Source organism: Oncorhynchus keta, unplaced genomic scaffold (assembly GCF_023373465.1).
Source record: "Oncorhynchus keta strain PuntledgeMale-10-30-2019 unplaced genomic scaffold, Oket_V2 Un_contig_23339_pilon_pilon, whole genome shotgun sequence".
NCBI classification, from domain to species: domain Eukaryota; kingdom Metazoa; phylum Chordata; class Actinopteri; order Salmoniformes; family Salmonidae; genus Oncorhynchus; species Oncorhynchus keta.
The window spans coordinates 5,139-77,227 of NW_026283323.1; the positions used below are offsets into that span (position 1 = coordinate 5,139).

Sequence of the window (72,089 nt, forward strand, 5' to 3'; positions counted from 1 at the left end):
TGTTTTTTTGTGGGTACTATTTCATTGCAAAAAGGGTTTTCGCATGATCAACTAGTCTTTTAAAATGATAGACTCAGCTAAAACAACGTGCCATTGGAACACAGGAGTGATTGTTGCTGATAACGGGCCTCTGTACTTGTATTAGCTAACACAATGTGCCATACACAGGAGTGATTGTTGCTGATAACGGGCCTCTGTACGCCTTTGCAGATATTCCATGAAAAATCTGCCGGTTTCAGCTACAATAGTAATTTACGGGGTTCCACTAGCGAAACGTTTCTACAACATCCGGTGAAAATGCAGACCGCGAAATTATTAAATTAATAAATCTATTAGATAAATTATTAGATATATTTAACTGTCATACAATCAGAAGCGTAATACAATATAATATAATATATATATATATATATAATAATATAACCTTAACCTCTTAACTTCAGCCACCATCCCCGATTTAATAACGAACTTGTAAGCCATCTGTAAATGCGAATAAAGTTGTTCAATTACAAGCCAATTTGGTTTAGCCACAGAAAAGCTGCAGCTAGCTACAAACCAAATGGAAAATACAACATTGCAAACTGCAAACCGAAATTCAAAATAAATTATTAGATATATTTAACTGTCATACAATCAGAAGCGTAATACAATATAATATAATATATATATATATATATATAATAATATAACCTTAACCTCTTAACTTCAGCCACCATCCCCGATTTCAAAAAGGCAAACCATGCTATTATCTGAGGATCCCATCAAACAAACACATGACAATCATATTTCAACCCGCCAGGCGTGACACAAAACTCAGAAATAACGATATAATTCATGCCTTAACGTTGAAGATCTTCTTCTGTTGACAGTCCAATATGTCCCATAAACATCACAAATGGTCTTTTTGTTTGATTAATTCCGTCGTTATATATCTCCAAAATGTCCATTTATTTTGCGTTTAATTCAGAAAAACACCGGTTCCAACTCGCCCAACATGACTACACATTATCTAATAAGTTACCTGTAATCTTGGTCCAAACATTTCAAACAACTTTCCTAATCCAACTTTAGGTATTTATACTTTAAATAATCGATCAAATTTAAGATTGAATAAACCGTGTTCAATAGCTGAAAAAATGAAAGTGGAGCGAGCGGGCCTGAGTAGCAGGCAGTTTACTTTGGGCTTTTCATCCGGACGTGAAAATAGCGCCCCCTATCAAAACAGGTTTTAACAACGTCTACACTGTATTTCTGATCCCTTATGTTATTTTAATGGACAAAGAACTTTTGAATGGTAGTGTACATACAGTACATACAGTACATACATACAGTACATACAGTACACACATACAGTACATACATACAGTACATACAGTACATACATACAGTACATACAGTACACACATACAGTACATATAGTACATACAGTACATAATAATAATAATATATAATATATGCCATTTAGCTGACGCTTTTATCCAAAGCGACTTACAGTCATGTGTGCATACATTCTACGTATGTATACATACTGTACATACAGTACATACAGTACATACATACAGTACATACAGTACATACATACAGTACATACAGTACATACATACAGTACATACAGTACATACAGTACACACATACAGTACATACAGTACACACATACAGTACACACATACAGTACATACAGTACACACATACAGTACATACAGTACTCACATACAGTACATACAGTACATACAGTACATACAGTACACACATACAGTACACACATACAGTACATACAGTACACACATACAGTACATACAGTACATACATACAGTACATACAGTACACACATTTATTTTTATTTTTTATTTCACCTTTATTTAACCAGGTAGGCTAGTTGAGAACAAGTTCTCATTTGCAACTGCGACCTGGCCAAGATAAAGCATAGCAGTGTGAACAGACAACACAGAGTTACACATGGAGTAAACAATTAGCAAGTCAATAACACAGTAGAAAAAAAAAAATGGGCAGTCTATATACAATGTGTGCAAAAGGCATGAGGAGGTAGGCGAATAATACAATTTTGCAGATTAACACTGGAGTGATAAATGATCAGATGGTCATGTACAGGTAGAGATATTGGTGTGCAAAGAGCAGAAAAGTAAATAAATAAAAACAGTATAAAAACAGTATGGGAATGAGGTAGGTGAAAAAGGGTGAGCTATTTACCTATAGACTATGTACAGCTGCAGCGATCGGTTAGCTGCTCGGATAGCTGATGTTTGAAGTTGGTGAGGGAGATAAAGTCTCCAACTTCAGCGATTTTGCAATTCGTTCCAGTCACAGGCAGCAGAGTACTGGAACGAAAGGCGGCCAAATGAGGTGTTGGCTTTAGGGATGATCAGTGAGATACACCTGCTGGAGCGCGTGCTACGGATGGGTGTTGCCATCGTGACCAGTGAACTGAGATAAGGCGGAGCTTTACCTAGCATGGACTTGTAAATGACCTGGAGCCAGTGGGTCTGGCGACGAATATGTAGTGAGGGCCAGCCGACTAGAGCATACAGGTCGCAGTGGTGGGTAGTATAAGGTGCTTTAGTGACAAAACGGATGGCACTGTGATAAACTGCATCCAGTTTGCTGAGTAGAGTGTTGGAAGCCATTTTTGTAGATGACATCGCCGAAGTCGAGGATCGGTAGGATAGTCAGTTTTACTAGGGTAAGCTTGGCAGCGTGAGTGAAGGAGGCTTTGTTGCGGAATAGAAAGCCGACTCTGGATTTGATTTTTGATTGGAGATGTTTGATGTGAGTCTGGAAGGAGAGTTTGCAGTCTAGCCAGATACCTAGGTACTTATAGATGTCCACATATTCAAGGTTGGAACCATCCAGGGTGGTGATGCTAGTCGGGCATGCGGGTGCAGGCAGCGATCGGTTGAAGAGCATGCATTTGGTTTTACTCGCGTTTAAGAGCAGTTGGAGGCCACGGAAGGAGTGCTGTATGGCATTGAAGCTCGTTTGGAGGTTTGATAGCACAGTGTCCAATGACGGGCCGAAAGTATATAGAATGGTGTCGTCTGCGTAGAGGTGGATCAGGGAATCGCCCGCAGCAAGAGCAACATCATTGATATATACAGAGAAAAGAGTCGGCCCGAGAATTGAACCCTGTGGCACCCCCATAGAGACTGCCAGAGGACCGGACAGCATGCCCTCTGATTTGACACACTGAACTCTGTCTGCAAAGTAATTGGTGAACCAGGCAAGGCAGTCATCCGAAAAACCGAGGCTGTTGAGTCTGCCGATAAGAATTTGGTGATTGACAGAGTCGAAAGCCTTGGCGAGGTCGATGAAGACGGCTGCACAGTACTGTCTTTTATCGATGGCGGTTATGATATCATTTAGTACCTTGAGTGTGGCTGAGGTGCACCCGTGACCGGCTCGGAAACCAGATTGCACAGCGGAGAAGGTACGGTGGGATTCGAGATGGTCAGTGACCTGTTTGTTGACTTGGCTTTCGAAGACCTTAGATAGGCAGGGCAGGATGGATATAGGTCTATAGCAGTTTGGGTCCAGGGTGTCTCCTCCTTTGAAGAGGGGATGACTGCGGCAGCTTTCAATCCTTGGGGATCTCAGACGATATGAAAGAGAGGTTGAACAGGCTGGTAATAGGGGTTGCGACAATGGCGGCAGATAGTTTCAGAAATAGCGGGTCCAGATTGTCAAGCCCAGCTGATTTGTACGGGTCCAGGTTTTGCAGCTCTTTCAGAACATCTGCTATCTGGATTTGGGTAAAACATACAGTACATACAGTACATACACACAGTACATACAGTACATACAGTACATACATACAGTACATACAGTACATACAGTACATACATACAGTACATACAGTACATACAGTACATACATACAGTACATACATACAATACATACAGTACACACATACAGTACATACAGTACATACAGTACATACAGTACATACAGTACACACATACAGTACATACAGTACATACAGTACATACAGTACATACAGTACATACATACAGTACATACAGTACACACATACAGTACACACATACAGTACATACAGTACATACAGTACACACATACAGTACATACAGTACATACAGTACATACATACAGTACATACAGTACATACAGTACACACATACAGTACATACAGTACATACAGTACATACATACAGTACATACAGTACATACAGTACATACATACAGTACATACAGTACACACATACAGTACATACAGTACACACATACAGTACATACAGTACATACAGTACATACATACAGTACATACAGTACATACAGTACACACATACAGTACATACAGTGCACACATACAGTACATACAGTACATACAGTACACACATACAGTACATACAGTACATACAGTACATACATACAGTACATACAGTACATACAGTACACACATACAGTACATACAGTACATACAGTACACACATACAGTACACACATACAGTACATACAGTACACACATACAGTACATACAGTACACACATACAGTACATACAGTACACACATACAGTACATACAGTACATACATACTGTACATACAGTACACACATACAGTACATACAGTACACACATACAGTACATACAGTACATACAGTACACACATACAGTACATACAGTACATACAGTACACACATACAGTACATACAGTACACACATACAGTACATACAGTACACACATACAGTACATACAGTACATACATACAGTACATACAGTACACACATACAGTACATACAGTACACACATACAGTACATATACACAGTACATACACAGTACATATGTACAGTAAATACCATATGTAACAGTATATGTAACAGCGAACCAGGGACCCTCTGCACACACCAACAACAGTCACACACGAAGCATCGTTTCCAATCGCTCCACAAAATCTGCGGCCCTTGCAGAGCAAGGGAACCACTACTTCAAGGTCTCCGAGCAAGTGATGTCACCGATTGAAACGCTATTTAGTGCGCACCACTGCTAACTAAGCTAGCCGTTTCAAATCGGTTACACATAGTACATAGTACATATGAACAGTACTTATATACATACATACAGTACATACACAGTACATACATACAGTACAAATATACAGTGCATACATACTGTATATATACAGTACATATGAACAGTACTTATGTACATACATACAGTACATATACAGTACATACATATACTACATACATAGTGCATGACCTTTCCGTGTGATCTATCTGCACAGTCGGACCTAGATAGAACATACAGTATATGAAATGTTGAATATCCCCAAAGGGACTGTAATGCTCCGGGTGTCGTGGGTGTGGAGTCAAAATGCAGGAGGCAGAGTTCAATGCTGTGCGTCTTTTACTAGCACCAACGCACCATAGGGTGCTCACAAAAGTAACGTTCCCAAACACAGGGGAAAAATTACAATGAAGAAATACACGACTAGGCACTAAACACGTACCTCTACAACAGAGCCGAAGGTTACAATGAAAATAATCCCGCACAACAACCAGGCGGGCCGGCTGTCTAATAAAGACAAACTAATTAAACTAATTACACATGAACAGGTGCTACCACTAAACATACAAGGAGGGAGAGGAAAAACAATCAGTGGCAGCTAATAGGCCGGTGATGACGACCGCCGAGCGCCAACCGCCCGGGAGGGGGAAACACCCTCGGTCGGACTCGTGACAGTACCCCCCTCCTGACGCGCGGCTCCCGCAGCGCGCCGACACCGGCCTCGAGGTCGCCCCGGAGGACGAGGTGCAGGGCGATCCGGATGGAGGCGATGGAAATCCCTCAACATGGATGGATCCAAGATGTCCCTCACCGGTACCCAGCACCTCTCCTCCGGACCGTACCCCTCCCAGTCCACGAGGTACTGCAGGCCCCTCACCCGGCGTCTTGAGTCCAGAATGGCCCGGATCGTACGCCGGGGTCCCCTCGATGTCCAGAGGGGGAGGGACCTCCGGTACCTCACTGTCCTGCAGGGGACCAGCTACCACCGGCCTGAGGAGAGACACATGAAACGAGGGTTAATACGATAATAGGAAGGGAGTTGTAATCGATAACACACCTCGTTTATTCTCCTCAGGACTTTAAAGGGCCCTACACACTGCGGACCCAGCTTCCGGCAGGGCAAGCGGAGAGGTAGGCTTCGGGTCGAGAGCCAGACCCTGTCCCCTGGTACAAACACGGGGCCTCACTGTGGTGGCGGTCAGCACTCCTCTTCTGCCATCCACTCGCTTGTTGTAGAGATTCCTGGACGGCCCTCCAGGTCTCCTTGGAGCGCTGTACACATTCCTCCACTGCAGGAGCCTCGGTCTGGCTCGGATGCCATGGTGCCAGGACCGGCTGGTATCCCAACACACACTGAAAAGGGGACACGTTAGTAGAGGAGTGGCGTAGTGAGTTCTGAGCCATTTCAGCCCAGGGAATGTATCGTGCCCACTCCCTGGCCGATCCTGGCAATACGACCGCAGAAACCTACCCACCTCCTGGTTCATTCTCTCCACCTGCCCATTACTCTCGGGGTGATAACCGGAGGTCAGGCTGACAGAGACCCCCAAGCGTTCCATGAACGCTCTCCATACCCGAGGCGTGAATTGGGGGCCCCGATCAGAAACGATGTCCTCCGGCACCCCGTAGTGCCGAAAGACATGGGTAAATAATGCCTCCGCAGTCTGCAGGGCTGTAGGGATACCGGGCAACGGGAGACGGCAGGACTTAGAAAACCGATCCACAATCACTAGAACCGCGGTGTTCCCCTGAGACGGCGGAAGATCGGTCAGGAAATCTGGACAGATGTGACCATGGCCGCTGTGGAACGGGAGGGGTTGTAGCTTCCCTCTAGGAAGGTGCCTAGGAGCCTTACCCTGAGCGCACACTGAGCAAGAGGAGACATAACCCTTAACGTCCTTAACCAACGTAGGCCACCAATACCTCCCCTGAAGGCTCCCCACTGTCCTCGTCACCCCAGGGTGACCCGAGGAGGGTAGGACGTGAGCCCACCGAATCAGCTTGTCCCGAACATCAAGCGGCACGTACCTTCGCCCCGCTGGACACTGAGGAGGCGCGGGTTCAGCCCGTAGCGCCCGCTCGATGTCCGAGTCCACCTCCCATACCACTGGGGCTACCAGCTTAGAGGCGGGAAGGATGGGAGTAGGTTCGGTGGACCCATCCTCGGTGTCGTAAAGGCGGGACAGTGCGTCAGCCTTCACGTTCTGGGAGCCCGGTCTATAAGACAAAGTAAACCGGAACCGGGTGAAGAATATGGCCCACCTTGCCTGACGTGGGTTAAGTCTCCTTGCAGCCCGAATATACTCCAGATTCTGGTGGTCGGTCCAGATGAGAAAAGGGTGCTTAGCCCCCTCAAGCCAGTGTCTCCACACCTTCAGAGCTCTAACCACCGCTAGCAACTCCCGGTCCCCCACATCATAGTTACGCTCCGCTGGGCTGAGCTTCCTTGAGAAGAAAGCGCAGGGGCGGAGTTTTGGTGGCGTAGCGCTGTGATAGCACGGCACCCACCCCAGCCTCGGACGCGTCCACCTCCACTATGAATGCTAGAGAGGGATCCGGATGCGCCAACACGGGCGCATCAGTGAACAGCGCCTTCAACTTGTTGAATGCTCTGTCCGCCTGTGCTGACCACTGCAATCGCACCGGGCCCCCCCTCAGCAGTGAGGTAATGGGAGCCGCTATCTGGCCAAAACCCCGGATAAACCTCCGGTAGTAGTTGGCAAAACCCAAAAACCGCTGCACCTCCTTTACCGTGGTTGGAGTCGGCCAATTACGCACGGCCCTAATGCGGTCACCCTCCATCACCACCCCGAGGTGGAAATGCGATATCCCAGAAAAGAGACGGCTCGTTTAGAGAACACGCATTTCTCAGCCTTGACGTATAGGTCATGCTCCAGCAGTCTACCAAGCACTTTGCGCACCAGAGACACATGCGCGGTGTGAGTGGCCGAGTAGATCAGAATGTCATCGATATAAACAACCACTCCCTGCCCGCACAGGTCCCTGAGAATCTCGTCTACAAAGGATTGGAAAACGGCTGGAGCATTCTTTAACCCATACGGCATGACGAGGTACTCATAGTGGCCGGATGTAGTACTAAATGCGGTTTTCCACTCGTCTCCCTTCCGAATACGCACCAGACTATACGCGCTCCTGAGATCCAGTTTTGTGAAGAACTGCGCTCCGTGGAACGATTCCACCGCCGTAGCGATGAGAGGTAGAGGGTAACTATACCCCACTGTGATGGCGTTTAGACCTCTATAATCGATACACGGACGCAAACCTCCCTCCTTTTTCCTCACAAAAAGAAACTCGAGGAGACGGGTGAAATGGAGGGCCGAATGTACCCCTGTCCCAGCGACTCCGTGACATATGTCTCCATTGCCAACGTCTCCTCCTGGGACAGCGGGTACACGTGACTCTTGGGAAGCGCAGCGTCTACCTGGAGATCTATCGTACAATCCCTTCCCGGTCGATAAGGTGGTAATTTAGTCGCTTTCACTTTACTGAAAGCGATTGCCAAATCGGCATACTCGGGGGAATGCACACCGTGGAACCCTGGTCTGGACTCTCCACCGACGTGGCACCGATGGAAACTCCCAAACACCTTCCAGAACACTCCTCTGACCACCCCTGGAGAACCCCTGTCTCCACGAAATTTTAGGATTGTGCCGGGCCAGCCAGGAGTCCCCAGCACCACTGGAAACGCAGGCGAATCAATAATAAAAAAACTGATACGCTCCCTATGATTCCCCTGCGTCACCATGTCCAGTGGGACCGTGGTCTCCCGACCATCCCTGACCCTAATGGCCGGCTATCTAGGGAGTGCACGGGGAAAGGAGAATCTATCGGCACCAGCGGAACCCCTAACTTAAGGGCGAGTCCGCGATCCATAAAGTTCCCAGCTGCGCCTGAATCGACTAGCGCCCTATGCTGGGAAGAGGGAAAAAGTGAAGGAAGAGATTAAGACAAACATATGGCCAACAAGGGATTCTGGGTGAGTCTGATGCTGACTCACCTGGGGTGACCGAGAAGCGTTCCGCCTGCCATCTCTACTCCCAGACGGACCCCCAGCACCGATCAGACGTGTGCCCTCGCCGACCACAGTTGGTGCAGGGAAGGCCGCCTCCTCCGGTACCCTCGGCGTAGCCCTCCCAACTCCATGGGAATGGGAGCGGAGGGGCTGGGTGGTGGAACGCACAGAACCCTCTCTGAACGCCCGCGGGCAGCCAGCAGATTATCCAGTCGAATGGACATGTCGATCAGCTGATCCAGTGACAGAGTGGTGTCCCGACACGCTAACTCCCGGCGGACGTCCTCTCGGAGACTACACCTGTAGTGGTCCATAAGGGCCCTGTCGTTCCACCCAGATCCGGCTGCCAAGGTCCGGAACTCCAGCGTAATCCTGGGCGCTCCTCTTCTCCTGCCTGAGATGAAATAGTCGTTCTCCCACCGCTCGGCCGTCTAGAGGGTGATCAAACACGGCACGAAACGGCAGGAAAACTCTGTGTAGTGCTCCCGCGCTGAGTCTGGGCCATTCCAGACTGCGTTCGCCCACTCCAGAGCACGACCCGTGAGGCAGGAGATGAGGACACTCACCCTCTCTGCTCCTGAGGGAGTGGGTCTGATGGTGGCCAGGTATAGCTCCAGCTGAAGCAGAAACCCCTGGCAACCCGCGCCGCTCCATCATAAGCCCTCGGTAGCGTCAGACGGAGGTGCTGGCGTCGGGAGATGGGGAGTCCGGAACCGTGGGTGCCGAAGGTGGGAGAGGAGACCACTCCTCTCCCATCTTTCCATTCTCTCCATCACTTGATCCATCGCGGATCCGATCCGATGGAGGACAGTGGTGTGGTGGAGAACCCGTTCCTCCATCGATGGGAGAGGGTTGGCTGCTGCTCCTGCTGACTCCATCAATCTAATTGGTGCGGGATTCTGTAATGCTCGGGTGTCGTGGGTGTGGAGTCAAAATGCAGGAGGCAGAGTTCAATGCTGTGCGTCTTTTACTAGCACCAACGCACCATAGGGTGCTCACAAAAGTAACGTTCCCAAACACAGGGGAAAAATTACAATGAAGAAATACACGACTAGGCACTAAACACGTACCTCTACAACAGAGCCGAAGGTTACAATGAAAATAATCCCGCACAACAACCAGGCGGGCCGGCTGTCTAATAAAGACAAACTAATTAAACTAATTACACATGAACAGGTGCTACCACTAAACATACAAGGAGGGAGAGGAAAAACAATCAGTGGCAGCTAATAGGCCGGTGACGATGACCGCCGAGCGCCAACCGCCCGGGAGGGGGAAACACCCTCGGTCGGACTCGTGACAGGGACGTTCTAAAATACCAACATACACTGCTCTTTGACTTTCTGAGCTCCTCTTCCCTCTTCCAGCAACTTCATATAATTTAATGAATAATACAAGCTACTAAACCTGCATGAAGCTGTTTCGTTTCCATACCTGTATTGATTTGTATTTCCTTTTGTATTGTCTTTGCTTTATTTTCTCTGACAGGATAATGTTATTACGAAATAACACTCTGAGGATCATCAACTCCAGTCGCTCTGACGAGGGGACTATGTATGTCGAGCTGAGAATCAGTTTGGTTCGGCTGAGATGACGGCCATGCTCCGGGTAAAAGGTAAGTGATGCCCAGAGGGGGCTTTATTTTTCTGCCAAATTAATGCTGGTCACCCACCAGTAAACAGTTCCCCAATGTCGTTTCCGCCACCTTTGCCTGAGTGCCGGGGCGGGGCGGAGGTGAGAGAGAGGGGGAGAAGGAACGGACTTTCTGTTCGCTCGACCGTGAAGCAAAAGGGTTTTCACATTCAAGAATCATTTCACAAGGGAACACTATTTGACAGCGTAAAAGGGCCTGTAATGTAACGCAGCATTCAGATCTAGTAGCTAGTTATATTCAGATCTAAAGATCTAAAGAGACCCTGGGTGTAGAGTGTTTGACCTGCGTCAGGGTTTAGTGTTCAGGATTTGTTTTGATAATGACACTTCAGATGCCAAACGTGCTTTTGTCAATTTCTCTGGATTATTGATGCCATGCCACTATAGCCATAGGCCTACAAATGGCATAGTCCCATGTAGCTCAGCTGGCAGAGCATTGCGATTCCCCTGGGGGACCAGAATAAAATATGCTCTCACTACTGTAGTAGCTCTGCAAAATGACTAAACATGTATAAAATAACACCTATAGTCAGAATTGTCTCATTAACACATCCAGATCTGTGACCAGTCTAGCGTCAACTATGGTGGGTCCTAAGATGGCAATGTAATGGGCTAGAGTTAGTGGTTATCTCTGAATATCTTTGTCTTATATTATAAACCATAGACACACCATAGATGGTATGACACTAATAGTCAGACGAGTTGACAATAACCAGTGTTATCACTTGAACAGGACAGAGTCTAGGTTAGTGTTATATCCTAACAGTATAGCAGTATTAGTATGTGAAGAGACCTAGTCTAGGTTAGTGTTATATCCTAACAGTGCAGCAGTATTAGTATGTGAAGAGACCTAGTCTAGGTTAGTGTTGTATCCTAACAGTACAGCAGTATTAGTATGTGAAGAGACCTAGTCTAGGTTAGTGTTGTATCCTAACAGTGCAGCAGTATTAGTATGTGAAGAGACCTAGTCTAGGTTAGTGTTGTATCCTAACAGTACAGCAGTATTAGTATGTGAAGAGACCTAGTCTAGGTTAGTGTTGTATCCTAACAGTGCAGCAGTATTAGTATGTGAAGAGACCTAGTCTAGGTTAGTGTTGTATCCTAACAGTACAGCAGTATTAGTATGTGAAGAGACCTAGTCTAGGTTAGTGTTATATCCTAACAGTACAGCAGTATTAGTATGTGAAGAGACCTAGTCTAGGTTAGTGTTATATCCTAACAGTACAGCAGTATTAGTATGTGAAGAGACCTAGTCTAGGTTAGTGTTATATCCTAACAGTGCAGCAGTATTAGTATGTGAAGAGACCTAGTCTAGGTTAGTGTTATATCCTAACAGTACAGCAGTATTAGTATGTGAAGAGACCTAGTCTAGGTTAGTGTTATATCCTAACAGTACAGCAGTATTAGTATGTGAAGAGACCTAGTCTAGGTTAGTGTTATATCCTAACAGTGCAGCAGTATTAGTATGTGAAGAGACCTAGTCTAGGTTAGTGTTATATCCTAACAGTGCAGCAGTATTAGTATGTGAAGAGACCTAGTCTAGGTTAGTGTTGTATCCTAACAGTGCAGCAGTATTAGCATGTGAAGAGACCTAGTCTAGGTTAGTGTTATATCCTAACAGTGCAGCAGTATTAGTATGTGAAGAGACCTAGTCTAGGTTAGTGTTGTATCCTAACAGTGCAGCAGTATTAGTATGTGAAGAGACCTAGTCTAGGTTAGTGTTGTATCCTAACAGTACAGCAGTATTAGTATGTGAAGAGACCTAGTCTAGGTTAGTGTTGTATCCTAACAGTGCAGCAGTATTAGCATGTGAAGAGACCTAGTCTAGGTTAGTGTTATATCCTAACAGTGCAGCAGTATTAGTATGTGAAGAGACCTAGTCTAGGTTAGTGTTATATCCTAACAGTACAGCAGTATTAGCATGTGAAGAGACCTAGTCTAGGTTAGTGTTATATCCTAACAGTGCAGCAGTATTAGTATGTGAAGAGACCTAGTCTAGGTTAGTGTTGTATCCTAACAGTGCAGCAGTATTAGCATGTGAAGAGACCTAGTCTAGGTTAGTGTTATATCCTAACAGTGCAGCAGTATTAGTATGTGAAGAGACCTAGTCTAGGTTAGTGTTGTATCCTAACAGTGCAGCAGTATTAGTATGTGAAGAGACCTAGTCTAGGTTAGTGTTATATCCTAACAGTACAGCAGTATTAGTATGTGAAGAGACCTAGTCTAGGTTAGTGTTGTATCCTAACAGTACAGCAGTATTAGTATGTGAAGAGACCTAGTCTAGGTTAGTGTTATATCCTAACAGTGCAGCAGTATTGTGTCCTGCAGATGATGACAGTGAGAGCCTGTGTCTAGGTTAGTGTTGAGCCCTGCAAAGTGCAGCAGTATTGGGGGAGAGCGTGGTGTGAAGTGTCACATGACCCAGTCTGGAAGGTTAGTGTTGTATCCTAACAGTGCAGCAGTATTAGTATGTGAAGAGACCTAGTCTAGGTTAGTGTTATATCCTAACAGTGCAGCAGTATTACAGTATGTGAAGAGACAATACAGTCTAGGTTACAGTGTTGTATAACTTGATACCTAGTTATAACAGTGCAGCAGTATAGTATGTGAAGTTATAACTCAATAGTCTAGGTTAGTGTTATAACCTAACAGTGCAGCAGTAGCTAGTTATAAGTATGTGAAGAGACCTAGTCTAGGTTAGTGTTGTATAACCTAACAGTGCAGCAGTATTAGTATGTGAAGAGACCTAGTCTAGGTTAGTGTTGTATCCTAACAGTACAGCAGTATTAGTATGTGAAGAGACCTAGTCTAGGTTAGTGTTATATCCTAACAGTGCAGCAGTATTAGTATGTGAAGAGACCTAGTCTAGGTTAGTGTTATATCCTAACAGTGCAGCAGTATTAGCATGTGAAGAGACCTAGTCTAGGTTAGTGTTATATCCTAACAGTGCAGCAGTGGTGTGTCCTGTTCAGAGGTGTTGTGATGACAGTGATAAGATATAGCATTGCTGTGCTTCCAGAGGCCATGCGTGTGGAATTGAGCCCCTGCAAAGTGGAGGTGACGGTGGGGGAGAGCGTGGTGCTCAGCTGTAAGGTGTCACATGACCCATCTCTGGAAGTGGGCTTCCAGTGGCTCCTCAACCAGCAGCCCCTCAACTTCCAACAGGAGGGCGGACATTTTGAATACATCCAAAGAGTAAGTAGATGACTCAATACAGTAGCTAGTTATAACTTAATACAGTAGCTAGTTATAACTCAATACAGTAGCTAGTTATAACTTAATACAGTAGCTAGTTATAACTTAATACAGTAGCTAGTTATAACTCAATACAGTAGCTAGTTATAATTCAATACAGTAGCTAGTTATAACTCAATACAGTAGCTAGTTATAATTCAATACAGTAGCTAGTTATAATTCAATACAGTAGCTAGTTATAACTCAATACAGTAGCTAGTTATAACTCAATACAGTAGCTAGTTATAATTCAATACAGTAGCTAGTTATAATTCAATACAGTAGCTAGTTATAACTCAATACAGTAGCTAGTTATAACTCAATACAGTAGCTAGTTATAACTCAATACAGTAGCTAGTTATAATTCAATACAGTAGCTAGTTATAATTCAATACAGTAGCTAGTTATAATTCAATACAGTAGCTAGTTATAATTCAATACAGTAGCTAGTTATAACTTAATACAGTAGCTAGTTATAACTTAATACAGTAGCTAGTTATAACTCAATACAGTAGCTAGTTATAACTTAATACAGTAGCTAGTTATAACTCAATACAGTAGCTAGTTATAATTCAATACAGTAGCTAGTTATAATTCAATACAGTAGCTAGTTATAACTCAATACAGTAGCTAGTTATAATTCAATACAGTAGCTAGTTATAATTCAATACAGTAGCTAGTTATAATTCAATACAGTAGCTAGTTATAACTTAATACAGTAGCTAGTTATAACTCAATACAGTAGCTAGTTATAACTCAATACAGTAGCTAGTTATAACTTAATACAGTAGCTAGTTATAACTCAATACAGTAGCTAGTTATAACTCAATACAGTAGCTAGTTATAACTTAATACAGTAGCTAGTTATAACTCAATACAGTAGCTAGTTATAACTCAATACAGTAGCTAGTTATAACTCAATACAGTAGCTAGTTATAACTCAATACAGTAGCTAGTTATAACTCAATACAGTAGCTAGTTATAACTCAATACAGTAGCTAGTTATAACTTAATACAGTAGCTAGTTATAACTCAATACAGTAGCTAGTTATAATTCAATACAGTAGCTAGTTATAACTTAATACAGTAGCTAGTTATAATTCAATACAGTAGCTAGTTATAATTCAATACAGTAGCTAGTTATAATTCAATACAGTAGCTAGTTATAATTCAATACAGTAGCTAGTTATAACTTAATACAGTAGCTAGTTAGAATTCAATACAGTAGCTAGTTATAACTCAATACAGTAGCTAGTTATAACTCAATGCAGTAATGAAGTACACTTTATTACATTAAGTAAATATAACATGATAGAGTATTCTGACCCCTTGATTTTTCCACATTTTGTTACATTAAATACTTATTCTAAATTGATTATTGATTAAATGGTTTATTTTACTCATCAATCTAAACACAATACCTCATAATGACAAAGCAAAACCCTTTTGTATTTTATTTTAGCAAATATTTAAAAGCAAATATTTCAAAAAAAAAAATGAAATATCACAGAAGTATTCAGACCGTTTTTGCAGTACTTTATTGAAGCACCTTTGGCTGCAATTACAGCCTCAAGTCTTCTTGGGTTGGACACTACAAGCTTGGCACACCAGTATCTGTGGAGTTTCTCCCACACCTGTATTTGTGGAGTTTCTCCCACACCTGTATTTGGGGAGTTTCTCCCACGCCTGTATTTGGGGAGTTTCTCCCACACCTGTATTTGGGGAGTTTCTCCCACACCTGTATTTGGGGAGTTTCTCCCACACCTGTATCTGTGGAGTTTCTCCCACACCTGTATTTGGGGAGTTTCTCCCACGCCTGTATTTGGGGAGTTTCTCCCACACCTGTATTTGGGGAGTTTCTCCCACACCTGTATTTGGGGAGTTTCTCCCACGCCTGTATTTGGGGAGTTTCTCCCACACCTGTATTTGGGGAGTTTCTCCCACACCTGTATTTGGGGAGTTTCTCCCACACCTGTATTTGGGGAGTTTCTCCCACACCTGTATTTGGGGAGTTTCTCCCACACCTGTATCTGTGGAGTTTCTCCCACACCTGTATTTGGGGAGTTTCTCCCACGCCTGTATTTGGGGAGTTTCTCCCACACCTGTATTTGGGGAGTTTCTCCCACACCTGTATTTGGGGAGTTTCTCCCACACCTGTATTTGGGGAGTTTCTCCCACACCTGTATTTGGGGAGTTTCTCCCACACCTGTATCTGTGGAGTTTCTCCCACGCCTGTATTTGGGGAGTTTCTCCCCACACCTGTATTTGGGGAGTTTCTCCCACGCCTGTATTTGGGGAGTTTCTCCCACACCTGTATTTGGGGAGTTTCTCCCAGGTTGGATGGGGAGCTTCACTGCACAGCTATTTTCAGGTCTCTCTAGAGATGTTAGATCAGGTTCAAGTCTGGGCTCTGGCTAGGCCACTCAAGGACATTCAGAGTCCCGAAGCAACTCCTGCGTTGTCTTGGTTGTGTGCTTAGGGTCGTTGTCCTGTTGGAAGGTGAACCTTCGCCCCCAGTCTGAGGTCCTGAGTGCAGGTTTTCATCAAGGATCTCTCTGAATTTCGCTCTGTTCATCTTTGCCTTGATCCTGACTAGTCTCGCAGTCCCTGCCGCTGAAAAACATCCTCACAAGCCTGATGCTGCCAACACCATGCTTCACTGTTGTGATGGTGCCAGGTTTCCTCCAGATGTGACTTTTGGCATTCAGAGTGACCATCGGGTTCTTGGTCACCTTCTTGTCCAAGGCTCTTTTCCCCCGATTGATCAGTTTGGCGGGGCGGCCAGCTCTAGGAATAGTCTTGGTGGTTCAAACTTCTTTCATTTAAGAATGATGGAGGCCACTGTGTTCTTAGGGACCTTCAATGCTGCAGAATGATGGAGGCCACTGTGTTCTTAGGGACCTTCAATGCTGCAGAATGATGGAGGCCACTGTGTTCTTAGGGACCTTCAATGCTGCAGAATGATGGAGGCCACTGTGTTCTTAGGGACCTTCAATGCTGCAGAAATATTTTGAACCCCTTCCCCCAGATCTGTGCCTCAACACAATCCTGTCTTGTAGCTCTCGACAATTCCTTCGCCCTTATGGCCTGGTTTTTGCTCTGACATGCTCTGTGTCGTGACGTGACTTTCATGAATCTGATGACCTCTTATTTTTTTAATCCACTGACTATGTTAAATTGTTACCCGATTAAATGAGTAATGAAACAATTAACTCATTAGGAATTTGGGAGAGAGTGGTTGTTTAAAGAGATACCATCTTCTAAATTGAACTCCGATGGTATTAATTAAACTCCAAAGGTATTAAATTATTGTAACGTTGTTTGTCTGTTGAATGAAGAGAGTCAGACCGAAATGCAGCGTGTAGGTTACTCATGACTTTAATGAATGAATACGGTACATGAAAATAACCGATATAAGAAAACAACAAACGAAACGTGAAACTAATTACAGCCTATCTGGTGACTACAACACAGAGACAGGAACAAACACCCACAAAATACAAAGCGAACTCAGGCTACCTAAATACGGTTCCCAATCCGAGACAACGAGAATCACCTGACTCCAATTGAGTATCGCTTCAGGCAGCCAAGCCTAACTAGACACACCCCTAATCATACACAATCCCAATTAATACAAACCCCAATACGAAACACAACATATAAACCCATGTCACACCCTGGCCTACCCAAACATATACCAAAAAACACAAAATACAATGACCAAGGCGTGACAATTATAACATCTTATCATATCATCATTCTGAAGAGTCGTAACTTCCTGCATTTGTATACTTACTTATGATTCAGCACTAATTGGGTTAATTATTTATTTGCTAGCTAACTAAATAATAACACAGAATAAACATACACACTTAATGGTAAAAAGGTCCCATGCGGACTGAAAACATGTGGCGGCTTGTTAGAAGAATATGGAGAGAGAGAGAGTGTAAGGGGTGCGTACTGGCGGCAGAGAAGTCACACGCAGGAGAGCAAAAACTGTTTCCAAACGATGCAGTTTAATAACAAAACTGTTCCATTTGAAGCTGCGTATTTGAAGATAGGCCAGCCAGCCGTGTCGATTGTCCAGTGGGGTTATGAGAGTAGTGTACTACGGGGATTTGACAAGAGTAATAGGATGGTTTGAAGAGTTTGCTTTTGTAGATATTTGACTCAGGACAGCTTATCAGCCCTACCAGTCTTTGTTCAAGAGGGAGTTTTCTCCTCTCTCCAAATCGTGTTGTTAGCCAGAGTTTGAATCACTTTACATGTGCAGCTGCAGCCTGGCGATCTTCTGGTCTAGTCTGGGAGGTGAGTTTATTTTCTTCACCTTGTGTTGAGGTTCAAAGTTCCAACCATTTCAAACATGTAGCTACCGCATCCACGCTTTTCTGGTCTAATGTGAATTTCTGTTATCAATCCTTTTATGCACTCTGGCCGAAGGGGACGGTTCCGTCAGTCTGACACGCTCTCTGACCTCACTTGGGGCATGGCTACTTACTATGCTCAGTTTCTAAGAGATAGATTCTCTTATACCTCCTAAAATCACATCTTAACACAAATACTTATGCTTTTTCAGATACAACGTTAAGTATGGAGATTTCATACCTGTAGAGTAAATACTTTAAGTTACAGTATTTCCTTTATAAACATGTTAATGACATCACAAAATAAAAAACAATATAACATTCATTTTCTACAGATCATCTCTGACCATCCCTCGTTCGTATGTTAGAAATATTGTTCCAGTATTGCTTTAGAATGTGTTAGAGTTTTGGTGTGAACAAGTATGTTAATAAAGAACATTCCTTGGTTTTGAGACCGAGATCTCCTTTCCTTTACATTTATGACAGGGTGTGAGCTGTCAAACCGTTGGACGCCAATCAGGTTGTAGAAACATTTTAGGGATGATCAATGGAAACAGGAGGCACCTGAGCTCAATCGAGTCTCATGGCAAAATGTCTGAATACTTACGTAAATAAGGTATCTGATTTGTATTATTATTTAATTTCAAAAACCTGTTTTCACTTTATCATTATGGCGTATTGTGTGTTTTTATTTAATCCATTTTAGATTAAGGTTGTAACTTAACAAAATGTGAAATAAATCAAGGGGTACTGTATACCTCATTAGAGCAGGCCATTATACCTCAATACAGTAGGCCATTATACCTCATTAGAGCAGGCCATTATACCTCAATAGAGCAGGCCATTATACCTCAATACAGTAGGTCATTATATACCTCAACAGAGCAGGCCATTATACCTCAATAGAGCAGGCCATTATACCTCAATAGAGTAGGCCATTATACCTCAATAGAGCAGGCCATTATACCTCAATAGAGCAGGCCATTATACCTCATTAGAGCAGGCCATTATACCTCAATAGAGCAGGCCATTATACCTCATTAGAGCAGGCCATTATACCTCATTAGAGCAGGCCATTATACCTCATTAGAGCAGGCCATTATACCTCAATACAGTAGGTCATTATATACCTCAATACAGTAGGTCATTATATACCTCATTAGAGCAGGCCATTATACCTCAATACAGTAGGCCATTATACCTCAATAGAGCAGGCCATTATACCTCCATACAGCAGGCCATTATATACCTCATTAGAGCAGGCCATTATACCTCAATAGAGCAGGCCATTATACCTCAATACAGTAGGTCATTATATACCTCAATACAGTAGGTCATTATATACCTCATTAGAGCAGGCCATTATACCTCAATACAGTAGGTCATTATACCTCAATAGAGCAGGCCATTATACCTCAATAGAGCAGGCCATTATACCTCAATAGAGCAGGTCATTTATACCTCAATAGAGCAGGCCATTATACCTCAATACAGTAGGTCATTATACCTCAATACAGTAGGTCATTATATACCTCATTAGAGCAGGCCATTGTACCTCAATACAGTAGGCCATTATACCTCAATACAGTAGGTCATTATATACCTCAATACAGCAGGCCATTATATCTCAATACAGTTGGTCATTATATACCTCAATACAGCAGGCCATTATACCTCAATACAGTAGGTCATTATATACCTCAATACAGTAGCTGTTTTACATGAATATTGCCGTCTTATAGCTCAATCAAATAGAACATTTTACCGCAATACAATAGGCCATTATATCACAATACAGTAGGACAATATACCTCAATACAGTAGGCCAATATACCTCAATACAGTAGGTCTTTATACCTCAATACAGTAGGTCGTTATACCTCCATACAGTAGGTCGTTATACCTCAATACAGTAGGACAATATACCTCAATACAGTAGGCCAATATACCTCAATACAGTAGGTCATTATACCTCAATACAGTAGGTCATTATATACCTCAATACAGTAGCTGTTTTACCTGAATATTGTCGTCTTATAGCTAAATCAAATAGAACATTTTACCTCAATACAATAGGCCATTATATCACAATACAGTAGGACAATATACCTCAATACAGTAGGCCAATATACCTCAATACAGTAGGTCTTTATACCTCAATACAGTAGGTCGTTATACCTCCATACAGTAGGTCATTATACCTCAATACAGTAGGACAATATACCTCAATACAGTAGGTTATTATACCTCAATACACTAGAACAATATATCTCAATATAGTAGGCTGTTATACCTCAATACAGTAGGTAGTTATACCTCAATACAGTAGGCCGTTATACCTCAATACACTAGATAGTTATACCTCAATACAGTAGGCCATTATACCTCAATACACCACATAGTTATACCTCAATACTGTAGGATATTATACCTCAACACAGTAGGCTGTTATCCCTCAATACAGTCGATCGTTATACCTCAATACAGTAGGTCGTTATACCTCAATTCAGTAGGTCGTAATAACTCAATACAGTAGGTCATTATACCTCAATACAGTAGGCCAATATACCTCAATACAGTAGGATGTTATAACACAATACAGTAGGCCGTTAGACCTCAATACAGTAGGCTGTTATACCTCAATACAGTAGGCCAATATACCTCAATACAGTTGGCTTTTATACCACAATACAGTAGACCTTTATACCTCAATACAGTAGGCCGTTATACCTCAATACAGTTGGCTTTTATACCACAATACAGTAGACCTTTATACCTCAATACAGTAGGTTTTATACCTCAATACAGTAGGCTTTTATACCTCAATACAGTAGACCTTTATACCTCAATACAGTAGGCGTTATACCACAATACAGTAGACCTTTATACCTCAATACAGTAGGTAGTTACACCTAAATTGTCTATGATTTTTAGATTTTTCTCATTTCTAATGGTCATGAAAAAACCACGTAGTCTCTCCTGTAAGGAAAATGTATTTCAGTGAGGATAAATGGACAAACCTGGTTAAATAAAGTAGAATGAAAGACCCCATTGTTTCTGTGTAATGGATAAACATTTAGTAGAAGTGTAGATTGTATTGATGGAAGCAGTTTGTTGGATGATCTAACCTGTATTTTCCTATACTAGAAGGGCCATATGCCTAAAATCCATTTTCTTAAGAATTACAATTTACCCCGGCATTTGGTAGGTTTGAGGGGGAGGGTTTATAGTTACTGAGTTTAGGCACGGCTCATTGCACCAAAGACTTTTTGAATTAGGATCAATTAATGTCAAGGTCACATAATCCCTGATGTCACTGTGATTAAATCACACAATCAAGTGTATCAACTTCTACACAGAGACAAAAAGACAGTGAATCTCTCAATCATGTTTATGAACGTATACACAGTGACAGAGACACAGAGATGCAGATAATTACACTATCAAGTGTATCAACGTCTACATAGAGACAGGGTGAATCACACAGTTGATTTTAATAACGTCTACAGAGACACAGTAATACGCATCTACAACACAGGGGATAATACACATCTACAACACAGGGGATAATACACATCTACAACACAGGGGATAATACACATCTACAACACAGGGGATAATACACATTACAACACAGGGGATAATACACATTTACAACACAGGGGATAATACACATCTACAACACAGGGGATAATACACATTTACAACACAGGGGATAATACACATCTACAACACAGGGGATAATACACATTTACAACACAGGGGATAATACACATTTACAACACAGGGGATAATACACATCTACAACACAGGGGATAATACACATTTACAACACAGGGGGTAATACACATCTACAACACAGGGGATGATACACATCTACAACACAGGGATGATACACATCTACAACACAGGGGATAATACACATTTACAACACAGGGGATAATACACACCTACAACACAGGGGATAATACACATTTACAACACAGGGGATAATACAGATCTACAACACAGGGGATAATACACATCTACAACACAGGGATAATACACATCTACAACACAGGGATAATACACATCTACAACACAGGGATGATAGGTATCTACAACACAGGGGATAATACACATTTACAACACAGGGGTAATACACATCTACAACACAGGGGAAAATACACATTTACAACACAGGGGATAATACACATCTACAACACAGGGGATAATACACATTTACAACACAGGGATGATAGGTATCTACAACACAGGGGATAATACACATCTACAACACAGGGGATAATACACATCTACAACACAGGGGATAATACACATCTACAACACAGGGGATAATACACATCTACAACACAGGGGATAATACACATCTACAACACAGGGATGATACACATCTACAACACAGGGGATAATACACATCTACAACACAGGGGATAATACACATCTACAACACAGGGGATAATACACATCTACAACACAGGGGATAATACAGATCTACAACACAGGGGATAATACACATCTACAACACAGGGGATAATACACACCTACAACACAGGGATGATAGGTATCTACAACACAGGGATGATACACATCTACAACACAGGGGATAATACACATCTACAACACAGGGGATAATACACATCTACAACACAGGGGATAATACACATCTACAACACAGGGATAATACACATCTACAACACAGGGGATAATACACATCTACAACACAGGGGATAATACACACCTACAACACAGGGATGATACACACCTACAACACAGGGGGTAATACAGATCTACAACACAGGGGATAATACACATCTACAACACAGGGGATAATACACATCTACAACACAGGGGATAATACACATCTACAACACAGGGATGATAGGTATCTACAACACAGGGGATAATGCTCATCTAAAACACAGGGGATAATACACACCTACAACACAGGGATAATACACATCTACAACACAGGGGATAATGCACATCTACAACACAGGGATGATAGGTATCTACAACACAGGTGATAGGTATCTACAACACAGGGGATAATACTCATCTAAAACACAGGGGATAATACACACCTACAACACAGGGGATAATACACATCTACAACACAGGGGATAATGCACATCTACAACACAGGGGATAATAGGTATCTACAACACAGGGGTGATAGGTATCTACAACACAGGATGATAGGTATCTACAACACAGGGGATGATACACATCTACAACACAGGGGATGATAGGTATCTACAACACAGGGGATGGTACAACATCTACAACACAGGGATGATAGGTATCTACAACACAGGGGTGATAGGTATCTAAAACACAGGGATGATAGGTATCTACAACACAGGTGATACACATCTACAACACAGGGGATAATGATCTACAACACAGGGGTATCTACAACACAGGGATGATAGGTATCTACAACACAGGGGATGATAGGTATCTACAACACAGGGATAGGTATCTACAACACAGGGGATAATATCTACAACACAGGGGATAATAGGTATCTACAACACAGGGGATGATACACATTTACAACACAGGGATAATATCTACAACACAGGTGATAGGTATCTACAACACAGGGGATAATACACATTTACAACACAGGGGATAATACACACCTACAACACAGGGGATAATACACACCTACAACACAGGGGATAATACAGATCTACAACACAGGGGATAATACAGATCTACAACACAGGTGATAGGTATCTACAACACAGGTGATAGGTATCTACAACACAGGTGATAGGTATCTACAACACAGGTGATAGGTATCTACAACACAGGTGATAGGTATCTACAACACAGGTGATAGGTATCTACAACACAGGTGATAGGTATCTACAACACAGGTGATAGGTATCTACAACACAGGTGATAGGTATCTACAACACAGGTGATAGGTATCTACAACACAGGTGATAGGTATCTACAACACAGGTGATAGGTATCTACAACACAGGTGATAGGTATCTACAACACAGGTGATAGGTATCTACAACACAGGTGATAGGTATCTACAACACAGGTGATAGGTATCTACAACACAGGTGATAGGTATCTACCACACGGGTGATAGGTATCTACAACACAGGTGATAGGTATCTACAACACAGGTGATAGGTATCTACAACACAGGTGATAGGTATCTACAACACAGGTGATAGGTATCTACCACACGGGTGATAGGTATCTACAACACAGGAATGATACACATCTACAACACAGAGGTGACACACACAAACACACACAGTAGGTGATACTCCCATGTTCAAACAGCCCAGCGCTTCCTACCAGCTGACCAGACCAAGATGCAACTGAAGATTATATGAGCCATTATATGTTCTTGGTTAGAAAGTGTCATTCTCCCTTTGCCAAGGATGGAGAAGGAAGGGCTGAAGGCTTACATGACCTTGGCAGGGAAATGAAAAGTTTAACAGTCTTCAAGTATTGATTAAGGGGAGGGTACAGAACCCAGGCGGTGCCAGGCGAAACATACAGACAGACACACAAACTCACAAATGCACAAGCACGCACACACTCATGATCCACACACACATCACATGTATGCACACTTGTGAGCAGAGACACACACAAACACACCCCATATGGCATTAGGTTTAACTCCCACTCAAAGAAATCAGCCTTGTTATTATCATCCCTGTCCTAATGCGATGATTCTCCCTGTTCTCATCCCTGTCCTAATGGGGATGACTCTCCCTGTTCTCCTTCTGTTCCTAATGGGGATGAATCTCCCTGTTCTCCTTCCGTTCCTAATGGGGATGAATCTCCCTGTTCTCCTTCCGTTCCTAATGGGGATGAATCTCCCTGTTCTCCTTCCGTTCCTAAAGGGGATGAATCTCCCTGTTCTCCTTCTGTTCCTAATGGGGATGAATCTCCCTGTTCTCCTTCCGTTCCTAATGGGGATGAATCTCCCTGTTCTCCTTCCGTTCCTAATGGGGATGAATCTCCCTGTTCTCCTTCCGTTCCTAATGGGGATGAATCTCCCTGTTCTCCTTCTGTTCCTAATGGGGATGAATCTCCCTGTTCTCCTTCTGTTCCTAATGGGGATGAATCTCCCTGTTCTCATCCCTGTCCTAATGGGGATGAATCTCCCTGTTCTCCTTCTGTTCCTAATGGGGATGAATCTCCCTGTTCTCCTTCTGTTCCTAATGGGGATGAATCTCCCTGTTCTCCTTCTGTTCCTAATGGGGATGAATCTCCCTGTTCTCCTTCTGTTCCTAATGGGGATGAATCTCCCTGTTCTCCTTCTGTTCCTAATGGGGATGAATCTCCCTGTTCTCCTTCTGTTCCTAATGGGGATGAATCTCCCTGTTCTCCTTCTGTTCCTAATGGGGATGAATCTCCCTGTTCTCCTTCTGTTCCTAATGGGGATGAATCTCCCTGTTCTCCTTCTGTTCCTAATGGGGATGAATCTCCCTGTTCTCCTTCTGTTCCTAATGGGGATGAATCTCCCTGTTCTCCTTCTGTTCCTAATGGGGATGAATCTCCCTGTTCTCCTTCCGTTCCTAATGGGGATGACTCTCCCTGTTCTCCTTCCGTTCCCAATGGGATGATTCTCCCTGTTCTCATCCCTGTCCTAATGGGATGATTCTCCCTGTTCTCATCCCTGTCCTAATGGGATGATTCTCCCTGTTCTCATCCCTGTCCTAATGGGGGATGAATCTCCCTGTTCTCCTTCCGTTCCTAATGGGGATGAATCTCCCTGTTCTCCTTCTGTTCCTAATGGGGATGAATCTCCCTGTTCTCCTTCCGTTCCTAAAGGGGATGAATCTCCCTGTTCTCCTTCTGTTCCTAATGGGGATGATTCTCCCTGTTCTCATCCCTGTCCTAATGGGGGATGAATCTCCCTGTTCTCCTTCCGTTCCTAATGGGGATGAATCTCCCTGTTCTCCTTCTGTTCCTAATGGGGATGAATCTCCCTGTTCTCCTTCCGTTCCTAAAGGGGATGAATCTCCCTGTTCTCCTTCTGTTCCTAATGGGGATGAATCTCCCTGTTCTCATCCCTGTCCTAATGGGGGATGCATCTCCCTGTTCTCCCTCTGTTCCTAATGGGGATGAATCTCCCTGTTCTCCTTCTGTTCCTAATGGGGATGAATCTCCCTGTTCTCCTTCCGTTCCTAATGGGGATGAATCTCCCTGTTCTCCTTCTGTTCCTAATGGGGATGAATCTCCCTGTTCTCCTTCTGTTCCTAATGGGGATGAATCTCCCTGTTCTCCTTCTGTTCCTAATGGGGATGAATCTCCCTGTTCTCCTTCCGTTCCTAATGGGGATGAATCTCCCTGTTCTCCTTCTGTTCCTAATGGGGATGAATCTCCCTGTTCTCCTTCTGTTCCTAATGGGGATGAATCTCCCTGTTCTCCTTCCGTTCCTAATGGGGATGATTCTCCCTGTTCTCATCCCTGTCCTAATGGGGATGAATCTCCCTGTTCTCCTTCCGTTCCTAATGGGGATGAATCTCCCTGTTCTCATCCCTTTCCTAATGGGGATGATTCTCCCTGTTCTCATCCCTGTCCTAATGGGGATGAATCTCCCTGTTCTCCTTCTGTTCCTAATGGGGATGAATCTCCCTGTTCTCCTTCTGTTCCTAATGGGGATGAATCTCCCTGTTCTCCTTCTGTTCCTAATGGGGATGAATCTCCCTGTTCTCATCCCTGTCCTAATGGGGATGAATCTCCCTGTTCTCCTTCTGTTCCTAATGGGGATGAATCTCCCTGTTCTCCTTCCGTTCCTAATGGGGATGAATCTCCCTGTTCTCATCCCTGTCCTAATGGGATGATTCTCCCTGTTCTCCTTCCGTTCCTAAAGGGGATGAATCTCCCTGTTCTCCTTCCGTTCCTAATGGGGATGAATCTCCCTGTTCTCCTTCCGTTCCTAATGGGGATGAATCTCCCTGTTCTCCTTCCGTTCCTAATGGGGATGAATCTCCCTGTTCTCCTTCTGTTCCTAATGGGGATGAATCTCCCTGTTCTCCTTCCGTTCCTAATGGGGATGAATCTCCCTGTTCTCCTTCTGTTCCTAATGGGGATGAATCTCCCTGTTCTCCTTCCGTTCCTAATGGGGATGAATCTCCCTGTTCTCCTTCCGTTCCTAATGGGGATGAATCTCCCTGTTCTCCTTCCGTTCCTAATGGGGATGAATCTCCCTGTTCTCCTTCTGTTCCTAATGGGGATGAATCTCCCTGTTCTCCTTCCGTTCCTAATGCCATTGGCTCCCATACAGCAGCAACTCACACCTCACATTTCAGACTGATCTGGCTCTTCCTTCAGGCTTATGCCTTTAATATTGTTAATTTTATACCATCTTCACTTATCATTGCTGAGCTATGAAGGACTCATTGAGCTCAGTAATTGGGATGGCTAAGTTTTAATAGCTGGCAGTCAGATGGGGTTGGCTAATTTATTAATCCTGATTAGTCTCTGCAATCAAGATGGAGTGATGTTAATGAAACTAAACAGCATGTGCTGTATGTAGAAGAGATGGGCTGTTTGACAGGAAAATAAACTAAAACACATTTGATGAATCCAGACACTTACTCTACATTTCCATTTCCCTTAATTAGAAACGGAATGTAAAGAAAGTACACAGTTGGTACTTCCATTTCTGCCATGTTCGGTACTGAAACAAAAGGTGAGATTCAGGGTTCCATACAGATGTAGGACCTTAATTTGATATATATAATATAATATATGCCATTTAGCAGACGCTTTTATCCAAAGCGACTTACAGTCATGTGTGCATACATTCTACGTATGTGTGGTCCCGGGAATTGAACCCACTACCCTGGCGTTACAAGCGCCATGCTCTACCAACTGAGCTACAGAAGGACTGTTGCAGGAGAACTTTTCTTTAACTGGTATTTTACACCAAATTGGTTCGGAGAGGTTTTTCAAACTGGCGGGTTTCCCCCCTTCGGTTTCTTTGGACTGGTGTGAAAACTATCCACACTAAGGAGCGCACTTGTAAGGTGTGCGTGTTGGTGTCAGGGAAGTCAGGAGAACGAACTTGGTATAAACAGAGTTGTTTAATAAATGCTGATAAAACTCCAAAATACCAAAATGTACAAAAAAACAAAAGTGGGTACAAAACCCGTCGCACGCCAACACAATACATGCACATCACAGACAAGCAAACAATCTCCGACAAAACATGAGGGGAAACAGAGGGTTAAATACACAACATGTCATCGATGGGATTGGAACCAGGTGTGAAGGAAGACAAGACAAAACCAATGGAAAATGAAAACTGGATCAGTGAAGGCTAGAAGGCCGGTGACGTCGACCTCCGAACAAGGAGAGGGACCGACTTCGGCGGAAGCACTAAACATCGTTGTTTTTGGAAGACCAAATTGAAAGTAACACAGTATCAAGTTTGGGACAAACAAGTTATGTTTCAAGATAATCATAGATTTATTTTTCTACAATAAAAAAAATGACTTGCATGAAACGTGATTTTGTTTAGGCATTTTAGTTCATTTGACAGTTGGCAATAAAAAAAACAACCTGACCAAATGACGTAAAACGTAAAAACGTAAAAAAACAATCGAACTCTGATTGGAACGATATATATAATGTGTGAAAACACCCTAAAAAGTAAAGCTTTTGATGTTTAAAAACGCTTCTGTAGTTGGGAATTTGGTCATTTCCACTTTTAAATTTCAGACTTGATTTTCCCTTACGAAAAAAGGTATCCATCCTTACAAAAATGTCCATTAATAATATCACATCATAATTCACATTTCTTGTTGATACAGGATTATCTTCCTGCTGAAGCAAACTGTCTCAAATAAAGATCCTTCATCTCATCTCAAACTGTCTGATGTTGCCTGACAGACCATGAAGATGATGATGTACAGTATACTGCATGTAAGATCCCACAGTTGACAGTGAATGTCAAAGCAAAAAACAATCCATGAGTTGGAAGGAATTGTCTGTAGAGCTCAGAGACAGGATTGTGTTGAGGATCTGGGGAAAGACACCAATAGAAGGAATTGTCCGTAGAGCTCAGAGACAGGATTGTGTTGAGGATCTGGGGAAAGACACCAATAGAAGGAATTGTCCGTAGAGCTCAGAGACAGGATTGTGTTGAGGATCTGGGGAAAGACACCAATAGAAGGAATTGTCCGTAGAGCTCAGAGACAGGATTGTGTTGAGGATCTGGGAAAGACACCAATAGAAGGAATTGTCCGTAGAGCTCAGAGGCAGGATTGTGTTAAGGATCTGGGGAAAGACACCAATAGAAGGAATTGTCCGTAGAGCTCAGAGACAGGATTGTGTTGAAGATCTGGGGAAAGACACCAATAGAAGGAATTGTCCGTAGAGCTCAGAGACAGGATTGTGTTGAGGATCTGGGGAAAGACACCAATAGAAGGAATTGTCCGTAGAGCTCAGAGACAGGATTGTGTTGAGGATCTGGGGAAAGACACCAATAGAAGGAATTGTCCGTAGATCAGAGACAGGATTGTGTTGAGGATCTGGGGAAAGACACCAATAGAAGGAATTGTCCGTAGAGCTCAGAGACAGGATTGTGTTGAGGATCTGCGGAACGATACCAATAGAAGGAATTGTCCGTAGAGCTCAGAGACAGGATTGTGTTGAGGATCTGGGGAAAGACACCAATAGAAGGAATTGTCCGTAGAGCTCAGAGACAGGATTGTGTTGAGGATCTGGGGAAAGACACCAATAGAAGGAATTGTCCGTAGATCAGAGACAGGATTGTGTTGAGGATCTGGGGAAAGACACCAATAGAAGGAATTGTCCGTAGATCAGAGACAGGATTGTGTTGAGGATCTGGGGAAAGACACCAATAGAAGGAATTATCTGTAGAGCTCAGAGACAGGATTGTGTTGAGGATCTGGGGAAAGACACCAATAGAAGGAATTGTCTGTAGAGCTCAGAGACAGGATTGTGTTGAGGATCTGGGGAAAGATACCAATAGAAGGAATTGTCCGTATAGATCAGAGACAGGATTGTGTTGAGGATCTGGGGAAAGACACCAATAGAAGGAATTGTCTGTAGAGCTCAGAGACAGGATTGTGTTGAGGATCTGGGGAAAGACACCAATAGAAGGAATTGTCCGTAGAGCTCAGAGACAGGATTGTGTTGAGGATCTGGGGAAAGACACCAATAGAAGGAATTGTCCGTAGAGCTCAGAGACAGGATTGTGTTGAGGATCTGGGGAAAGACACCAATAGAAGGAATTGTCCGTAGAGCTCAGAGAAAGGGATTGTGTTGAGGATCTGGGGAAAGACACCATTAGAAGGAATTGTCCGTAGAGCTCAGAGACAGGATTGTGTTGAGGATCTGGGGAAAGACACCAATAGAAGGAATTGTCCGTAGAGCTCAGAGACAGGATTGTGTTGAGGATCTGGGGAAAGACACCAATAGAATGAATTGTCTGTAGAGCTCAGAGACAGGATTGTGTTGAGGATCTGGGGAAAGACACCAATAGAAGGAATTGTCCGTAGAGCTCAGAGACAGGATTGTGTTGAGGATCTGGGGAAAGACACCAATAGAAGGAATTGTCCGTAGAGCTCAGAGACAGGATTGTGTTGAGGATCTGGGAAAGACACCAATAGAAGGAATTGTCCGTAGAGCTCAGAGGCAGGATTGTGTTAAGGATCTGGGGAAAGACACCAATAGAAGGAATTGTCCGTAGAGCTCAGAGACAGGATTGTGTTGAAGATCTGGGGAAAGACACCAATAGAAGGAATTGTCCGTAGAGCTCAGAGACAGGATTGTGTTGAGGATCTGGGGAAAGACACCAATAGAAGGAATTGTCCGTAGAGCTCAGAGACAGGATTGTGTTGAGGATCTGGGGAAAGACACCAATAGAAGGAATTGTCCGTAGATCAGAGACAGGATTGTGTTGAGGATCTGGGGAAAGACACCAATAGAAGGAATTGTCCGTAGAGCTCAGAGACAGGATTGTGTTGAGGATCTGCGGAACGATACCAATAGAAGGAATTGTCCGTAGAGCTCAGAGACAGGATTGTGTTGAGGATCTGGGGAAAGACACCAATAGAAGGAATTGTCCGTAGAGCTCAGAGACAGGATTGTGTTGAGGATCTGGGGAAAGACACCAATAGAAGGAATTGTCCGTAGATCAGAGACAGGATTGTGTTGAGGATCTGGGGAAAGACACCAATAGAAGGAATTGTCCGTAGATCAGAGACAGGATTGTGTTGAGGATCTGGGGAAAGACACCAATAGAAGGAATTATCTGTAGAGCTCAGAGACAGGATTGTGTTGAGGATCTGGGGAAAGACACCAATAGAAGGAATTGTCTGTAGAGCTCAGAGACAGGATTGTGTTGAGGATCTGGGGAAAGATACCAATAGAAGGAATTGTCCGTATAGATCAGAGACAGGATTGTGTTGAGGATCTGGGGAAAGACACCAATAGAAGGAATTGTCTGTAGAGCTCAGAGACAGGATTGTGTTGAGGATCTGGGGAAAGACACCAATAGAAGGAATTGTCCGTAGAGCTCAGAGACAGGATTGTGTTGAGGATCTGGGGAAAGACACCAATAGAAGGAATTGTCCGTAGAGCTCAGAGACAGGATTGTGTTGAGGATCTGGGGAAAGACACCAATAGAAGGAATTGTCCGTAGAGCTCAGAGACAGGATTGTGTTGAGGATCTGGGGAAAGACACCAATAGAAGGAATTGTCCGTAGAGCTCAGAGAAAGGGATTGTGTTGAGGATCTGGGGAAAGACACCATTAGAAGGAATTGTCCGTAGAGCTCAGAGACAGGATTGTGTTGAGGATCTGGGGAAAGACACCAATAGAAGGAATTGTCCGTAGAGCTCAGAGACAGGATTGTGTTGAGGATCTGGGGAAAGACACCAATAGAATGAATTGTCTGTAGAGCTCAGAGACAGGATTGTGTTGAGGATCTGGGGAAAGACACCAATAGAAGGAATTGTCCGTAGAGCTCAGAGACAGGATTGTGTTGAGGATCTGGGGAAAGACACCAATAGAAGGAATTGTCCGTAGAGCTCAGAGACAGGATTGTGTTGAGGATCTGGGGAAAGACACCAATAGAAGGAATTGTCCGTAGAGCTCAGAGACAGGATTGTGTTGAGGATCTGGGGAAAGACACCAACAGAAGGAATTGTCCGTAGAGCTCAGAGACAGGATTGTGTTGAGGATCTGGGGAAAGACACCAATAGAAGGAATTGTCCGTAGAGCTCAGAGACAGGATTGTGTTGAGGATCTGGGGAAAGACACCAATAGAAGGAATTGTCCGTAGAGCTCAGAGACAGGATTGTGTTGAGGATCTGGGGAAAGACACCAATAGAAGGAATTGTCCGTAGAGCTCCAGAGACAGGATTGTGTTGAGGATCTGGGGAAAGACACCAATAGAAGGAATTGTCCGTAGAGCTCAGAGACAGGATTGTGTTGAGGATCTGGGGAAAGACACCAATAGAAGGAATTGTCCGTAGAGCTCAGAGACAGGATTGTGTTGAGGATCTGGGGAAAGACACCAATAGAAGGAATTGTCCGTAGAGCTCAGAGACAGGATTGTGTTGAGGATCTGGGGAAAGACACCAATAGAAGGAATTGTCCGTAGAGCTCAGAGACAGGATTGTGTTGAGGATCTGGGGAAAGACACCAATAGAAGGAATTGTCCGTAGAGCTCAGAGACAGGATTGTGTTGAGGATCTGGGGAAAGACACCAATAGAAGGAATTGTCCGTAGATCAGAGACAGGATTGTGTTGAGGATCTGGGGAAAGACACCAATAGAAGGAATTGTCCGTAGAGCTCAGAGACAGGATTGTGTTGAGGATCTGGGGAAAGACACAAAAAAAGAATTGCACTATTGAAGGTCCCCAAGAACACAGTGGCCTCCATCATTCTTAAATGGAAGAAGTTTGGACTCTTCCTAGAGCTGGCTGCCCGGACAAACAGAGCAATCGGGGGAAAAGGTCCTTGGTCAGTGAGGTGACTCTTATACAGGCAGGTGTGCCTTTCCAAATCATGTCCAATCAATTGAATTTTCCACAGGTGAACTCCAATCAAGTTGTACAAAGGATGATGAATGGAAACAGCATGCACCTTAGCTCAATTTCAAGACTCATACCAAAGGGTCTGAATACTTATGTAAATAAGGTATTTCTTTTTTTAATAAACCTGATAGTAGAGATAATGATTTATTTCAGCTTTTATTTCTTTCATCACATTCCAACGTGGAAAAAGGGCTTTGACCACTTTGCGAATGCACTGTATATACAGCACCAATCAAGTTTGGACACAGCTATTCCTTCCAGGGTTGTTCTTTATTTTTACTTTTTTCTACATTGTACATTGAAACACGAGCAATGTACATTAGACCGGTGGAAATCTGTCCTTTGGTCTGATGAGTCCAAATTTGAGATTTCTGGGTCCAACCGCTGTGTCTTTTTTTTCACCTTTATTTAACCAGGTAGGCTAGTTGAGAACACCTTTATTTAACCAGGTAGGCTAGTTGAGAACACCTTTATTTAACCAGGTAGGCTAGTTGAGAACACCTTTATTTAACCAGGTAGGCTAGTTGAGAACACCTTTATTTAACCAGGTAGGCCAGTTGAGAACACCTTTATTTAACCAGGTAGGCTAGTTGAGAACACCTTTATTTAACCAGGTAGGATAGTTGAGAACACCTTTATTTAACCAGGTAGGCCAGTTGAGAACACCTTTATTTAACCAGGTAGGCTAGTTGAGAACACCTTTATTTAACCAGGTAGGCTAGTTGAGAACACCTTTATTTAACCAGGTAGGCCAGTTGAGAACACCTTTATTTAACCAGGTAGGCTAGTTGAGAACACCTTTATTTAACCAGGTAGGCTAGTTGAGAACACCTTTATTTAACCAGGTAGGCTAGTTGAGAACACCTTTATTTAACCAGGTAGGCTAGTTGAGAACACCTTTATTTAACCAAGTAGGCTAGTTGAGAACACCTTTATTTAACCAGGTAGGCTAGTTGAGAACACCTTTATTTAACCAGGTAGGCTAGTTGAGAACACCTTTATTTAACCAGGTAGGCCAGTTGAGAACACCTTTATTTAACCAGGTAGGCCAGTTGAGAACACCTTTATTTAACCAGGCAGGCTAGTTGAGAACACCTTTATTTAACCAGGTAGGCCAGTTGAGAACACCTTTATTTAACCAGGTAGGCCAGTTGAGAACACCTTTATTTAACCAGGTAGGCCAGTTGAGAACACCTTTATTTAACCAGGTAGGCCAGTTGAGAACACCTTTATTTAACCGGGTAGGCCAGATCACCTTTATTTAACCAGGTAGGCCAGTTGAGAACACCTTTATTTAACCAGGTAGGCCAGTTGAGAACACCTTTATTTAACCAAGTAGGCCAGTTGAGAACACCTTTATTTAACCAGGTAGGCCGGTTGAGAACACCTTTATTTAACCAGGTAGGCCAGTTGAGAACAGCTTTATTTAACCAGGTAGGCCAGTTGAGAACACCTTTATTTAACCAGGTAGGCCAGTTGAGAACAAGTTGTCATGTACAACTGTGACCTGGCCAAGATAAAACAAAGTGGTGCGACACAAATAACAACACATCCTATCCCCCATCCTCCCATGTCTCCAGATAGCTACTCATCCTATCCCCCATCCTCCCTGTCTCCAGATAGCTACTCATCCTATCACCCATCCTCCCCTGTCTCCAGATAGCTACTCATCCTATCCCCCATCCTCCCCTGTCTCCAGATAGCTACTCATCCTATCACCCATCCTCCCCTGTCTCCAGATAGCTACTCATCCTATCACCCATCCTCCCCTGTCTCCAGATAGCTAGACATCCTATCACCCATCCTCCCCTGTCTCCAGATAGCTACTCATCCTATCACCCATCCTCCCCTGTCTCCAGATAGCTACTCATCCTATCACCCATCCTCCCCTGTCTCCAGATAGCTAGACATCCTATCACCCATCCTCCCCTGTCTCCAGATAGCTACTCATCCTATCACCCATCCTCCCCTGTCTCCAGATAGCTAGACATCCTATCACCCATCCTCCCCTGTCTCCAGATAGCTACTCATCCTATCACCCATCCTCCCCTGTCTCCAGATAGCTACTCATCCTATCACCCATCCTCCCCTGTCTCCAGATAGCTATTCATCCTATCACCCATCCTCCCCTGTCTCCAGATAGCTAGACATCCTATTACCCATCCTCCCCTGTCTCCAGATAGCTACTCATCCTATCCCCCATCCTCCCCTGTCTCCAGATAGCTAGACATCCTATCCCCCATCCTCCCCTGTCTCCAGATAGCTAGACATCCTATCACCCATCCTCCCCTGTCTCCAGATAGCTACTCATCCTATCACCCATCCTCCCCTGTCTCCAGATAGCTAGACATCCTATCACCCATCCCCTAGAGACCTCAGGTGCTAGCAGTGACAACAGTCTTCTGGCACACAGGAATCCTATCAGTCTGCTTCATGGGATGTCATTGTAATCAGGTTTCGTGCTAAACAGGTGTCTTTAGACTGAATGATTCCCCAGTTTTGCCTTAGGCGTTTCTCATTTCAAGAGAGAGAGTGAAGAAAGACGAGTGAGGAGTGGAGGAAAAGTAACAGCTAGCAACCACCTGAACTTGACAAGAATCCCTTTAAAGCCTGCATGAGCCTAGTACAGGATTTGAGCAGCATCAGATTTCTCAGGTGCCAAGTACAGAGAGGCCGGACTTGGATTTCTCTCTGCTAACTTTATGTTACACACTCAATCAATTATACATGTGCACACATATACACACAAACATACCCCTCCACCCCCACATATACACACAAACATACCCCCACACATACACACACAAACATACCCCCCCCACACATACTCACACAAACATACCCCCCCACACACATGCAAACATACCCCCCCCACACACACACAAACATACCCCTCCCCCACACACACACACACACATACAAACATACCCCCCCCACACACACATACAAACATACCCCCCACACACACATACAAACATACCCCCAACACACACACACACAAACCCCCCCCATATACACACACAAACATACCCCCCCACACACACACACGCAAACATACCCCCCCCATATAAACACACAAACATACCCCCCCCACGCACACACACAAACATACCCCCCCCACGCACACACACAAACATACCCCCCCACACACACACAAACATACCCCTCCACCCCCCACGCACACACGCAAACATACCCCTCCACCCCCCACACACACACAAACATACCCCTCCACCCCCACGCACACACACACACACACACAAACATACCCCCCACACACACACACACATACCCCTCCACCCCCCACACACACACAAACATACCCCCCCCCACACACACACACATACCCCTCCACCCCCCCACACACACACAAACATACCCCCCCACACACACACAAACATACCCCCCCCACACACACACACACACATACCCCTCCACCCCCCCACACACACACAAACATACCCCTCCCACCCCCCCCACACACACAAACATACCCCTCCACACACACACACACACACAAACATACCCCTCACACACACACACACACACAAACATACCCCTCCACCCCCACACACAAACATACCCCTCCACCCCCACACACAAACATACCCCTCCACCCCCCACACACAAACATACCCCTCCACCCCCACACACAAACATACCCTCCACCCCAACACACAAACACACAAACACACAAACATACCCCTCCACCCCAACACACAAACACACAAACATACCCCTCCACCCCAACACACAAACACACAAACATACCCCCCCCACACACACACACACACACAAACATACCCCCCCACACACACACACACATACCCCACCACCCCCACACACAAACATACCCCTCCACCCCCACACACAAACATACCCCTCCACCCCCACACACACACACAAACATACCCCTCCACCCCCACACACACACACACACACACATACCCCTCCACCCCCACACACAAACATACCCCCCCCACACACAAACATACCCCTCCACCCCCAACACACACACACAAACATACCCCTCCACCCCACACACACACAAACATACCCCTCCACCCCCACACATCACACACACACACCACACACACATCACACACACACACCACACACATATCACGCACACATCACACACACACATCACACACACATCCTACACACACACATACCCCTCCACCCCCACACATCACACACACACATCACACACATATCACGCACACATCACACACACATCACACACACACATCACACACACATCCTACACACACACATACCCCTCCACCCCCCACATCACACACACATCACACACACATCCCACACACACATCACAAACACATCACACACACACATCACACACACATCCCACACACACATCACAAACACATCACACACACACATCACACACACAAACATACCCCTCCACCCCACACACATCACATACACACACCACATCACACACACATCACACACACACACTTCACACACACATCACACATCACACACACACAAACATACCCCTCCATCCACACACACACACACAAACATACCCCTCCATCCACACACACACACAAACATACCCCTCCACCCCACACATCACACATCACACACACACACACATACCCCTCCATCCACACACACACACACACACAAACATACCCCTCCATCCACACACACACACACAAACATACCCCTCCACCCCACACATCACTCTCTCTAATTTTATGTTGTTGTTGACTTTCTGCCTGTCACACAGCAGTCCTCCACGGTGGACCTGATGATCAGAAGCATCTTACTGCAGCATGCTGGGAAATACAGCTGCCGGGCTCAGACCAGCGCCGACACTTTGTTTGCTGAGGCTGAAGTCCTTGTCAGAGGTGAGCTCATTAATCTCTCAAGTCGACAGCAGGAACATGGGGCATTTGGGAAGCAGCCCGAACCTAAGCCCTGTGATAAACTAAACTATCAGGGGGATGAGAAAAAGCTAACTGTGGATCAGTAGTTAGGGGGGCTAGTTTCTACCTACTACCTTGTTATCTGTAGGTTGGAGAGAGAGAGAGAGAGAGAGAGAGAGAGAGAGAGAGAGAGAGAGAGAGAGAGAGAGAGAGAGAGAGAGAGAGAGAGAGAGAGAGAGAGAGAGAGAGAGAGAGAGAGAGAGAGAGAGAGAGAGAGAGAGAGAGAGAGAGAGAGAGAGAGAGAGAGAGAGAGAGAGAGAGAGAAATAAATGAATGCCCCTAATCCCCTGATCCAGGGTCATATTTTGTTTACCAGCGGTTAGGGTCACATTCAACCCTCCTCCTGACACTATCACTGCTTGCCTCCTGCTACATCACCCATGGAGGGTTACACTGTGTGATTGGTATTACACTGGAAATCCCCTTTCAGTTTGACGGGATGAGGAGGGATGGAGGAAGAGGAGGAGGAAGATGAAAAGGAGGAGGAATAAGAGGAGGATGAGGAAGACGAGGAATATGATGAACAAGATTAGGTTGAGGAGGAAGAAGTGGCGGCAGATGAGTAAGATGAAGAGGAGGAATAGGAGAAGGAGGGGAGGAGGACAGGAGGAGGAAAGGAGGACAGGGGGAAGACAGGAGGAGTAGGATAAAGGGAGGAGGAGAAGAGGACAGGGGGAGGAGAGGAGGAGGACAGGAGGAGTAGGATAAGGGGAGGAGGAGAAGAGGACAGGGGGAGGAAGAGAGGAGGACAGGAGGAGAAGAGGAGAAGGGAAAGAGGACAGGGGGAGGACAGGAGGAGGAGGAGAGGAGGACAGGGGGAGAAGAGGAAAGGACAGGAGGAGGAGGACGACAGGAGGAGAAGGAGGAGGACAGGAGGAGATGAGGACAGGAGGAGATGAGGACAGGAGGAGGAGGAGGGGGACAGGAGGAGGATGAGGAGGAGGAGGAGGAGGAGGAGGAGGGATTTGTTTGAATAGAACCAAGTATTGGCCTGTTTGAATGTCTCAGCAGTCTCAGCAGGAGGAGGAGAAGGGGAGGAGGAGAAGAGGACAGGGGGAGGAGGAGAAGAGGGACAGGGGAGGAGGAGGACAAAAGGAGTAGGACAGGATTATAAGGGGAAGAGGAGAGGAGGACAGGGGGAGGACAGGGGGAGGGGGAGTTGAGGACAGGGGGAAGAGGAAAGGACAGGAGGAGGAGGAGGAGAACAGGGGGAGGGGGAGGACAGGGGGAGGACAGGAGAAGGAGGAGAGGAGGACAGGGGGAGAAGAGGACAGGAGAAGAGGAGGACAGGAGGAGGAGGAGGAGGAGGAGGAGGACAGCAGGAGGAGGAGAAGAGAACAGGAGGAGGACAGGACTAGGAGAGGAGGACAGGGGGAGGAGGAGAAGGACGGGGAGAAGAGGACAGGACGAGGAGGAGGAGGAGAAGACAACAGGAGGAGGACAGGGGAAAAAGGAAAGGATAGGAGGAGGAGAGGGAGGACAAGGGGAGGAGGACAGGAGGAGGAGGACAGGAGGAGGAGGAGGACAGGAGGAGGACAGGAGGAGGAGGAGGAGGACAGGAGGAGGACAGGAGGCGGAGGAGGAGGACAGGCTGAGGAGGAGGACAGGAGAAGGAGGAGAGGAGGACAGGGGAAGAAGAGGACAGGAGAAGAGGAGGACAGGAGGAGGAGGAGGACAGGAGGAGGAGGAGGAGGACAGCAGGAGGAGGAGAAGGGAACAGGAGGAGGACAGGACTAGGAGAGGAGGACAGGGGAGGGAGGAGGAGGAGGACAGGAGGAGGAGAGGAGGACAGTGGGAAGAGGAAAGGACAGGAGGAGGAGGAGGCCAGGGGGAGGAGTAGGACAGGAGGACAGGAGGGCAGGAGGAGGAGGAGAACAGTGGGAGGAGGAGGACAGGGGGAGGACAGGAGAAGGAGGAGAGGATGACATGGGGGAAAAAGAGGACAGGAGAAGAGGAGGACAGGAGGAGGAGGACAGTAGCAGGAGGAGAAGAGAACAGGAGGAGGAGGAGAGGAAGACAGGAGGAGAAGAGGAGAAGGGGAAGAGGACAGGGGTAGGACAGGAGAGGGAGGAGAGGAGGACAGGGGGAGAAGAGGCAAGGAGATGAGGAGGAGGAGGACAGGAGGAGGAGGAGGACAGGAGGAGGATGATGAGGAGGAGGAGTGAGGACAGGAGGAGGAGGGGGACAGGAGGTGGAGGTGGTGGAGAGGAGGACAGGAGGAGGAGGAGGAGGACAGGAGGACAGGAGGCGGGATTTGTTTGAATAGAACCTAGTATTGGCCTGTTTGAATGTCTCAGCAGTCTCAGCAGGAGGAGGAGAAGAGGACAGGGGGAGGAGGAGAAGAGGGACAGGTGAGGAGGAGGACAGGATTATAAGGGGAAGAGGGGAGGAGGACAGGGGGAGGACAGGAGGAGGCGGAGAGGAGGACAGGGGGAAAAGAGGAGGAGGAGAACAGGGGGAGGAGGAGGACAGGAGGAGGACAGGAGAAGGAGGAGAGGAGGACAGGAGGAGGAGGAAGAGGAGGACAGCAGGAGGAGGAGAAGAGAACAGGAGGAGGACAGGACTAGGAGATGAGGACAGGGGGAGGAGGAGAAGGACAGGGAGAAGAGGATAGGAGAAGGAGGAGGAGGAGGAGAAGAGAACAGGAGGAGGACAGGGGAAGAGGAAAGGACAGGAGGAGGAGAGGGAGGACAGGAGGAGGAGGAGGAGGACAGGAGGAGGAGGACAGGAGGAGGAGGAGGACAGGCAGAGGAGGAGGACAGGGGGAGGGGGAGGAGGACAGGGGGAGGAGGAGGACAGGAGAAGGAGGAGAGGAAGCACAGGGGGAGAAGAGGACAGATGAAGAGGAGGACAGGGGGAGGAGGAGGAGGACAGCAGGAGGAGGAGAAGAGAACAGGAGGAGGACAGGACTAGGAGAGGAGGACAGGGGAGGGAGGAGGAGGACAGGGGGAGGAGGAGGAGGAGGACAAGGGGAGAAGAGGACAGGGGACAGGAGGACAGGAGGAGGAGGAGGACAGGAGGAGGAGGAGAGGACAGTGTGAAGAGGAAAGGACAGGAGGAGGAGGAGGCCAGGGGGAGGAGTAGGAGGAGAACAGGGGGAGGAGGAGAGGAGGACAGGGGGAGAAGAGGACAGGAGAAGAGGAGGACAGGAAGAGGAGGAGGACAGCAGGAGGAGGAGAATACAACAGGAGGAGGACAGGACTAGGAGAGGAGGACAGGGGGAGGAAGAGGAGGAGGACAGGGGGAGGAGGAGAAGGACGGGGAGAAGAGGACAGGAGGAGGAGGAGGAGGAGGAGGAGGAGGAGGAGGAGGAGGAGGAGAAGAGAACAGGAGGAGGACAGGGGGAAGAGGAAAGGACAGGAGGAGGAGAGGGAGGACAGGAGGAGGAGGACAGGAGGAGGACAGGAGGAGGAGGAGGAGGAGGAGGACAGGAGGAGGAGGAGGAGGAGGACAGGAGGAGGACAGGAGGAGGAGGAGGAGGACAGGACGGAGAAGGAGGACAGGGGGAGGAGGAGGACAGGGAGAGGAGGAGGACAGGAGAAGGAGGAGAGGAGGACAGGGGGAGAAGAGGACAGGAGAAGAGGAGGGCAGGAGGAGGAGGACAGCAGGAGGAGAAGAAGAGAACAGGAGGAGGACAGGACTAGGAGAGGAGGACAGGGGGAGGAGGAGGACAGGGGGAGGAGGACAGGGGGAGGAGGCGGAGGACAGGGGAGGAGGCGGAGGACAGGGGGAGGAGGAGAAGGACAGGGGAATGGGGAGGAGAAGGACAGGGGGAGAAGAGGACAGGAGGAGGAGGAGGACAGGAGGAGGAGGAGGACAGGAGGAGGAGGAGGAGGATAAGAGGAGGACAGGAGGAGGAGGAGGAGGAGAAGAGAACAGGAGGAGGACAGGGGGAAGAGGAAAGGACAGGAGGAGGAGGAGGAGGACAGGAGGAGGACAGGAGGAGATGGTGGAGGAGGACAGGGGGAGGGGGAGGACTGGGGGAGGAGGAGGACAGGAGAAGGAGGAGATTAGGACAGGGGGGGAAGAGGACAGGAGAAGAGGAGGATAGGAGGAGGAGGAGGACAGCAGGAGGAGGAGAAGAGAACTGGAGGAGGACAGGACTAGGAGAGGAGGACAGGGAGGGGAGGAGGAGGAGGACAGGGGGAGAAGAGGACAGGAGAAGAGGAGGACATGAGGAGGACAGCAGGAGGAGGAGAAGAGAACAGGAGGAGGACAGGAATAGGAGAGGAGGACAGGAGGAGGACAGGAGGGGATGAGGACAGGAGGAGATGAGGACAGGAGGAGGAGGAGGACAGGAGGATGGATTTGTTTGAATAGAACCAAGTATTGGCCTGTTTGAATGTCTCAGCAGGTCACTATTTTGTCTCCTGCTGCATCACCCATGGAGGTCCCTTAACAGGCCCTTTTAGTGGACAGATGAGATGGGCTTCCTTCCCTGAGCTACACTCTGATGTCTGAATCTGACTCCATCATGATGTATTCTCCACCATTCAGATGACTTATTAAACCCACCATGCCACACAGCTCGCTCATAGTCCTCTCAATAGACATGAGAATCACACAGGAATCAAATGGAGCTCAATGACACCCTTATGATTTCCTAAATTCTGTTAACTCACCCGTGTACAGTGATTTGATGGTTTAATGGTTTCATACACCTGGGTTTTAATGGCTGACTGACTGCTGTGGAGCAGAACCTATTAAGGGCCATACAGACCAGACAGGGATGCGTATTTCACGCTGTTCATCCAGACTAAAAAAAAATGAATCCTCCTCTACTGGTTAGCTAGTTCCCATGGCGACACAGAATGCATATTAAATATTAATATCCCTCCTCAGAATGCAAATGTAACTTTTTATTGACCCTTCTCTGAGATACACAGCGTTGGCTTTCATTGGCCAGCACCAGCTGTCAGGAGAGGTTGATTTCCAGCGTGTCTCTCACGGCGCCTCCTGTCCTCTCCTTCAGACGTTTTTGGAATGTGTGTTTGTATGTGTTGCACCACTTGCAGATTACTTCAGGTGAAGCTGCTGAGGTAAGCATATGTTTGACAGTTTGAAACCGGAGAAGGGTCCACATCCACACCATCACATAATCATGAAGTGATTGAAATGAAAACCTCATTCGTATTCATTTTAAGACCAAATTTGGAGACCTGGGCAGCCTCCAGACCTCCCACTTCTTGTGTTGTGTTTCAACTTTGAATGAAAACAAGGGGGTTGAGACCTGTGCCGCTTTGGGCTGGCCTTCTGGGCAAGGTGAGTCTTTAGTTGAGACCTGTGCCGCTTTGGGCTGGCCTTCTGGGCAAGGTGAGTCTTTAGTTGAGCCCTGTGCCGCTTTGGGCTGGCCTTCTGGGCAAGGTGAGTCTTTAGTTGAGCCCTGTGCCGCTTTGGGCTGGCCTTCTGGGCAAGGTGAGTCTTTAGTTGAGCCCTGTGCCGCTTTGGGCTGGCCTTCTGGGCAAGGTGAGTCTTTAGTTGAGCCCTGTGCCGCTTTGGGCTGGCCTTCTGGGCAAGGTGAGTCTTTAGTTGAGCCCTGTGCCGTTTTGGGCTGGCCTTCTGGGCAAGGTGAGTCTTTAGTTGAGCCCTGTGCCGCTTTGGGCTGGCCTTCTGGGCAAGGTGAATCTTTAGTTGAGCCCTGTGCCGCTTTGGGCTGGCCTTCTGGGCAAGGTGAGTCTTTAGTTGATCACTGAGCCGCTTTGGGCTGGCCTTCTGGGCAAGGTGAATCTTTAGTTGAGCCCTGTGCCGCTTTGGGCTGGCCTTCTGGGCAAGGTGAGTCTTTAGTTGATCACTGAGCCGCTTTGGGCTGGCCTTCTGGGCAAGGTGAGTCTGTCTCCACCAGTATCTCAGGTTCCCTCTAAATCAGACTGTCTCCACTAGTATCTCAGGTTCCCTCTACATCAGAAACAACCACAACTGGTACAGATTCAGGTTCCCTCTGGATCAGATTGTCTCCACCAGTATCTCAGGTTCCCTCTAAATCTGACTGTCTCCACCAGTATTTCAGGTTCCCTCTAAATCATAATTTATACTGTCTCCAACAGTATAAAATTGTATTTGTCACATGCTTGGTAACAACCGGTGTGGACTAACTAACTACTATCTATCCTACCCTGTCTTTCTAAGGTCTTGAAAGCCAAGTGAACAAACAGATTACCGACCATTTCGAATCCCACCGTACCTTCTTCACTGTGCAATCTGGTTTCAGAGCTGGTCATGGGTGCACCTCAGCCACGCTCAAGGTTCTAAACGTCATCATAACCGCCATCGATAAGAGACATTACTGTGCAGCCATATTCATCAACCTGGCAAAGGCTTTCGACTCTGTCAATTACAACATTCTTATTGGCAGACTCGACAGCCTTGGTTTCTCAAATGATTGCCTAGCCTGGTTTACCAACTACTTCTCAGACAGAGTTCAGTGTGTCAAATCGGAGGGCCTGTTGTCCAGATCTCTTGAAGTCTCTATGGGGGCGCCACAGGGTTCAACCCTCGGGCCGACTCTCTTCTCTGTATACATCAATGATGTTGCTCTTGCTGCTGGTGATTCTCTGATACACCTCCACGCAGACGACACCATTCTGTATACTTCTTGCCCCTCTTTGGACACTGTGTTAATTAACCTCCAGACGAACTTCAATGCCATACAACTTTCCTTCCGTGGCCTCCAACTGCTCTTAAATGCAAGTAAAACTAAATGCATGCTATTCAACCGATCGCTGCCTGCACCTGGCCGCCCGTCCAACATCACTACTCTGGACGGTTCAGACTTAGAATACGTGAACAACTACAAATACCTGGGTGTCTGGTTAGACTGTAAACTCTCCAACCAGACTCATTTAGCATCTCCAATCCAAAATTAAATCTAGAATCGGCTTCCTATATCGCAACAAAGCATCCTTCTCTCATGCTGCCAAACATACCCTCGTCAAACTGACCATCCTACCGATCCTCGACTTCGGTGATGTCATCTATAAAATAGCCTCCAACACTCTACTCAACAAACTGGATGTAGTCTATCACAGTGCCATCCGTTTTGTCACCAAAGCCCCATATACTACCCACCACTGTGACCTGTACGCTCTCGTTGGCTGGCCCTCGCTTTATATTCGTCGCCAACCCCACTGGCTCCAGGTCATCTACAAGTCTCTGCTAAGTAAAGCCCTATCTCAGCTCACTGGTCACCATAGCAGCACCCACTGTAGCACATACTCCAGCGGGTATATCTCACTGGTCACCCACTAAGCCAATTCCTGCTTTGGTCGTCTTCCCTTCCAGTTTTCTGCTGCCAATGACTGGAACGAACTGCAACAATCTCTGAAGCTGGAGACTCATATCTCCCTCACTAGCTTTAAGCGCCAGCTGTCAGAGCAGCTCACAGATCAGTGCACCTGTACATAACCCATCTGTAAACAGCCCATCTATCTACCTACCTCATCCCCATACTGTATTTATTTATTAATCTTGCTCCTTTGCACCCCAGTATCTCTACCAGACTGGGAGGGACAGACCAGGGCAGGGGGGGAGGCAGCTGTACCAGACTGGGGGGGACAGGGCACCTGTACCACACTGGGAGAGACAGACCGGGGCAGGGGGGTGCAGACCATGAAGATGATATAATCGCAAACCAGAATGGTAATACAAATCGCTAACGTCCAGACCAGAGTAGATGGTCACATAAAAGCAGGGAGCAACATGTTTGGTGATCAGTTCCAGTGTGATAGAGGAGGAACATACATGTGAGATGAGTAAAGCAGCAGGTAAACATTATTAAAGTGACCAGTGTTCCATTATTAAAGTGACCAGTGTTCCATTATTAAAGTGGCCAGTGTTCCATTATTAAAGTGACTAGTGTTCCATTATTAAAGTGACCAGTGTTCCATTATTAAAGTGACCAGTGTTCCATTATTAAAGTGACCAGTGTTCCATTATTAAAGTGACTAGTGTTCCATTATTAAAGTGACTAGTGTTCCATTATTAAAGTGACCAGTGATTCCATGTCTATGTATATTGGGCAGCAACATTTAATGTGCAGGGTTGAGTAACCGGGTGGTAGCCAGCTGGTGATGGCTGTTTAACAGTCTGATGGACTTGGGATAGATGCTGTTTTTCAGTCCCTCGGGCCCAGCTTTGATGCACCTGTACTGACCTCGACTTCTGGATGCTAGCGGGGTGAACAGGCTGTGGCTCGGGTGGTTGATGTCCTTGATTATCTTTTTTGCCTTCCTGTGATATCGGGTGCTGTATGTGTCCTGGAGGGCAGGCAGTGTACCCCCGGTGATGCGTTAGGCAGACCGCACCACCCTCTAGAGAGCCCTGCTGTTGCGGACGCTGCGGTTTCCGTACCAGGCGGTGATACAGCCTTTACAGGAAGCTCTCAATTGTGCATCTTGTACATGTTGGAAAGAGTCTTAAGGGCAAAGCAAAAATGTTCAGCCTCCTGAGGTTGACGAGGCACTGTTGCACCTTTTTCACCACACTGTCAGTGATGTGTACTGCGAGGAACTTAGGGGCGTGCTCCCTCTGTTGTTCCTGAAGTCCTTGATCAGCTCCATTTAGTTGACGTTGAGGGAGAGGTTACTTTCCTAGCACCACTCCGCCAGGACTGTTACAGTCCTACTGCTGTTGTGTAGTCTACAAACTTGATGATTGAGTTGAGGTGCGTGGCCACACAGTCATGGGTGACCAGAGAGTACAGGGCTGAGCACGCACCCTTGTGGTGCACCTGTATAGAAGATCAGCGAAATGGAGGTTTCGCACCTTCAGCAAACCTGGGCAAACTATCAGGAAGTCCAGAATCCAGTTGCGTAGGGTGGGGTTCAGACCCAGAGCCCCGAGCTTAATGATGAGCTTGGAGGGTACTATGGTGTTGAAAGCTGAGCTATAGTCAATGATTGAATCGTCTGTTGATCTATTGGGGTGGTAAACACATTGAAGTGGGTCTGGGGTGCCAGGTATGGTAGAGGTGATATTATCTTTAACCTCTCAAAGCACTTCATCATGACATAAGTGAGTGCTACAGGGTGATAGTCATTTAGTTCAGTTACTTTCGTTTTCTTGGGTACAGGAACAATGGTGGACATCTTGAAGCATGTGGGGACAACAGACTGGGATAGAGAGAGATTGAATATGTCCGTAAACACACCAGCCAACTGGCCAGCACATGCTCCGAGGATGCGGCTTGGGATGCCGTCTGGGCCGGCAGCCTTACGAGGGTTAATACCTTTAAATGTCTTACTCACGTCTGCCATGGAGAATGAGAGCGGGCTGCGTCGATGGCACTGTGTTATCCTCAAAGAGGGCGAAGAAGGTGTTTAGCTTCTCTGGCAGCAAGACGTCAGTGTCCACTATGTGGCTGGTTTTCCCTTTGTAATCCATAGACCCTGCCACATACGTCTCGTTGAATTGCAACTCCACTTTGTTTGACATTTTGCTTGTTTGATTGCCTTGTGGAGGGAATAACTACACTGTTTGTATTCATCCATATTCCCAGTCACCTTGCCATGGTTAAATGCATTCAGTTTTATGTGAACGGTGCAATCTATCCACGGTTTCTGGTTTGGGTAGGTTTGAATAGTCAAAATGGGAACAATATCCCTCTACACTTCCTGATGAACTCAGTCACTGTCTCCATGTATACGTCAATGTTATTCTCAGAGGCTACCTGGAACATTTCCCAGTCCACGTGATCAAAATAATCTTGAAGCATGGATTCTAATTTGCCAGACCAGCATTGAATAGACCTTAGCACGGGTACATCCTGTTTGAATTTCTGCTCATAGGAAGGAGGAGCAAAATGGAGTTGTAATCTGATTTGCTGAAAGGAGGGCAGGGGAGGGCCTTGTAGTCATCTCAAAAGGGGAGTAGCAGTGGACACGTGTTATACCAGAGCAACATCTACAGGTAATGTGTTGATAAAACTTCAGTAGCGTTTTCCTCAAATTTGCTTTGATAAAATCCCCAGCTACAATAAATGCCGCCTCAGGATATGTGGTTTACAGTTTGCAAAAAGTCCAGTGTTCATTGAGGGCCATCGTGGTATCGACTTGAGGGGGAATATATTTGGTGGTGAGTTATTCTAGGTCAGGTGAACAAAAGGTCTTGAGTTGCTGTTATTTTTTTATTTCACTTGTATTTAACCAGTTGACCAGTTGAGAACAAGTTCTCATTTACAACTGCGACCTGGCCAAGATAAAGCAAAGCAGTGCGACAAAAACAACAACACAGAGTTACACATGAGATATTAACACTGGATTGAAAGATGTGCAGATGAGGATGTGCAAGTAGAAATACTGGTGCTCAAAAGGGCAGAAAAACAAAAACAAATATGGGGATGATGTAGTTGTGTGGGCTATTTACAGATGGGCTATTTACAGATGGGCTGTGTACAGATGGGCTGTGTACAGATGGGCTATTTACAGATGGGCTATTTCCAGATGGGCTATTTACAGATGGGCTGTGTACAGATGGGCTATTTACAGATGGGCTGTGTACAGCTGCAGCAAATGGTAAGCTGCTCTGACAGCTGATGCTTAAAGTTAGTGAGGGAGATATAATTCTCCAACTACAGTGATTTTTGCAATTCGTTCCAGTCATTGGCAGCAGAGAACTGGAAGGAAAGGAGGCCAAAGGAGGTGTTGGCTTTGGGAATGACCAGTGAAATATACCTGCTGGAGCTTGTGATACAGGTGGGTGTTGCTATGGTGACCAGTGAACTGAGATAAGGTGGAGCTTTACATAGCAAAGACTTATAGATGACCTGGAGCCAGTGGGTTTGGCGACAAATATGTAGCGAGGACCAGCCAACGAGAGCATACAGGTCGCAGTGGTGGGTAGTATATGGGGCTTTGGAATACAAAATGGATGCACTGTGACAGAAGTCAAGGATTGGTAGGATAGTCAGTTTTACGATGGTATGTTTGGCAGCGAGAGCGAAGGAGCCTTTGTTTCAAAATAGGAAGCTGAAAATGATTATTTGCTGCAGGAGGGACTGGTGAACTTCACAAAATAGACCGCATCATGAGGAGGAAAATTATGTGGATATATTGAAGCAACATCTCAAGATATCAGTCAGGAAGTTCAAGCTTGGTCGCAAATGGGTCTTCCAAATGCACAATGACCTCAAGCATACTTCCAAAGTTGTGGCTAAATGGCTTAAGGACAACAAAGTCAAGGTATTGGAGTGGCCATCACAAAGCCCTGACCTCAATCCCGTATTAAATTTGTTGGCAGAACTGAAAAGTGTGTGCGAGCAAGGAAGCATATAAACCTGACTCAGTTACACCAGCTCTGTCAGGAGGAATGGGACAAAATTCACCCAACTTATTGTGGGAAGCTTGTGGAAGGCTTCCCGAAACGTTTGACCCAAGTTAAGCAATTTAAAGGCAATTCAACCAAATACTAGTTGATTGTATGTAAACTTCTGTCCCACTGGGAATGTGATGAAGGGAAAAAAAGCTGAAATAAATCATTCTCTCTACTATTATTCTGACATTTCACATTCTTAAAATAAAGTGGTGATCCTAACTGACCTAAAACAGGGAATTTTTACAAGGATTAAATGTCAGGAAATGTGAAAAACTGAGTTTAAATGTATTTGGCTAACATGTATGTAAATTTCCAACTTCAACTTTATGTGTTTTTGCTGTTTGTTCTTTGTTATAGAGCCAAAAAGTTTGGAGAAGTGGTTTTGGATAGATAATGCTTCGTGTTGTTTAGAGTTTTCCAATTTTCCCAGAACTGGTTAGATTCTATGTATTCTTGTAGTGATGCTCGTTCTTTGTCCGTAGTGTATTTCTGTATTGTTTTGTGATTTGTGATTGTTTTTGGTTGGATAGGTTTCTAAATTTCTCTCCGTCTCTCTCTCTCTCTCTCTCTCTCTCTTTCTCTCTCTCCCCTCTCTCTAAATCTCCCTCTAGGCCCCCAGGACCCCTGGTGTGGTGATAGTAGAAGAGATCACGGACACTACAGCCACCCTGTCTTGGAGTGGAGGGTGGACAACCACAGCCCCATCAGCAGCTACAATCTCCAGGCCCGGAGCCCTTTTCCCTGGGCTGGCAGACCCTCAGGACAGGTATGGATGCTGTCCTGTTTTAGGCCAGAGATGTTTAGCTCCATAGGGGATGTATTGCATTGTGGAAAACGATATGGAGGCCAGAGATGTTAAATTGCATACAGGATATATTGGCTTGTGGAAACCGATATGGAAGGAAATATAAACTCTAGACTTCGAATGTCCCCGACTGGAGACTAATGCTGGATGTGCATTGTTTTGTTCTTGTCCATGATGATGAATTCATTGTAACTGTAATTTCCTGTTCAGAACTTGGCTGTTGTTCAAAAGAACTTAATAAAAACAAGTCTGTGGAGCTCAAAAGGTCATTTCAGTGGTCTAAATTACATGCAGAATTATGTCAGATTTTACCGGAAAATTAACCTCTATCCGTTAAGAATGGCAAAGCTGATTCCTGAGTTGGCAGTGAGAAACCACAGGATTTTTACTGAGCTTTCGCTATTTCATTGGGTTTATTTCCCCGTACCATGACAGTAATAGCGTATAATTATCTGTTCATGTCAGAGGATGACTGCTGACTCAGTAGGTGTAATCTGCACCGCTGCTGCTTCGGCGTTGGGAGGATAATAATAATAGAAAAGTTTAGAGCTCCATAATGAATCATGTCCATAGATTTAGGATGATTCACAATAACTGTGGCCCAAATGACACCATATTCCCTAGATAGAACACTACTTTTGACAAGAGCACTATGGTGATCCCTATGGGCTCTGGTCAAATGTAGTGCACAAGTGAATAAGGTGCCATTTGGGATACAACCCTTTTCATTTTGTTATTTTACATTAAGCCGTGTTCATTAACATAGAACATGAAGAAAGGCCATTAGGCCTTGTTCAACAACACAGACTGGGAAGAAAGGCCATTAGGCCTTGTTCAACAACACAGACTGAGAGGAAAGGCCATTAGGCCTTGTTCAACAACACAGACTGGGAAGAAAGGCTATTAGGCCTTGTTCAACAACACAGACTGGGAAGAAAGGCCATTAGGCCTTGTTCAACAACACAGACTGGGAAGAAAGGACATTAAGCCTTGTTCAACAACACAGACTGGGAAGAAAGGCCATTAAGCCTTGTTCAACAACACAGACTGAGAAGAAAGGCCATTAGGCCTTGTTCAACAACACAGACTGGGAAGAAAGGACATTAAGCCTTGTTCAACAACACAGACTGAGAAGAAAGGCCATTAGGCCTTGTTCAACAACACAGACTGGGAAGAAAGGCCATTAGGCCTTGTTCAACAACACAGACTGGGAAGAAAGGCCATTAGGCCTTGTTCAACAACACAGACTGGGAAGAAAGGCCATTAGGCCTTGTTCAACAACACAGACTGTGAAGAAAGGCCATTAGGCCTTGTTCAACAACACAGACTGGGATGAAAGGCCATTAATCCTTGTTCAACAACACAGACTGAGAAGAAAGGCCATTAAGCCTTGTTCAACAACACAGACTGGGAAGAAAGGCCATTAGGCCTTGTTCAACAACACAGACTGGGAAGAAAGGCCATTAGGCCTTGTTCAACAACACAGACTGGGAAGAAAGGCCATTAGGCCTTGTTCAACAACACAGACTGTGAAGAAAGGCCATTAGGCCTTGTTCAACAACACAGACTGGGATGAAAGGCCATTAATCCTTGTTCAACAACACAGACTGAGAAGAAAGGCCATTAAGCCTTGTTCAACAACACAGACTGGGAAGAAAGGCCATTAGGCCTTGTTCAACAACACAGACTGGGAAGAAAGGCCATTAGGCCTTGTTCAACAACACAGACTGGGAAGAAAGGCCATTAGGCCTTGTTCAACAACACAGACTGGGAAGAAAGGCCATTAGGCCTTGTTCAACAACACAGACTGGGAAGAAAGGCCATTAGGCCTTGCCACAGACTGGGAAGAAAGGCCTTGCCTTGTTCAACAACACAGACTGGGAAGAAAGGCCATTAGGCCTTGTTCAACAACACAGACTGGGAAGAAAGGCCATTAGGCCTTGTTCAACAACACGGACTGGGAAGAAAGGCCATTAGGCCTTGTTCAACAACACAGACTGGGAAGAAAGGCCATTAGGCCTTGTTCAACAACACAGACTGGGAAGAAAGGCCATTAAGCCTTGTTCAACAACACAGACTGGGAAGAAAGGCCATTAAGCCTTGTTCAACAACACAGACTGGGAAGAAAGGCCATTAGGCCTTGTTCAACAACACAGACTGGGAAGAAAGGACATTAGGCCTTGTTCAACAACACAGACTGGGAAGAAAGGCCATTAAGCCTTGTTCAACAACACAGACTGGGATTAAAGGCCATTAGGCCTTGTTCAACAACACAGACTGGGAAGAAAGGCCATTAATCCTTGTTCAACAACACAGACTGGGAAGAAAGGCCATTAGGCCTTGTTCAACAACACAGACTGGGAAGAAAGGCCATTTGGCCTTGTTCAACAACACAGACTGGGAAGAAAGGCCATTAGGCCTTGTTCAACAACACAGACTGGGAAGAAAGGACATTAAGCCTTGTTCAACAACACAGACTGGGAAGAAAGGCCATTAAGCCTTGTTCAACAACACAGACTGAGAAGAAAGGCCATTAGGCCTTGTTCAACAACACAGACTGGGAAGAAAGGACATTAAGCCTTGTTCAACAACACAGACTGAGAAGAAAGGCCATTAGGCCTTGTTCAACAACACAGACTGGGAAGAAAGGCCATTAAGCCTTGTTCAACAACACAGACTGGGAAGAAAGGCCATTAGGCCTTGTTCAACAACACAGACTGTGAAGAAAGGCCATTAGGCCTTGTTCAACAACACAGACTGGGAAGAAAGGCCATTAAGCCTTGTTCAACAACACAGACTGGGAAGAAAGGCCATTAGGCCTTGTTCAACAACACAGACTGGGAAGAAAGGCCATTAGGCCTTGTTCAACAACACAGACTGGGAAGAAAGGCCATTAGGCCTTGTTCAACAACACAGACTGGGTGGAAAGGCCATTAGGCCTTGTTCAACAACACAGACTGGGTGGAAAGGCCATTAGGCCTTGTTCAACAACACAGACTGGGAAGAAAGGCCATTAGGCCTTGTTCAACAACACAGACTGGGAAGAAAGGCCATTAATCCTTGTTCAACAACACAGACTGGGAAGAAAGGCCATTAGGCCTTGTTCAACAACACAGACTGGGAAGAAAGGCCATTAGGCCTTGTTCAACAACACAGACTGTGAAGAAAGGCCATTAGGCCTTGTTCAACAACACAGACTGGGAAGAAAGGCCATTAGGCCTTGTTCAACAACACAGACTGGGAAGAAAGGACATTAAGCCTTGTTCAACAACACAGACTGGGAAGAAAGGCCATTAGGCCTTGTTCAACAACACAGACTGGGAAGAAAGGCCATTAAGCCTTGTTCAACAACACAGACTGGGAAGAAAGATATTTTAGGGGGGGTTGAGAAGGATTACTTTATCCTATCCTAGGTATTCCTTAAAGAGGTGGGGTTTCAGGTGTCTCCGGAAGGTGGTGATTGACTCCGCTGTCCTGGCGTCGTGAGGGAGTTTGTTCCACCATTGGGGGGCCAGAGCAGCGAACAGTTTTGACTGGGCTGAGCGGGAACTGTACTTCCTCAGTGGTAGGGAGGCGAGCAGGCCAGAGGTGGATGAACGCAGTGCCCTTGTTTGGGTGTAGGGCCTGATCAGAGCCTGGAGGTACTGAGGTGCCGTTCCCCTCACAGCTCCATAGGCAAGCACCATGGTCTTGTAATATTATTAGTATTAAATTCAGTATTTCATATTACAGTATATCTACAGTATTATTATATTATTATTATTAAATTCAGCATTTCATATTACAGTATATCTACAGTATTATTATATTATATTATTAGTATTAAAGTCAGTATTTCATATTACAGTATAACTACAGTATTATTATATTATATTATTATTATTAAATTCAGTATTTCATATAACAGTATATCTACAGTATTATTATATTATATTATTATTATTAAATTCAGTATTTCATATAACAGTATATCTACAGTATTATTATATTATATTATTAGTATTAAATTCAGCATTTCATATAACAGTAGAACTACAGTATTCTTATATTATTATTATTATGTTATCAAAGCACACAACACTTAGTACAATACCCTAAAACTGACTGTATCATACTGTACAAAATTAAAAGCTACCATCATTGGAGTGAATGTTTGACTACAGTATTTTACTGTAATTACAAGGATTGGTGAAAGCATGTTGGCTGCTAGGTAAAGTATTTACACATTACAGCATATTAATGAATATTTGGTGTTTCATATGACTTACACTTCTAGAGCCAAAGGCTTCCAAACTGGTGACTACATGGCAAAACAGACTAAAAGAACATGGCAACATGCTCAACCATTTCAGGGTTATGACTTCCTGCCACTCCAATTTGTCCCCTATACATTTTAAATGGATGAGGCACTGTAACCTCATAAGGAGTTTAATTGGTACAGCATTCTCACTCAAGGGTGCAACAAATATAGCCTCTTACAAGAGACGCCTCAAAATAAATGAATGAGACAGAAACAACAACACCGTGCACCCACTAGCAGTCAATCGGTTTTTGGACCACCAAAAATACAATATGGCACTGTATTCTGTGGGGTTGAATTACACTACCATTCGAAATACAGCTATTCTTTCCAAGCCGACAACATTTTCCCACAATGCACCATCTTTTACAGTAAAACGTTTCAGATGATTTTACTGTGGATGATACCCCAAATGACAGTATAAACGACAATTTTCCATTACTGTGTGTTTGTATCTGGTTGAAGAGACGGAGCTAGTTATACACAGTGTATAATATGAACATTGACAAATAGGCTCTATGCATTACACCGCATCCAATGTTCTAATTTACTTCCTACCGGGTTGATGACTTCCGGAGAGATTTCTGCTATTGTTTTCATCATTAGCTTGCTAGCTATCTAACTGATGTCGATACATTTATAGCTGAAATAGTTCACAATGACTACTTTTAAATTACAGCCCCACATGATTACTGTTCTCTGATCTGGTCCAGACACATGATTACTGTACCGTCTCTGATCTGGTAAAGACACATGATTACTGTGCCTTCTCTGATCTGGTCCAGACACATGATTACTGTACCGTCTCTGATCTGGTAAAGACACATGATTACTGTACCGTCTCTGATCTGGTAAAGACACATGATTACTGTGCAGTCTCTGATCTGGTCCAGACACATGATTACTGTGCCGTCTCTGATCTGGTCCAGACACATGATTACTGTGCCTTCTCTGATCTGGTCCAGACACATGATTACTGTGCAGTCTCTGATCTGGTCCAGACACATGATTACTGTACCGTCTCTGATGCGGTCCAGACACATGATTACTGTGCCGTCTCCTATCCGGTCCAGACACATGATTACTGTACAGTCTCTGATCTGGTCCAGACACATGATTACTGTGCTGTCTCTGATCTGGTAAAGACACATGATTACTGTACCGTCTCTGATGCGGTCCAGACACATGATTACTGTGCCGTCTCCTATCCGGTCCAGACACATGATTACTGTACAGTCTCTGATCTGGTCCAGACACATGATTACTGTGCTGTCTCTGATCTGGTCCAGACACATGATTACTGTGCCGTCTCCTATCCGGTCCAGACACATGATTACTGTACAGTCTCTGATCTGGTCCAGACACATGATTACTGTACCTTCTCTGATCTGGTCCAGACACATGATTACTGTACCGTCTCTGATCTGGTCCAGACACATGATTACTGTGCAGTCTCTGATCTGGTCCAGACACATGATTACTGTACCGTCTCTGATCTGGTCCAGACACATGATTACTGTGCAGTCTCTGATCTGGTCCAGACACATGATTACTGTACCGTCTCTGTTCAGGTCCAGACACATGATTACTGTACCGTCTCTGATCTGGTCCAGACACATGATTACTGTACCGTCTCTGATCTGGTCCAGACACATGATTACTGTGCCGTCTCTGATCTGGTCCAGACACATGATTACTGTACCGTCTCTGATCTGGTCCAGACACATGATTACTGTACCGTCTCTGATCTGGTCCAGACACATGATTACTGTACCGTCTCTGATCTGGTCCAGACACATGATTACTGTTCTCTGATCTGGTCCAGACACATGATTACTGTACCGTCTCTGATCTGGTCCAGACACATGATTACTGTACCGTCCCTGATCTGGTCCAGACACATGATTACTGTTCTCTGATCTGGTCCAGACACATGATTACTGTACCGTCCCTGATCTGGTCCAGACACATGATTACTGTACCGTCTCTGATCTGGTCCAGACACATGATTACTGTGCCGTCTCTGATCTGGTCCAGACACATGATTACTGTGCCGTCTCTGATCTGGTCCAGACACATGATTACTGTACCGTCTCTGATCTGGTCCAGACACATGATTACTGTGCCGTCTCTACTTTGGTCCAGACACATGATTACCGTGCAGTCCTTGACCCTGCAGCCCTGGACATGGCAAACCATAAGCACGTAAGAGAAATTGAGGAGCTTCAATCCAAGCTGGAGAAACTGACCACCCAACACGGCTTTGGTCTACAGCGATTTGCTGGTTCTGACGAGGATATACATTTTTACACAAGGTACAGTAATCATTCATGACTTTATTGTCTCCATGGCGAAATTTTGTTTCAGCGTCATGTACACATTTAAAGTAGCATTTAAATACAAAACAAAATTGACAATACAACCTTCATAACAGTTACATACCAATAAAACATTTTTAATAAACAGACTAGGCTGGTGGCCTTACTGACTCGATAGGAACATTATCCCTTTAGCTATTTAGGAGGGAGGCACAAATGACTGTCTAGTTGTTTTTCCTGCTGAGGGTTGCCCTATACCATATTTATTATTATCAAGTATTGTTTATTTACTATGAATTATTATCCCAAAGTCCATCTTACATTTAAGAACATGTTCACTGTTATTTAAATTAAACACTGAAGTGATAGATGTGCAGAAGACGAGTGTTGCAAGTAGCGGTACTGGGGTGCAATGGAGCTAAATAAATAACAATATGGTGATGAGGCATGTCATGACGTTGCCCTCTTTGGGTACAGCAAGCCCCACCCCCTCTCCCTGTCTCCTACACCCAGGCTGCTGTGGTCAGAGAGGTCGTAAATTCCTGGAGGAGATTATCTCCTCATGGCCACAGTGTAGAGACAGAGTGCATTTTCATAGAGAACAAAGGAATTTCTTCCACCTCACAGAACTGGAGAACCAAACTTAATTCATGTTCTGGAGAAGGTATAAACGATCGGTGAAGAATCCAGCTAAGAACTGGTCCGTTTGGTACAATTTTGTGAAACTCATGGGAGTCGGTGGAACCCCGTTCCCAGACAGGTTAACTAAATCAGAGGACCGCCCATGAGCACAGTTAGGACCTGGCGTCATGAGAAAGCTTTTTCTGCTCTCCCGAATAAAACCCCCACTTTGAAAATTTCTCAACAGATCATGTTGTTCTCAATTACGAGAGGACAAAGGTTGCAGACCAGCTTACCTCGATAGCGAGAGGGACAAGGTTTGAGACCAGACTTCTGAATATTTTAACCATCCCACATGGTTAAACTCTTAGACTATTGATACCGACAGAATAAGAACAAGTCTTTGATATTAATTACTAGTCTGCCGACAACCACCGAAACATCTATTCTATAACGACATGAATGAATGTCACTCTGAACTCCCCATTCTAAGAGAGAGAGAGAGGACGGACAGACTCCAACATAAACTTTTCAACAGAGACCCAACGACACACTGATTGTAAATATATATATTGATTGCAATTATTCCCGAATGAGTGAGCGTTCATGTGCAAAGGATTAGCATTTCAATTGTTATAATTATCAACTCTGTGTTGTCTTTGTCACGCCTTGGTCATAGTATTTTGTGTTTTCGTTATATATTTGTTCAGGCCAGGGTGTGACATGGGTTTATTTTGTTGTGTTTCGTATTGGGGTTTTGTAGGCATTGGGATTGCAGCTGAGTAGGGGTGTAGCATAGGCTTGGCTGCCTGAGGCGGTTCTCAATCAGAGTCAGGTGATTCTTGTCTCTGATGAGGAACCGTATTTAGGTAGCCGGGGTTTCACTGTGTATTTTGTGGGTGATTGTGCCTATCTCTGTGTAGTTGTTCACCAGACAGGCTGTATAGGTTTTCACGTTCCGTTTGTTGTTTTGTATTTGTATAGTTATTTCATGTATTCGCTATTCGTCATTAAAGAACATGAGTAACCACCACGCTGCATTTTGGTCCGACTCTCCTTCAACAAACGAACGCCGTTACAGTCTTATCTCAGTCAACCCCTACTTCCCTTTTGTACACCAAGCCACGATGCTGGTTTATCCCACTAGGGAAACACCGTTGTCATTTCCTTGTAACTATCGACTGTTTGTGTGAATTTGCATTTCTGTGAATAACTTAGTAAACAAATTATTTTAAGACAATTGATGTATGGATGACTCATAGTGAAGACTTGGTTCGTGTAGTTAACCAACAATTTACGATGTTTGGAATGAGACTTAAAAAAAAAATATTTAACCTTTATTTAACTAGGTAGGCAAGTTGAGAACAAGTTCTCATTTACAATTGCGACCTGGCCAAGATAAAGCAAAGCAGTTCGACAGATACAACGACACAGAGTTACACATGGAGTAAAACAAACATACAGTCAATAATACAGTATAAACAAGTCTATATACGATGTGAGCAAATGAGCTGAGATAAGGGAGGTAAAGGCAAAAAAAGGCCATGGTGGCAAAGTAAATACAATATAGCAAGTAAAACACTGGAATGGTAGTTTTGCAATGGAAGAATGTGCAAAGTAGAAATAAAAATAATGGGGTGCAAAGGAGCAAAATAAATAAATTAATTAAATACAGTTGGGAAAGAGGTAGTTGTTTGGGCTAAATTATAGGTGGGCTATGTACAGGTGCAGTAATCTGTAAGATGCTCTGACAGTTGGTGCTTAAAGCTAATGAGGGAGATAAGTGTTTCCAGTTTCAGAGATTTTTGTAGTTCGTTCCAGTCATTGGCAGCAGAGAACTAGAAGGAGAGGCGGCCAAAGAAAGAATTGGTTTTGGGGGTGACCAGAGAGATATACCTGCTGGAGCGCGTGCTACAGATGGGTGATGCTATGGTGACCAGCGAGCTGAGATAAGGGGGGACTTTACCTAGCAGGGTCTTGTAGATGACATGGAGCCAGTTGGTTTGGCGACGAGTATGAAGCGAGGGCCAGCCAACGAGAGCATACAGGTCGCAATGGTGGGTAGTATATGGGGCTTTGATGACAAAACGGATTGCACTGTGATAGACTGCATCCAATTTGTTGAGGGAAATTGGGGAATGGTAGAGGCAGTCTGGTGGTGAATAAGGGGGATGGTAGAGGCAGTCTGGTGACGAATATGGGGAATGGTAGAGGCAGTCTGGTGACGGATATGGGGAATGGTAGAGGCAGTCTGGTGGTGAATATGAGGAATGATAGAGGCAGTCTGGTGGTGAATATGGGGAATGGTAGAGGCAGTCTGGTGGTGAATATGGGGAATGGTAGAGGCAGTCTGGTGGTGAATATGAGGAATGATAGAGGCAGTCTGGTGGTGAATATGGGGAATGGTAGAGGCAGTCTGGTGGTGAATATGGGGAATGGTAGAGGCAGTCTGGTGGTGAATATGGGGAATGGTAGAGGCAGTCTGGTGGTGAATATGGGGAATGGTAGAGGCAGTCTGGTGGTGAATATGGGGAATGGTAGAGGCAGTCAGCATAGACAGGCTAGTGGTGAATATGGGGATTGGTAGAGGCAGTCCCTATTACTTCTGGGCCCTGGTCAAGAACCCTATTCCTTATGGGCCCTGGTCAAGAACCCTATTCCTTCTGGTTCCTGGTCAAGAACCCTATTCCTTATGGGCCCTGGTCAAGAACCCTATTCCCTTTGGGCCCTGGTCAAGAACCCTATTCCTTCTGGTTCCTGGTCAAGAACCCTATTCCCTTTGGGCTCTGGTCAAGAACCCTATTCCCTTTGGGCCCTGGTCAAGAACCCTATTCCTTCTGGTTCCTGGTCAAGAACCCTATTCCTTCTGGTTCCTGGTCAAGAACCCTATTCCCTTTGGGCCCTGGTCAAAAGAAGTGCTTTATAACTGGAATTGGGCCATTTGGGACGAATCCATCTACTTTTTTTTAGCCAACTGTTCACTGACTTGCCCTATGGATAATTGGTTTAACCTTGACAAGCTGGGTTTGTGGCTAGCCAGCCGGCATTGGCTATCCCAGCCAGCCAGTCCTGTCCTGTCATATTTATCTTTACAATATTAGAAAGTCAGCCATAATAAGGAATCAGAGAGTACGATACAATATAACTGTAGTGGATCATCAGAGCGTATAGTGATCAGTTCAACTGCAAGTGTATCTGCATTGTGGCAAGATTACATCATACCATTCCACGAGTGTATTTCAATAACAGAGTTATGATTCGAATATACAATATTTTCCCAACTGCAATGCTGCGGTGTCAACATGTCCTGTTTAATTCTGAGCCAACATCTCTGTTCTCCACTGATGTATTTCGACTGTTCTGGCCCTGTTTATCATGCAGTTCTGGTTGTGAATGTCTCTCTATCTCCCCTCTCCCTCCGTCCTCTCCAGACCCAGAGCCAGTGACAGGGGACATGGAGTCAGCCATGGCTGTGGACCTGAACCCCTGGGTGGACTATGAATTCAGGGTGGTGGCCAGTAACGCTATCGGGACAGGAGATCCCAGTGCCCCATCCAGAGGGGTCCGGACTAAAGAAGCAGGTAACTTTAGTGTGTGTGTGTGTGTGTGTGTGTGTGTGTGTGTGTGTGTGTGTGTGTGTGTGTGTGTGTGTGTGTGTGTGTGTGTGTGTGTGTGTGTGTGTGTGTGTGTGTGTGTGTGTGTGTGTGTGTGTGTGTGTGTGTGTGTGTGTGTGTGAAACTGTGCCACCAACACCACCTCTGTGGGTCCCTCATGATGGCCTAGCAGGTGGAGGTCTGGTTGGGGTGTGGGCCTAGCAGGTGGAGGTCTGGTTGGGGTGTGGGCCTAGCAGGTGGAGGTCTGGGTTGATGTGTGGGCCTAGCAGGTGGAGGTCTGGGTTGGGGTGTGGGCCTAGCAGGTGGAGGTCTGGTTGTGGTGTGGGCCTAGCAGGTGGAGGTCTGGTTGGGGTGTGGGCCTAGCAGGTGGAGGTCTGGTTGGGGTGTGGGCGTAGCAGGTGGAGGTCTGGTTGGGGTGTGGGCCTAGCAGGTGGAGGTCTGGGTTGGGGTGTGGGCCTAGCAGGTGGAGGTCTGGTTGGGGTGTGGGCCTAGCAGGTGGAGGTCTGGGTTGGGGTGTGGGCCTAGCAGGTGGAGGTCTGGTTGGGGTGTGGGCCTAGCAGGTGGAGGTCTGGGTTGGGGTGTGGGCCTAGCAGGTGGAGGTCTGGTTGGGGTGTGGGCCTAGCAGGTGGAGGTCTGGGTTGGGGTGTGGGTCTAGCAGGTGGAGGTCTGGTTGGGGTGTGGGCCTAGCAGGTGGAGGTCTGGGTTGGGGTGTGGGCCTAGCAGGTGGAGGTCTGGTTGGGGTGTGGGCCTAGCAGGTGGAGGTCTGGTTGGGGTGTGGGCCTAGCAGGTGGAGGTCTGGGTTGGGGTGTGGGCCTAGCAGGTGGAGGTCTGGTTGGGGTGTGGGCCTAGCAGGTGGAGGTCTGGTTGGGGTGTGGGCCTAGCAGGTGGAGGTCTGGTTGGGGTGTGGGCCTAGCAGGTGGAGGTCTGGGTTGGGGTGTGGGCCTAGCAGGTGGAGGTCTGGTTGGGGTGTGGGCCTAGCAGGTGGAGGTCTGGTTGGGGTGTGGGCCTAGCAGGTGGAGGTCTGGTTGGGGTGTGGGCCTAGCAGGTGGAGGTCTGGTTGGGGTGTGGGCCTAGCAGGTGGAGGTCTGGGTTGGGGTGTGGGCCTAGCAGGTGGAGGTCTGGGTTGGGGTGTGGGCCTAGCAGGTGGAGGTCTGGGTTGGGGTGTGGGCCTAGCAGGTGGAGGTCTGGGTTGGGGTGTGGGCCTAGCAGGTGGAGGTCTGGGTTGGGGTGTGGGCCTAGCAGGTGGAGGTCTGGTTGGGGTGTGGGCCTAGCAGGTGGAGGTCTGGGTTGGGGTGTGGGCCTTGCAGGTGGGGGTCGGGTTGGGGTGTGGGCCTAGCAGGTGGAGGTCTGGTTGGGGTGTGGGCCTAGCAGGTGGGGGTCTGGTTGGGGTGTGGGCCTAGCAGGTGGAGGTCTGGTTGGGGTGTGGGCCTAGCAGGTGGAGGTCTGGGTTGGGGTGTGGGCCTAGCAGGTGGAGGTCTGGGTTGGGGTGTGGGCCTAGCAGGTGGAGGTCTGGGTTGGGGTGTGGGCCTAGCAGGTGGAGGTCTGGGTTGGGGTGTGGGCCTAGCAGGTGGAGGTCTGGGTTGGGGTGTGGGCCTAGCAGGTGGAGGTCTGGTTGGGGTGTGGGCCTAGCAGGTGGAGGTCTGGGTTGGGGTGTGGGCCTAGCAGGTGGAGGTCTGGTTGGGGTGTGGGCCTAGCAGGTGGAGGTCTGGTTGGGGTGTGGGCCTAGCAGGTGGAGGTCTGGGTTGGGGTGTGGGTCCAGCTGGGTGAGAACATATAGTATATATGGCATATATTATTATTATTATTATATAACTGACTACAGTTCAATCCAAAAATATTTTTTCTCTCACTAAGCGAAAGCATCATGTTTAACTGACATGTTTTTCTTACTCAACTAGCAAAACAAAAGAACCCGTCTCGGCAGTATACTATTTCTAAAATAGAAATATACAAAGCATTCATGAAATCAGTATCTCCTGTTAAAAACGCAATGCAGATAAAGCAGCTGGTAAAATAGACTATTTACACCAGTCAACTTTGCTACGGCATTTCTTTGCGTCCCAAATGGCACCCTATTCCCTCTGTAGTGCACTATTTTAGACCAGGACCCAAAGGGTTCCTATTCCCTCTGTAGTGCACTACTTTAGACCAGGGCCCAAAGGGTTCCTATTCCCTCTGTAGTCCACTACTTTAGACCAGGGCCCAAAGGGTTCCTATTCCCTATGTAGTCCACTACTTTAGACCAGGGCCCAAAGGGTTCCTATTCCCTATGTAGTCCACTACTTTAGACCAGGCCCCAAAGGGTTCCTATTCCCTCTGTAGTCCACTACTTTAGACCAGGGCCCAAAGGGTTCCTATTCCCTATGTAGTCCACTACTTTAGACCCGGGCCCAAAGGGTTCCTATTCCCTCTGTAGTCCACTACTTTAGACCAGGGCCCATAGGGTTCCTATTCCCTATGTAGTCCACTACTTTAGACCAGGGCCCAAAGGGTTCCTATTCCCTATGTAGTCCACTACTTTAGACCAGGGCCCAAAGGGTTCCTATTCCCTCTGTAGTCCACTACTTTAGACCAGGGCCCAAAGGGTTCCTATTCCCTCTGTAGTCCACTACTTTAGACCAGGGCCCAAAGGGTTCCTATTCCCTCTGTAGTCCACTACTTTAGACCAGGGCCCAAAGGGTTCCTATTCCCTCTGTAGTGCACTACTTTAGACCAGGGCCCAAAGGGTTCCTATTCCCTCTGTAGTCCACTACTTTAGACCAGGGCCCAAAGGGTTCCTATTCCCTCTGTAGTGCACTACTTTAGACCAGGACCCAAAGGGTTCCTATTCCCTCTGTAGTCCACTACTTTAGACCAGGGCCCAAAGGGTTCCTATTCCCTCTGTAGTCCACTACTTTAGACCAGGGCCCAAAGGGTTCCTATTCCCTCTGTAGTCCACTACTTTAGACCAGGCCCCAAAGGGTTCCTATTCCCTCTGTAGTGCACTACTTTAGACCAGGGCCCAAAGGGTTCCTATTCCCTCTGTAGTCCACTACTTTAGACCAGGGCCCATAGGGTTCCATTTGGGATGTAGACTGTTTCTGTTCCTAACTGTGCGTATGTATGTAATCCAAACCAGGGATTGTTTTCCAGAAATATAATATATAAACCTGGCCATGGCTGAGGTGCTGAGGCTCTGAGTGGCTGAGGCTATAATACTCTGAGTTGCTGAGGCTCTGAGATTCTGAGAGGCTGAGTGGCTGAGGCTCTGAGTGGCTGAGACTCTGAGTGGCTGAGACTCTGAGTGGCCCAGTGGCTCAGGCTCTGAGGTGCTGAGGCTCTGAGTGGCTGAGGCTATAATACTCTGAGTTGCTGAGGCTCTGAGATTCTGAGAGGCTGAGTGGCTGAGGCTCTGAGTGGCTGAGACTCTGAGTGGCTGAGACTCTGAGTGGCTGAGACTCTGAGTGGCCCAGTGGCTCAGGCTCTGAGTGGCTGAGGCTCTGAGTGGCTGAGACTCTGAGTGGCCCAGTGGCTCAGGCTCTGAGTGGCTGAGGCTCTGAGTGGTTGAGGCTCTGTGGCTCTGAGACTCTGTGTCTCTGTGGTTCTGAGGCTATGTGTCTCTGTGTCTCTGAGACTGTGGCTCTGAGGCTCTGGGGCTCTGGGGCTCTCTCTCTGTGGCTATGAGGCTATGAGGCTCTGAGGCTCTGTTTCTCTATGTCTCTGTCTCTGTGTCTCTGTCTTGCATCTGCTTATTTAACAAACTCCTCAACCAATTAAAGCAGCTGCTCACATGCCCAAGATCACCATGCGCAATACCAAGCGTCTGCTGGAGTGGTGTAAAGCTTGCCGCCATTGGACTAGGGAGCAGTGGAAATGCGTTCTCTGGAGTGATTAATCACTACTCTTCACCATCTGGTAGTCCGACGGACAAATCTGGGTTTGGCGGATGCCAGGAGAACGCTACCTGCCCCAATGCATAGTCCCAACTGTAAAGTTTGTTGGATGAGGAATGATGGTCTGGGCCTGTTTTTCATGGTTTGGACTAGGCCCCTTACTTCCACTAAAATGATATGTTTTTATGTTTTATTAAAGTGAATCAGCTTTAAAATTGCAGCTAGATTGTGGCTTCCATCAATGTAATTGTCTGCATCATCTCCAATCACCCAACATCAGTACCAGTCTCGCTAATACTCTTGTGGCTGAATGTAATGAAATCAAATCCAATCGAATCAAATGTTATTTGTCACTTGCGCCGAATGCAAGTCGTGGCCAAAAGTCTTGAGAATTACACAACAATGAATTTCCACAACGTTTGCTGCTTCAGTGTCTTTAGATATTTTTGTCAGATGTTACTATGGAAGACTGAAGGATAATTACAAGCATTTCAAAGGCTTTGATTGACAATTATATGAAGTTGATGCAGAGTCAATATTTGCATTGTTGACCCTTCTTTTTCAAGACCTCTGCAATCCGCCCTAGCACGCTGTCAATTAACTTCTGGGCCACATCCTGACTGATGGCAGCCCATTCTTGCATAATCAATGCTTGGAGTTTGTCAGAATTTGTGGGTTTTTGTTTGTCCACCCACCTCTTGAGGATTGACCATAAGTTCTCAATGGGATTAAGGTCTGGGAGTTTCCTGGCCATAGACCCAAAATATCGATGTTTTTTTCCCCGAGCCACTTAGTTATCACTTTTTCCTTATGGCAAGGTGCTCCATCATGCTGGAAAAGGCATTGTTCGTCACCAAACTGTTCCTGGATGGTTGGGAGAAGTTGCTCTCGGAGGATGTGTTGGTTCCTCTCTTTATTCATGGCTGGGGTCTTAGGCAAAATTGTGAGTGAGCCCACTCCCTTGGCTGAGAAGCAACCCCACACATGAATGGTCTCAGGATGCTTTACTGTTGGCATGACACAGGACTGATGGTAGCACTCACCTTGTCTTCTCCAGACAAGCTTTTTTTCCCTAAATAATCGGGAATGGGTTTCATCATAGAAAATGACTTTACCCCAGTCCTCAGCAGTCCAATCCCTTTACCTTTTGCAGAACATGAGCTGATGTTTTTCCTGGAGAGAGGTGGCTTCTTTGCTGCCCTTCTTGACACCAGGCCATCCTCCAAAATGGCCTGGAATATATGCAAATTGCCATCATACAAACTGAGGCAGCAGACTGTGAAAATGTATATTTGTGTCATTCTCAAAACTTTTGGCCACGACTGTATACCTTACAATGAAATGCTGACAGACAAGCCCTTTACCAACAATGTATTTATAAGAAAAATCAGTGTTAAGAAAATATTTATCAAAATAAACTGAAGTAAAAAATAAATTAATAAAAAAGCAACAATAAAATAACAGTAGCGAGGCTATATGCAGGGGTACCGGTACAGAGTCAATGTGGAGGCTATATGCAGGGGGTACCGGTACAGAGTCAATGTGGAGGCTATATGCAGGGGGTACCAGTACAGAGTCAATGTGGAGGCTATATTCAGGGGCTACCGGTACAGAGTCAATGTGGAGGCTATATGCAGGGGGTACCGGTACAGAGTCAATGTGGAGGCTATATGCAGGGGGTACCGGTACAGAGTCAATGTGGAGGCTATATACAGGGTGTACCGGTACAGAGTCAATGTGGAGGCTATATGCAGGGGGTACCGGTACAGAGTCAATGTGGAGGCTATATACAGGGGTACCGGTACAGAGTCAATGTGGAGGCTATATACAGGGGTACCGGTATAGAGTCAATGTGGAGGCTATATGCAGGGGTACCGGTACAGAGTCAATGTGGAGGCTATATACAGGGGTACCGGTACAGAGTCAATGTGGAGGCTATATGCAGGGGTACCGGTACAGAGTCAATGTGGAGGCTATATACAGGGGTACCAGTACAGAGTCAATGTGGAGGCTATATACAGGGGTACCGGTACAGAGTCAATGTGGAGGCTATATACAGGGGTACCGGTACAGAGTCAATGTGGAGGCTATATGCAGGGGTACCAGTACAGAGTCAATGTGGAGGCTATATACAGGGGGTACCGGTACAGAGTCAATGTGGAGGCTATATACAGGGGTACCAGTACAGAGTCAATGTGGAGGCTATATGCAGGGGGTACCGGTACAGAGTCAATGTGGAGGCTATATACAGGAGATACCGGTACAGAGTCAATGTGGAGGCTATATGCAGGGGGTACCGGTACAGAGTCAATGTGGAGGCTATATACAGGGGGTACCGGTAAAGAGTCAATGTGGAGACTATATACAGGGGGTACAGAGTCAATGTGGAGGCTATATACAGGGGGTACCGGTACAGAGTCAATGTGGAGGCTGTATACAGGGTGTACCGATACAGAGTCAATGTGGAGGCTGTATACAGGGGGTACCGGTACAGAGTCAATGTGGAGGCTATATACAGGGGGTACCAGTACAGAGTCAATGTGGAGGCTATATACAGGGGGTACCGGTACAGAGTCAATGTGGAGGCTATATACAGGCGGTACCGGTACAGAGTCAATGTGGAGGCTATATACAGGGGGTACCGGTACAGAGTCAATGTGGAGGCTATATACAGGGGGTACCGGTACAGAGTCAATGTGGAGACTATATACAGGGGGTACAGAGTCAATGTGGAGGCTATATACAGGGGGTACCAGTACAGAGTCAATGTGGAGGCTATATACAGGGGGTACAGAGTCAATGTGGAGGCTATATACAGGGGGTACCGGTACAGAGTCAATGTGGAGGCTATATACAGGGGGTACCGGTACAGAGTCAATGTGGAGGCTATATACAGGGGGTACCGGTACAGAGTCAATGTGGAGGCCATATACAGGGGTACCAGTACAGAGTCAATGTGGAGGCTATATGCAGGGGGTACCGGTACAGAGTCAATGTGGAGGCTATATACAGGGGGTACCGGTACAGAGTCAATGTGGAGACTATATACAGGGGGTACAGAGTCAATGTGGAGGCTATATACAGGGGGTACCGGTACAGAGTCAATGTGGAGACTATATACAGGGGGTACAGAGTCAATGTGGAGGCTATATACAGGGGGTACCGGTACAGAGTCAATTTGGAGGCTATATACAGGGGGTACAGAGTCAATGTGGAGGCTATATACAGGGGGTACCGGTACAGAGTCAATGTGGAGGCTGTATACAGGGTGTACCGATACAGAGTCAATGTGGAGGCTATATACAGGGGGTACCAGTACAGAGTCAATGTGGAGGCTATATACAGGGGGTACCGGTACAGAGTCAATGGGGAGGCTATATACAGGGGTACCGGTACAGAGTCAATGTGGAGGCTATATACAGGGGTACCGGTACAGAGTCAATGTAGAGGCTATATACAGGGGGTACCGGTACAGAGTCAATGTGGAGGCTATATGCAGGGGGTACCGATACAGAGTCAATGTGGAGGCTATATGCAGGGGGTACCGGTACAGAGTCAATGTGGAGGCTATATGCAGGGGGTACCAGTACAGAGTCAATGTGGAGGCTATATTCAGGGGGTACCGGTACAGAGTCAATGTGGAGGCTATATGCAGGGGGTACCGGTACAGAGTCAATGTGGAGGCTATATGCAGGGGGTACCGGTACAGAGTCAATGTGGAGGCTATATACAGTGGGTACCGGTACAGAGTCAATGTGGAGGCTATATACAGGGGGTACCGGTATAGAGTCAATGTGGCGGCTATATGCAGGGAGTACCGGTACAGAGTCAATGTGGAGGCTATATACAGGGGGTTCTGGTACAGAGTCAATGTGGAGGCTATATACAGGGTATTATATACAGGGGGAACCAGTACAGAGTCAATGTGGAGGCTATATACAGGGGAAACCAGTACAGAGTCAATGTGGAGGCTATATACAGGGGGAACCAGTACAGAGTCAATGTGGAGGCTATATGCAGGGGGTACCCGTACAGAGTCAATGTGCGGGGCACCAGTTAGTCGAGGTAATTGAGGTAATATGAACCTGTAGGTAGAGGTAAAGTGACTATACATAGATAAACAGAGAGTAGCATCAGCGTAAAAAGGTGGTGGGTGACATTGGGTATCCATTTGATTAGCTGTTGAGGAGTCTTATGTCTTGGGGGTAGAAGCTGTTTAGAAGCCTCTCGGACCCAGACTTGGCACTCCGGTACCGGTAGCAGTGAGAACAGTCTGTGGAGTCTTTGACAATTTTTAGGCCCTTCCTCTGACACCACCTGGTATAGAGATCCTGGCAGGATGCTTACCCTAGTGATGAACTGGGCTATACGCACTACCTACCCTCTGTAGTGTCTTGCGCTCAGAGGCCAAGCAGTTGCCATACGAGGCAGTGATGCAACCAGTCAGGATGCCCTCCCTGCAGCAATGTTCCAACATCTAGTGGAAAGCCTTACCAGAAGAGTGGAGGCTGTTATAGCAGCAATGTTCCTACATCTAGTGGAAAGCCTTACCAGAAGAGTGGAGGCTGTTATAGCAGCAATGTTCCAACATCTAGTGGAAAGCCTTACCAGAAGAGTGGAGGCTGTTATAGCAGCAATGTTCCTACATCTAGGGGAAAGCCTTACCAGAAGAGTGGAGGCTGTTATAGCAGCAATGTTCCTACATCTAGTGGAAAGCCTTACCAGAAGAGTGGAGGCTGTTATAGCAGCAATGTTCCTACATCTAGTGGAAAGCCTTCCCAGAAGAGTGGAGGCTGTTATAGCAGCAATGTTCCAACATCTAGTGGAAAGCCTTCCCAGAAGAGTGGAGGCTGTTATAGCAGCAATGTTCCTACATCTAGTGGAAAGCCTTACCAGAAGAGTGGAGGCTGTTATAGCAGCAATGTTCCTACATCTAGTGGAAAGCCTTACCAGAAGAGTGGAGGCTGTTATAGCAGCAATGTTCCAACATCTCGTGGAAAGCCTTACCAGAAGAGTGGAGGCTGTTATAGCAGTAATGTTCCTACATCTAGTGGAAAGCCTTACCAGAAGAGTGGAGGCTGTTATAGCAGTAAAGGGGGGACCAAACACCATATTAATACCTATGGTTTTGGAATGAGATGTTGGATGAGGAGGTGTCCATGAGATGTTGGATGAGGAGGTGTCCATGAGATGTTGGATGAGGAGGTGTCTCCTGTTAGGCCGCCCCATCCCGGATCCGGGATCGTGACTACAGCCTCAAGCTCATTACCATAACGCAACATTAGCGATTTCTGAAAATTGCAAAATAAATGAAATAAATATGCCTGTCCTCAAGCTTATCCTTTTCTTAACAATCCTGTCGTCTCAGATTTTCAAAATATGCTTTAGAACCAGAGAAAATCAATAATTTGTGTAAGAGTGGTGATAGCTAGCTTAGCATTTAGCGTTAGCATTTAGCACGCAACATTCACAAAAACTAGCAAAGGGATCAAATAAAATAATTTACCTTTGAAGAACTTCAGATGTTTCAATGAGGAGACTCTCAGTTACATAGCAGATGTCCAGTTTTTCCTGAAAGATGCTTGTGTAGGACACAACGTTCCGTTTTGTTACTATGCATTTGGCTACCGAAACTAACCGAAAATTCAGTCACCTAAACGTCGAACTTTTTTCCGAATTAACTCCATAATATCGACTGAAACATGGAAAACGTTGTTTGAATCAATCCTCAAGGTGTTTTGTCATATATCTCTTCATTGAAATGCCAGTCCTAGACACGTGCATTCTTCTCTGATTCGGATGGAAAAATACTGGGACCTGACTTTTGCGCACCAATTTCCACGCAGACACCGTGCGGGACACTTGGTAATTGTAGGCTCTTATGGCCAATCTTCCAATGATATGCCTACAAATACGTCACAATGCTGCAGACACCTGGGGGAAACGATAGGAAGTGTCCGTTCATTCCTGTCGCATTCACAGCCATATAAGGAGATCATGGAAAACGTGCCTTCAGAAATCCTGTTGATTTCCTGGTCACTCAAACATCTTGGTTTTGCCTGTAGATATTGTTCTATGGCACTCACAGTGAAAATCTTTGCAGTTCTGGAAACGTCAGAGTGTCTTCTTTCCAAAACTATCAATTCCAAGCATAGTCGAGCATCTTTTCGTGACAAAATATTGCGCTAAAAACGGGCACGTCTTTTTATCCAAAAATGAAATACTGCCCCTATAGGTCTAACAGGTTATAGCAGCAATGTTCCTACATCTAGTGGAAAGCCTTACCAGAAGAGTGGAGGCTGTTATAGAAGCAATGTTCCTACATCTAGTGGAAAGCCTTACCAGAAGAGTGGAGGCTGTTATAGCAGCAATGTTCCAACATCTCGTGGAAAGCCTTACCAGAAGAGTGGAGGCTGTTATAGGAGCAATGTTCCAACATCTAGTGGAAAGCCTTACCAGAAGAGTGGAGGCTGTTATAGCAGTAAAGGGGGGACCAAACACCATATTAATACCTATGGTTTTGGAATGAGATGTTGGATGAGGAGGTGTCCATGAGATGTTGGATGAGGAGGTGTCCATGAGATGTTGGATGAGGTGACTATGAGAAGGTTGGATGAGGAGGTGTCCATGAGATGTTGGATGAGGAGGTGTCCATGAGATGTTGGATGAGGAGGTGTCTATGAGAAGGTTGGATGAGGAGGTGTCCATGAGATGTTGGATGAGGAGGTGTCTATGAGATGTTGGATGAGGTGCCTATGAGAAGGTTGGATGAGGAGGTGTCCATGAGATGTTGGATGAGGAGGTGTCTATGAGATGTTGGATGAGGAGGTGTCTATGAGATGTTGGATGAGGTGTCTATGAGATGTTGGATGAGGTGTCTATGAGATGTTGGATGAGGAGGTG

The 72,089-nt window shown here is 46.0% G+C and overlaps 1 protein-coding gene across 1 annotated transcript; it reads left to right on the top strand.

The window, feature by feature from the left end:
* Window positions 1–10,558: 10,558 nt before the first annotated feature.
* On the top strand, window positions 10,559–38,396 carry LOC127921723 (contactin-5-like). Its single transcript, XM_052505346.1, has 3 exons — window positions 10,559–10,687; window positions 13,745–13,920; window positions 38,151–38,396. Exons 1-3 carry the CDS (start codon window positions 10,663–10,665, stop codon window positions 38,394–38,396), a joined length of 447 nt encoding a protein of 148 aa, XP_052361306.1. The 5' UTR covers window positions 10,559–10,662.
* The last annotated feature ends 33,693 nt before the right edge of the window (window positions 38,397–72,089 follow it).

Excerpts from the sequence above, each read along its gene's own strand:
- LOC127921723 (XM_052505346.1), top strand. The coding sequence starts at position 10,663 with ATGACGGCCATGCTCCGGGTAAAAG. Across the intron at positions 10,688-13,744 it reads GGCCATGCTCCGGGTAAAAG|AGGCCATGCGTGTGGAATTG; the intron begins GTAAGTGATGCC and ends CTGTGCTTCCAG. Across the intron at positions 13,921-38,150 it reads ATTTTGAATACATCCAAAGA|CAGTCCTCCACGGTGGACCT; the intron begins GTAAGTAGATGA and ends CCTGTCACACAG.